At 35.4% G+C, this 56,269-nt stretch overlaps 2 protein-coding genes and 1 long non-coding RNA gene across 3 annotated transcripts; 2 read left to right on the forward strand and 1 right to left on the reverse strand.

The window, feature by feature from the left end:
- Positions 1–24,120: 24,120 nt before the first annotated feature.
- Positions 24,121–25,408, forward strand: LOC129901024 (uncharacterized). Its single transcript, XR_008769741.1, has 3 exons — positions 24,121–24,163; positions 25,116–25,178; positions 25,304–25,408. It is a non-coding gene; the product is annotated as an uncharacterized LOC129901024 (long non-coding RNA).
- A 2,154-nt stretch (positions 25,409–27,562) lies between these two features.
- Positions 27,563–32,469, forward strand: LOC129901023 (putative late blight resistance protein homolog R1A-3). The gene is made up of 4 exons (XM_055976130.1): positions 27,563–27,767; positions 28,290–28,383; positions 28,472–32,203; positions 32,325–32,469. The coding sequence occupies exons 2-3, from the start codon at positions 28,321–28,323 to the stop codon at positions 32,195–32,197; spliced, it is 3,789 nt and encodes a 1,262-aa protein (XP_055832105.1). The 5' UTR covers positions 27,563–27,767; positions 28,290–28,320; the 3' UTR covers positions 32,198–32,203; positions 32,325–32,469.
- Positions 32,470–33,376: 907 nt separating this feature from the next.
- On the reverse strand, positions 33,377–39,837 carry LOC129899585 (protein CUP-SHAPED COTYLEDON 3-like). Its single transcript, XM_055974591.1, has 3 exons — positions 39,598–39,837; positions 35,660–35,925; positions 33,377–33,921 (listed from the first exon to the last, which is right to left on the reverse strand). The coding sequence occupies exons 1-3, from the start codon at positions 39,764–39,766 to the stop codon at positions 33,508–33,510; spliced, it is 849 nt and encodes a 282-aa protein (XP_055830566.1). The 5' UTR covers positions 39,767–39,837; the 3' UTR covers positions 33,377–33,507.
- Positions 39,838–56,269: the final 16,432 nt, after the last annotated feature.

The following is a 56,269-nucleotide window of genomic DNA, read 5'->3' on the forward strand; positions in this document are numbered from 1 at the left end:
GATTCTGTAATAATGAATGTGAACAAGAGCCAAGGAAGGGAGTATTATAAAGAAAGGAAATGTGAATACTGCCACTTCATTGGTCATACCAAAGAGAATTGCTACAAGCTAATTGGCTATCCAGCTGATTGGAAGCAAAGAAAGAGGTCAGGTTTTGGAAATGGTGGAATGAGGAACAATTCTGATAGCCGTGGAGGGGGACAGATCACAACAAACAATCTGAGAAACATTGCCAACTCCTCACATGCTAGCAGTCATGGATGGCAGGAACACTCAGTGAACAATGTTATCAATAGACAATATGATCATTCTCAGATGGCATCAACTAGTCAAATGGAGAATCATCCAATTCCATCCAAAGGACAAATATTCACTAACAAAGAGTATAAACAGATACTGGATATGTTGAATAGAGATTTTTAGGAACTTAGACTCAATATGGCAGGTATTGCTACTTGTTTAATGTCAGGAATTCTTTCTCATGAGTGGATAGTAGACTCTAGTGCATCTCATCATGTCACAACAAACAAATAGTTATTAACAAAGAGCCATGAATTGCCTAAGTCACAGAATAATCAAATACACATACCTACAGGTGATAAAGTAGAAATCAGTCATGTGGGAGAAGTGTCTATATTTGACAAAGAATTGGTGAAGAATATCCTATATGTACCAGACTTTCACTTCAATCTATTGTCAGTATCCAAGATCACAAAGAAATTGTCCTGCTTTGTATCATTTTACCCTGATTTCTTTGTTTTCAGGACCTCTTCAGTGGTAAAATGAAGGGGATTGGTAAGGAAGAAGATGGTCCGTACATATTCAAGAGAGCTATGAAACAAAAAGAAGTTTTACAATGCACTCAGAAAGTGGTAGTTGTAGGAGCAATATTTCCAGATATCAACCTATGGAACAAGAGACTTGGACACCCATCCCAACAAACCTTGAGGTCCTTAAATCTAGCTTCCAGCAATAAAAGTAGTGAACCATTAGCTAAGAAAACAAGACTTACTTTTCCTGTTAGTAATTCTAGGGCATGTATGAGATTCAATGTAGTCCATATGGACCTTTGGGGACCCTATAAGACCCCTACTTTAGACAAAAAACACTATTTCTTGACTATAGTGGATGACTATAGTAGATTTATGTGGATTCAGTTGTTACAGTTGAAATCTGAGACTATTGTGGCTATCAAAACTTTCCTTCAAATGGACAAGACTCAATTTAATTCTAATGTTAAAATAGTTAGATCTAATAATGGAACTGAGTTCTTCAATTCTCAATGTACTGAACTATTTCAAGCTCAAGGGATTCTGCATCAGAGTAGCTGTCCCCACACACCACAACAAAATGGTATGGTGGAGAGGAAGCACAAACACATTCTTAACACAGCTAGAGCCATCAAATTTCAATCACAATTTCCCATCAGATATTGGGGCTACTGCATTAAGGCAACATTATATTTGATCAACAAACTACCTTCCACAACATTAAACAACAAAAGTCCTTATGAAATGTTCTATTCCAAGCAGCCTAACTTATCTCATTTAAGAGTCATAGGATGCTTATGTTATGCTTCTGTGGTTCCAAAGGGAGAGATTTTCAGAAAGGGCTATTCCTGCTATTCTACTAGGCTATTCTGAGTTACAGAAGGGATATATACTTTTAGATATCAACTCCAAGAAGTGTTTTGTAAATAGAGATGTGGTCTTTCATGAATCTTTTTTCCTTTTGGAGATGCATCTCATATTGACACTTCTATCGAATCTCATGGTTCTCCTTTAGAAGTAATTGATAATCAGAACTTGGAAGTAGTTACTGAGGATGTGCTTGAATCTACTCTTGCTGAGGATTCTACAGGCCTTGATACCAGTCATATTGCTACTAATTCTATAGGCCTTGGTACCAATCCTACTGCTACTGATGTTAGTGAAGCAGCTATTAGTTCTAACTTGCCCATTCCTATAGGCCCTCCTATCAGAAAAACTACCAGAACTCTCAAAGAACCTTCATGGATGAAGGATTATATTAGCAATACTAAGAAATACAGCAGTACCAGCCACTCTCTAGCCAATTCACTCAGCTATGATAAGGTAACTCCCAGTTATAAGAGCTACTTGAGCAAGGTTTCTGCTTGTATAGAACCTAAAACATTTAGACAGGCTGTTAAAGATGATGAATGGGTTCAGGCCATTCAACAAGAGATCCAATCCCTTGAACAGAATAAAACATGGCAAATAGTTGACTTGCCTAACGAAATGAACATTGTTGGCTCAAAGTGGGTGTATAAAGTGAAGTATCAGGCAAACGGTGAGGTAGAAAGGTACAAGTCCAGGATGGTATCCAAGGGTTATAGCCAACAAGAAGGGTTGGATTACCATGATACTTTTTATCCTGTAGCTAAGATGGTGACAGTAAGGTGTGTAATTGCCTTGGCTGTATCTAAAGGCTGGCCATTATTTCAAATGGATGTTTACAATGCTTTTCTTCAAGGTGATCTAGATGAGGAAGTATACATGGAAATGCCTGAAGGTTTCAAAACACCAGGCACCAACAAAGTGTGCAGGCTTCTTAAATCTTTATATGGGCTCAAACAAGTATCTAGGCAGTGGAATTTAAAACTACCTACTGCCCTGTTGGGTGTTGGCTTCACGTAAAGCACTTATGGTTATTCTCTATTCAAACTCAAACAGGAAACAAACATGGTCATTGTTCTAGTCTATGTGGATGACTTGCTCATTACAGGCAACAATGCACACATGATCAATGCTGCCAAGAATAGCTTACATAAGCAGTTCAAGATGAAGGACCTAGGAGAACTCAAATACTTTCTAGGTATTGAAGTTTTAAGATCTTCAGAGGGTGTTATCTTAAATCAAAGGAAGTATATCTTAGAGTTAATCTATGATGCAGGCCTCACTTGTGCTAAACCTTCCCCTACTCCTCTTGCAACTAATCTGCGACTGACCTCAATAGAGCATAATCAGGTCTCTGGTCTCACTGGAGATGTCATTCTCTATGATATCACCTCTTATCAAAGGCTAATAGGCAAGCTTCTTTATTCCATAATAACTCAGCCCGACATTAGCTATGTAGTCCAGACACTTAGCCAATTCATGCAGTCCCTTAAAAGGTCTCACTAGGAGGCAGCTACCAGAGTGGTAACATACCTTAATGGCACAGTTGGTCAAAAAGTTTGGTTACACTCTAAACCTACAACTATGCTCACCTATTGGTATGACTCTAATTGGGCATCCTGTCCCAACACAAGGAGATTTATTACGGGCTATGTTGTTAAGTTTGGAGAATCTCTGGTTTCTTGGAAGTCAAAAAGCAACAGACTATATCTAGGAGCTCAGCTGAAGCTGAGTACAGGAGTATGGCTTCAGTTGTCTCTGAATTCACTTGGTTGTTAGGCTTGTTTAGTGAGTTAGGTATCCCTATTCAGGTCTCTATCACCATCTTCAGTGATAGTAAATCAACAATTCAACTTGTTGCGGACCCCATATGCCATGAATGCATGAAACATATTAAGATAGACTGTCATTTCATCTGAGATAAGATTAAAGCAGGGATGGTTGACACTATGTATTTTCATACTCAGCAACAGTTAGCAGATCTTCTAACTAAAGGATTAAGTCAAGCTCAACATTTGTCCCTTTTAGGCAAGCTTGATGTGCTTAATGTTTTGCACCCTTCAGCTTGAGGGGGTGTATTCAAATATGTTGTATACATTGTATTATCATTTAAAGTTAGTTACACAAGCACGTGCAGTTAGTTACACAAGCACGTGAAGGCAGTGTAGTAAAATATGAAGTACAGTGAAGAAGTGTGCACATGGTTAGTTACAGTGCACATGGCTGCACATAGCAAGCTAGTTATTAGTTAGAATATATTTTGTTTGTAATTCACCATGGCTATAAAAGCTGATCTACATCTCATTCAAGAGAGTTAGATGAATAAAAATTACTTAGTCTTTCTCTTCAGGTGTTGGAACAATCACAACAACAACCTGATTCAGAAGTAAAACAAACAGAGATATTAGGATACTTCAAGTGCCTTCATGATCAAACGAAAAGATTTTCAAAATCATCTGTTCTTCTCTACATATTCTCTTTCTCTCATTTTTTCCTCTTTCTTCTTTTTCTTCCCTTTTGCTTGTTTTCTGACAAATACATCCAGATCTATTTAGATTTGGCCTAGATCTATTGATTTACGGCGTCATCCCATGGTTTTTCATTTTCCAGCATGAACAGTGTTTCCAATATGAATAGTGTTTTCATCATGAACAGTGTTTCCAATATGAATAGTGTTTTCATCATGAATAGTGTATTTTGGGCATGAACCAGATTCATTTCAACTAGAGTTGGTACCTCCGATTTTCATATATTTTGTTCATACACTTATTGTTGCATTTTGCTAACTTTAGATTTTTGAATAATTTATTAGTTCATACGTGTTTTCATGGCTTTGGATAGTGATGGTAGACTAGGGTCATATTCTCGTTCAGGGTCGGAGTTGGGGACGAGGGTAAGGAGGGGTAAGTGGGTTAAAGGAGAGTCTAGACTGAGAGTAAGTTCTTGGAACATTGGGACGTTAATGGGAAAATCCATAGAGCTAGTTAAGATTCTAAAGAAAAAGAAAGATTAATATAGCTTGTGTCCAAGAGACCAAATGGGTAGGTTCTAAAGCTAAGGAGGTAGACAGGTATAAGCTTTGGTTCTCTGGTAGATCGAAATATAGGAATGGGGTAGGCATTTTAGTAGATAGTGATTTAAGGGATCAGGTGGTGGTGGAGGTTAGGAGAGTCAATGATAGAATGATGTCGATTAAGGTGGTCGTTGAAAGGAGCACGTTGAACATTATTAGTGCTTATCCGCCACAGACGGGCTTAAGAGGGGAGGATAAGAGGCGCGTTTGGGAGGATTTGGACGAGTTAGTGGGAGGTATACCACCTACTGAGAAGCTTTTCGTGGGAGGGGATTTCAATGGGCACATCGGGTCTATTTCGGTAGGGTATGATGATGTGCATGGAGGCTTTGGCTACGGGGACAGAAATAGAGGAGGAGTTTCACTTTTGGAATTTGCAAGAGCTTTTGAGTTGGTGATAGCTAATTCAAGTTTCCTAAAGAAGGAAGACCACTTGGTAACCTTCTGTAGCTCGGTGGCTAAGACTCAGATAGACTTTTTACTCCTTAGGAAGGATGATAAAAGTCTGTGCAAAGACTGTAAGGTCATTCTGATAGACAACCTTACAACTCGACAAAAGCTCTTGGTGATGGATTTAGAAATCAAGATGATAAGGAAGAAGAGGGTCGGGGATGATCGACCTAGGATCAGATGGAGGAGTTTGACCACGGCTAATGCCCTAGAGATAGGAGAGAAATTGAAGGTAATTTGTGTCACGCCTAAAGAGGGTACCCTAGACGTAACCGGCACCCGAAGGCCATTTCTAACCTCCGAACGAACCACTTGGTCCAGTCACACATTCATTCAATCACATTCTCTTAGCGGAAACTCAATTAATAAAATACTATTCACAATATGGGGGTCGTAGGCCAAACATTTATCAACCCAACAAACAACTATGATAAGACTCCTCAAAATAACCGTTCAACCTCCCCACACTCTATTCTATGAAGCCTCTATCAAAGTCTAAAAGGTGCCAATGACAAGTCCATGGCTACCAACAATCAAAATAAAGGAAATGACAACAAAATTGTACAAGAAGACTCAACATCCTCCGGGAACTGGGAGGACTCACCAACTAGCGAGAAATGTATGTGGATCTTCAATGGAGCGCCGGTTGATGACCTCTAGTACCTATCTCTACATCATGAAACAATGCAGGCCAAATGGCGTCAGTACATTGAATGTACGAGTATGTAAAATGGCTGAATACAACGAACATCGGGGAAGAATCAAATCAACTCGAAATCTCATCTCAGGAGAAATAACAACTCAATCAAGTGTCCTAAGTCTAAATAAGAATATGATTTAGACGGGACCAATCACATACAATTCAACTCAATCCGACTCAAAGTACTATCAAGACCTATTTGGGAGTTTCTCTTATCCAACAACCATCACTTATAAGCCAATGACAGTACAACAAGCTGACGTTGTTGCCGCATCTATTCATGCTTTGCCAGGGCATGAACAAGTCAACCAATCATGGATCCAATCCAACCAGGTCCTATAATGTCAGGACAAACATTTTGGGGAAACATCCGACTTTAACGGTTCAATCCCCTCCTACGTTTGGCGACGTAGTTATTGGGTTTGAGTATGGACTTCACTCTTACCCAATTCGTTGTTCGATACTCCTCTCAAGACTCAATGCTCATAAAACTCCATCCAATTGACTCAATCAAATCATATCGATAAGTCTCATTTAAACCTTATTAACTCATCCACTCTAGCTCAATCAATCATCTCTAAATCACATCTTTCAAGAGAAATTTAAAGGCACATTTATAGCAACATATGGACATAACCAATCATTTCCTCTATCCATTTGAGAAATCTTTGTGAATCATCACAACTTCAAGACTTTAAATCGATACTTTATAATAAGCAATATTTTAAAGAAAATAACATCTTTTATCATAATCTACGTAATTAAGACGATCAATAAAACATATTTAACAACTCATCTTCATCAACTCATACTCATATAAAGGCTCATTTTAGGAACTTCTTGGCTCAACAACATCAACACATATAGATTCAAATAAATAGGGGACAAAGTTCATACAAACATAAACCATACCAAGAAACTCAATTTTCATGAACATCTAACCTCAAAGCAAGAGTATGGCACATTGGTGGACTCAACCCATGTTTTAGATAACCTTACATACCTTAGAATAGATGCTTGAAGAAACCTCATTGTTGGGCCTTCAATGGAAGCTTGGAGTCTTGAAGCTCTTCGAATAATTTTTTTGTTAGAAATGGAGAAGAAGAATAAGAGAGAGAGATGACCTCCTAGGGCTTTTCTAGAGAGAGAGTGGGGACTGAAAATATGATCTCAAAATAGTCTAGGGTGATACATATAAAATTTGGGGGAATTCCCAAATTACCCCTTCTCAAAAGTTCTCAAAAATAGGCAAAAATGCTCTTGGCGCAATAGTGGCGTGTCGCGCCCTTGCAGCGCCAGACTAATTTCGCCTAAAACCTGCATATCTCGTAGTGGCGCACCGCGCCAAGGACCAAACTACTGAGGCACATTCTTGGCGCGATAGTAGCGCGTCGCGCCCTTACGGTGCCAAGGCCAATATTTTCTGGGTTTTGGAAATTGGCTTGAAAAACCCTGCACATCTTATAGTGGCGCGCCGCGCCAGAGCCCAAACTACTGAGGCATATTTCTGGCGCAATAGTGGTGCGTCGCGCCACTGCGGCTCCAAGCCCAGTTTTCCAGCAATTGCAACCCAGGCCTAAAAATCTCTGTTGTGCTAGTTCATCTTAGGATCGCCAAATCTTTCTACTCCGAACTCCAAAAATTACATTCTTGGTAGCGTTGGAAAGGAGACTCGACGAACTTTAATTTGATAGGTCGTGGGCCACCCAAATTGTCGTCTTTCAAAAGATATGGTTGTTAGAAGTCAACCCTTTATGTAAACTCCCCATCAAACTTAGCCACGACAAATCTTTTGGATTTGATTTGGTCCTAGGGGTCCTTCATGACCCCACATCACCTCTAACGCTGCTAAATTTCTCAATGACTCATCTTACTCATGCAAATGCTCCACAATACTCGAGTTTGACCCTACCCGAATATAAGAAGGTTCTGAATCTTAGGGAAAATTTTTGAGGGGTGTTACATTATCTTCCCCTTGGGATCATTCATCCTCGAATGATGAGAAATCAAGAATAGATTCAGGGTGCAAATCACAATCAAAACTCAGTCATTCAATCAATCAAATTCTCTATCAATTATCAAACAAGACTCAAAATGCACAAATGAATTCAATGTCAGGGAAGTAGACATTACCTTCAACATTCTCCTCGGTAGGCACGAATAGATGTGGATATTTAGATTTCATGGCTTCCTCTGCTTCCCATGTGGCTTCCTCAACCAATTGATTCCTCCACAGGACCTTGACTGAGGTGACCTCTTTGTTCCTTAATTTGCGAATTTAGCGATCAAGAATTTAGACTGGAACCTCTTCATAAGACAAACTATCCTTAATTCCAACGCTATCAATGGGGACCACCAACGAGGGATCACCCAAGCACTTTTTCAACATCAAGACGTGGAATACCGGATGAATAGAGGCTAGCTCTGAGGGTAACTCCAACTCATAGGCAACACTCTCAATCCGCCTAGAAATTTGGTAAGGACCAATATATCGGGGATTAAGCTTCCCCTTCCTCCCGAACCTCATGACTCCCTTCATGGGTGACACTTTCAAGTATACCCAGTCACCCTCCTCAAACTGTAAGTCTCTCCTCCTCACGTCGGTGTAAGATTTTTGGTGGCTTTGGGCTATCTTTAGCCTCTCTTGAATAACCCTCACCTTCTCCATGGCTTGGTGGACAAAGTCAGGCCCAATCAACTCAAACTCACCTACTTCAAACCACCCAATGGGCGACCTACACCTCCTTCCATACAAAGCTTCATAAGGAGCCATTTGAATGCTCGCATGATAGCTATTGTTATATGCAAACTCTATGAGAGATAAGTGGTCATCCCATTTTCCCTTGAAGTCAAGCACACATGCCCTCAACATATCTTCCAATGTCTGGATGGTGCGCTCGGCCTAGCCTTCTATTTTGGGATGAAAGGTAGTACTCAAGTTCACCTTCGAACCTAATCCCTTCTGAAAGGATTTCTAAAATTGAAAAGTGAATTAGGCTCCTCTGTCTGAGATGATAGACAAAAGGACCCTATGCAATCTAACAATCTCCTGTATGTATAACTTTGCATAATCTTCTACGGTGTCAGTAGTCTTAACCGCCAAGAAGTGAGTGATTTCGTCATTCTATCCACAATTACCCAAATCGAATCGTGTTGCCTTCGGGACTTCGGCATGCCTGTGATAAAGTCCATGTTGATTATCTCCCATTTTCATTCCGGAATTTCTATATTTTGATCTAAACCACATGGCCTTTAATGCTCGACTTTCACCTGTTGGCAATTCGGGCACTTGGAAACGAATTCCGCAATATCTCTCTTCATTCCACTCCACCAATAGATTTCCCTCAAGTCATGGTACATTTTCGTAGAGCCCAGATAAATAGAATATCTGGAACTATGCGCTTCGGCCATAATCCTTTCTCAAACATCATCGACATCAGATACACACAATCTATTTTGGTACCTCAACACACCATCTCCCCCTTTGGTAAAGACCATTACCCCTTGTTTGTAAACAACTCCCTTCAAATTGAGGAGGACGGAATCTTGGTCTTGTTTCTCCTTTACCTCTACCACAAGTGAGGATGTAGACCTATCTTGAACGGTAGCTCCGCCTTCATTGTTCTCTTCTAAGTGGACTCCCAATCGGGCTAATCTATGTACCTCCTTTGCCAATTCCCTCCTTCCCTCTTCTACATGGGTAGTGCTACCCATAGACAACCTGCTAAGAGCATCAGCAACAACATTAGCTTTACCTAGATGGTAGAGGATGCTCATATCATAGTCCTTGAGTAGCTCGAGCTATCTCTTTTGCCTCAGGTTGAGTTCCTTCTGGCTAAAGACGTATTGTAAGCTCTTGTGATTGGTGAACACATCAACATGCACTCCGTACAAGTAGTAGTGCCAAATTTTAAGCGCAAACACCACAGCTGCCATCTCGAGGTCATGAGTTGGGTAGTTCTTCTCATGAACCTTAAGCTTTCTTGAAGCATAGGTTATTACCTTTCCCCTCTGCATCATCACACAGCCCAAACCAACTCTAGATACATCACAATAGATCACAAAGCCCTTTGTTCCATCGAGCAAAGTCAGGACAGGAGCAGTGGTTAGCTTGGCCTTGGGTTTCTGGAAACTCTATTCATAAGCATCGGACCATTGGAACTTAGCCTTCTTTTGAGTCAGCTTAGTCAACGGTGATGATATGGATGAGAATCCCTCTACAAACCTTCGATAATAGCCGGCCAAACCCAAGAAGCTTCTTATCTCTATCGGGGATGTGGGTCTGGGCCAATTCTTCACAGCTTTAATTTTTTGGGCGTCAACCTGAATGCCATCTCCAGATACAATATGGCCTAAGAAGGCCACTTATGCAAGCCAAAATTCATATTTAGAGAACTTCCCATACAATACCTGGTCTCTCAAGGTTTGTAAAATGACTCTAAGATAATAGGCGTGCTCCTCTTCATTCTTGGAGTAGACCAGAATATCATCTATGAATACAATCACAAACATATCAAGATATGATTTAAACACCCAATTCATAAGATCTATGAAAGCTGCGGGGGCATTTGTCAACCCAAAGGACATGACCAAAAATTTAAAATGGCCATAACGGGTCCGAAAAGAGGTCTTTGAAATATCACATTCCCTTACCTTCAACTGATGGTAGCCGGATCTCAAGTCTATCTTTGAGAAACACGTGGCACCCTGAAGTTGATCAAATAAGTCATCTATTCTGGGGAGAGGGTATTTATTCTTTATGGTGACCTTATTCAGCTTCCTGTAGTCAATACACATTCTAAGAGACCCATCCTTCTTTCGCACAAATAGGACCGGATCTCCCCATGGTGAGACACTCGGCCTAATGAACCCCTTATATAACAAGTCTTTCAACTGTTCTTTCAACTCCTTCAGCTCGGCCGGAGCCATTCTATATGGAGGGATTGAGATAGGCTGGGTATCAGGAAGAGCATCAATCTTGAAGTCGACCTCCCTATCAGGAGGGACTCCAGGCAGGTCCTCGGGAAAGACATCAGGAAACTTATTGACAATCAGACCGACTCGAGAGATGGAGACTCAACATCACCATCTTTCACTCGGACAATGTGATAGACACACCCTTTTGAGATTAGCTTCCTGGCCCTAAGGTAAGAAATAAACTTACCCTTAGGCATAACAAAACTACCCCTCCACTCTATGACAGCTTTATTCGGGAATTTGAACTTGACAACCTGAGTTCTACAATCAATAGAGGCATAACAGAAATAAAGCCAGTCCATGCCAAGGATCACATCAAAATCAACCATGTCTAACTCAACTAGGTCGTCCAAGGTATCCCTGTGATGAATTGACATAGTGCAATCTCTATAGACTCTCTCAGCTAAGATAGAATCACCGACAAGAGTAGCTATACTGAAAGGATCAAGGAGATATTCAAGAATTTTATTGAATTTACTAGCCACGTAAGGAGTCACAAAAGATAGTGTGGCACCCAGATCCATCAAAACATAGCAATCAAGAGAAGAGACTTGAATCATACCCGTCACAGCGTTTGGAGAGTTCTCTTGATCTTGGCGACTACCCATGGCATATAACCGCTTTGTACCTCCCTTCATGCCTGAAGTAGTGCCCCTCTGATCACCCATAATCGGTGGTGCGGTAGTAGAGAACTGGGCCCTGTCTCCTCATGCTGGACAGTCTCTCTGAAAATGGTTCATTTGGCCATATTTATAATAATCGGCCGTCCCCGCTCTACACTCTCCCAAGTGGAGCTTACCACACTTGACGCATGGTGGCTTCCCTTGCGAACCTTGACTCACACTAGCTTGGGATTGAGAACCCTGAGGTCTGAAATTCTGGCGACTCTGTCCTTGTCGGTCATACTTGTTCTGTGGCATAGGTGCACTTGCGGTAGATGAGGCATAATTGGGAGGCCTCTTCTGGAAGAAGGACCTGTTGCCTTTGTTTTGCCTCTGCTCATTTTCATGCCCAGCTGATCTTGCCTTCTTGCTCAGATACTCTTCTCTGTCTTTTCTCTTCTCATCCTCCACCTATTGAGCATACACCATTAGTCTCGAGATATCCATGTCCGAGATCAACAATGTTATTTTGCACTCCTTCTTTACATGCCTCCCTAATCTAGAGACGAACTTCCTCATATTTGACCTCATATCTGGGATCATTTCTAGAGCATACCTGGATAGCTGGATGAACTTCAGGCCATACTCCTTAACCAACATACCCTCCTATTTCAGATTTACAAACTCTTCCACCTTTGCTTCCCTCAATTCTCAGGGAAAGAAGTGGTCAAGAAAGGCTCCCTCAAATTCATCCCACATAGCAGGTTCAGCATCCTCACATATACCTTGCTCCTATTGGTTATACCAAATGTTTTCCACATCCTTGAGCTGGTAAGATACCAACTCAACCTCCTCAACCTCCGTAGCATGCATAGCTTTTAGAATTTTCCACATCTCATTAATAAAGTTTTGGGGGTCTTCGTCGACCTTAGAACCCGTGAATGCTGGCGGATACATCCTCAGAAAGTCTCTAATTCTAGTGGCAGCAGATAGCTCTTGGAAACTAGAGCTAAGAGTCGGCGAACTCTGGTTACCATTCCGGGCAGCCATTAATTGCGTGAGCATGGCAATCGCCCCTCGAAATTTTGCCTCTGATGTGGGTATAGGCGGAGTAGCAGGCACTTGGGGTGCCTCCGCATACCTCGCAGGTCGGCCTCTAGCCCTTGCTGGGCATACCTCAGATTGGGATATCTCTACATTATCAACATTTCTCTGGCTAGCCATATGTTTAGGAGGCATTATCTGTAATGTACAAACGCACAAATTAGAAAGGAGTTTTATAGAGTTTAACTCTATTGCACGAAGTCAGAGTATGAAAGAAGTGAAACAATTCCTAATATCATATAGCCTCCTACTTATAAGTGTGGTGCACAACACACCCATTAGCAAGACTCTACTAGACACGACTTCATAGACTCCCTAGGACTCTTGAACTCTGTGCTCTAATACCATATTTGTCATGCCCCAGGAGGGTACCCTAGAAGTAATCGACACACGAAGTCCATTTCTGACCTCCGAGCGAACCACCTGATCTAGTCACACATTCATTCAATCACATTCTCTAAAAGGAAACTCAATTAATGAAATACTATTCACAGTATGGGGGGCCGAAGGCCAAACATTTATCAACCCAACAATCAACTATGATAAGACTCCTCAAAATAACCGTTCAACCTCCCCACACTCCAGTATATGAAGCCTCTATCAAAGTCTAAAAGGTGCCAATGACAAGTCCATGTCTACCAACAATCAAAATAAAGGAAATGACAACAAAATTGTACAAGAAGGCTCAACATCCTCCGGGAACTGGGAGGACTCACCAACTAGCGAGAAGTGTATGTGGATCTTCAATGGAGCGCCGGTTGATGACCTCTAGTACCTGTCTCTACATCATGAAACAATACAGGCCAAATGGCATCAGTACATGGAATGTACGAGTATGTAAAATGGCTGAATACAACGAAACATCGGGGAAGAATCAAATCAACTCGAAATCTCATCTCAAGAGAAATAACAACTCAATCAAGTGTCCTAAGTCTAAATAAGAATATGATTTAGATGGGACCAATCACATACAATTCAACTCAATCCGACTCAAAGTACTATCAAGACCTATTTGGGAGTTTCTCTTATCCAACAACCATCACTTATAAGCCAATGACAGTACAACAAGCTGACGTTGTTGCCGCATCCATTCATGCTTTGCCAGGGCATGAACGAGTCAACCAATCATGGATCCAATCCAACCAAGTCCTATAATGTCAGGACAAACATTTTGGGGAAACATCCGAATTTAACGGTTCAATCCCCTCCTACGTTTGGTGACATAGTTATTAGGTTCGAGTATGGACTTCACTCTTACCCAATTCGGTGCTTGATACTCCTTCCAAGACTCAATGCTCATAAAACTCCATCCAATCGACTCAATCAAATCATATCGACAAGTCTCATTTAAACCTTGTCAACTCATCCACTCTAGCTCAATCAATCATCTCTAAATCACATCTTTCAAGAGAAATTTAAAGGCACATTTATAGCAACATATGGACATAACCAATCATTTCCTCCATCCATTTGAGAAATCTTTGAGACTCATCACAACTTCAAGACTTTAAATCGATACTTTATAATAGGCAATATTTTAAAGAAAATAACATATTTTAACATAATCTACGTAATTAAGACGATCAATAAAACATATTTAACAACTCATCTTCATCAACTCATACTCTCATAAAGGCTCATTTTAGGAACTTCTTGGCTCAACAACATCAACACATATAGATTCAAATAAATAGGGGACAAAGTTCATACAAACATAAACCATACCAAGAAACTCAATTTTCATGAACATCTAACCTCAAAGCAAGAGTATGGCACATTGGTGGACTCAACCCATGTTTTAGATAACCTTACATACCTTAGAATAGATGCTTGAAGAAACCTCATTGTTGGGCCTTCAATGGAAGCTTGGAGTCTTGAAGCTCTTCGAATAATTTTTTTGTTAGAAATGGAGAAGAAGAATAAGAGAGAGAGAGATGACCTCCTAGGGCTTTTCTAGAGAGAGAGTGGGGACTGAAAATATGATCTCAAAATAGTCTAGGGTGATACATATAAAATTTGGGGGAATTCCCAAATTACCCCTTCTCAAAAGTTCTCAAAAATAGGCAAAAATGCTCTTGGCGCAATAGTGGCGTGTCGCGCCCTTGCAGCGCCAGACTAATTTTGCCTAAAACCTGCATATCTCGTAGTGGCGCACCGCGCCAAGGACCAAACTACTGAGGCACATTCTTGGCGCGATAGTAGCGCGTCGCGCCCTTACGGTGCCAAGGCCAATATTTTCTGGGTTTTGGAAATTGGCTTGAAAAACCCTGCACATCTTATAGTGGCGCGCCGCGCCAGAGCCCAAACTACTGAGGCATATTTCTGGCGCAATAGTGGTGCGTCGCGCCACTGCGGCTCCAAGCCCAGTTTTCCAGCAATTGCAACCCAGGCCTAAAAATCTCTGTTGTGCTAGTTCATCTTAGGATCGCCAAATCTTTCTACTCCGAACTCCAAAAATTACATTCTTGGTAGCGTTGGAAAGGAGACTCGACGAACTTTAATTTGATAGGTCGTGGGCCACCCAAATTGTCGTCTTTCAAAAGATATGGTTGTTAGAAGTCAACCCTTTATGTAAACTCCCCATCAAACTTAGCCACGACAAATCTTTTGGATTTGATTTGGTCCTAGGGGTCCTTCATGACCCCACATCACCTCTAACGCTGCTAAATTTCTCAACGACTCATCTTACTCATGCAAATGCTCCACAATACTCGAGTTTGACCCTACCCGAATATAAGAAGGTTCTGAATCTTAGGGAAAATTTTTGAGGGGTGTTACAATGGGGGCCTGGGATAGAGTGGGGATGCAACCAGTATATGGGATAGGACGACTAGTTATATTAGGACTGTAGCAGGAAAGTGTTGGGAGTCTTGATAGATAGTCGTAGTCGGCATCGAGGGGACTGGTAGTGGAATCAAGAAGCGCAAGGGAAGGTGGAAGCAACGAAGATGGCATACACGAAGTTGATAGAAAGCACGGATGAGGTAGAGAAGTGGACGAATAAAGAACTTTATAAGATAGCGAGGAAGAAGGCGAAGTCGGCAATTTTGACGGCAAAAACGACAGCATTTGAACGCCTTTATGCTGAATTAAAAGTGAAAAGTGGGGATAGAAAATTGTTCAGGCTAGCTAGAGTGAGGGAGAGAAGGGCACGTGATGTGGATCAAGTAAAGTGCATTAAGGACGAGCATGGAAAAGTATTGGTAGAGGAGACCCTCATTAAACAAAGATGACAGTCATATTTCCATAAACTCTTGAATGACGAAGGGGACAGAGACTTTGTGCTGGGAGATTTGGAACATGCAGGGAGGCGTTGCGATTTTTGGGTATTGCATGAGTATTAAGGACGAGATTCCTGGGGAATTTTGGAAAAGCGCAAGCTCGGTAGGTTTGGAGTGGTTGACTAGGTTATTTAATATCATTTTTAAAACGGCAACGATACCCGAAGAATAGAGGTCGAGCATAATTATCCCTTTATACAAAAACAAAGGGGATATCCAGAGTTGCAACAACTATAGAGGTATCAAGCTACTAAGCTATACTATAAAAGTGTGGGAAAGAGTGGTGGAGATGAGGGTAAGGAGAGATGTGTCTATTTCAAAGAACCAGTTTGGGTTTATATCAAGATGCTCAACTACAGAAGCCATCCATCTTATGAGGAGACTGGTGGAGCAACATAGGGAGAGGAAGAGGGACTGGCATATGATATTCATCGACCTAGAAAAGGATTACGATAAAGTTCCAAGAGAAATACTATGGACATGTTTGGAGGATAAAGGTGTACATGTGGCATATATTAGGGTGATCAATGACATACGAGGGAGCCACAACCAGGGTAAGGACAGTAGGAGGGGACTCAGAGCACTTTCCAGTAGTAATGGGTTTGTATCAAGGATCAGCTCTTAGTCCATTTTTATTTGCATTGGTGATAGATGGATTGACATGACAAATTCAAGGTGAGGTGCCATGATGTATGCTTTTCGCGGATCACATAGCCCTGATCGATGAGACTCGGAGGATTGGAGATATACCTAGGAGTCTAAAGGGTTTAAGCTGATAGGACCAAGACAGAGTACTTAGATTGCAAGTTCAGTGAGACACCTCAAGAGGGTGGCGTGAAAGTTAGGCTTGGTGCCCAAGCCATTCAAAAGAGAAGTAGTTGCAAGTATCTTGGGTCTATCATGCAAGGCAGCGGGGAGATTAACGATGATGTCACATATCGTATTGGGGCAGGGTGGATGAAATGGAGGCTCGTTTCCAGAGTGCTATGTGACAAGAAGGTGCCACCAAAACTTAAGGGCAAGTTCTACAAAGTGGTGGTTAGATCGGCTATTTTGTATGGGGTAGAGTGTTGGCCAATTAAGACTTCTCACGTTCAAAAGATGAAAGTTGTCGAGATAAGAATGTTGATATTGATGTGTGGGCACACTAGGAGCGACAGGATTAGGAATGAGGTTATTCGGGATAAGGTAGGAGTGACCTCGGTGAAAGACAAGATGCGAGAAATGCGATTAAGATGGTTTGAGAATGTAAAGAGGAGAGACACAGATGCCCCAGTGCAGAGGTGTGAGAGGCTGGGCATGGATGGTTACAGAAGAGGTAGGGGTAGGCCGAAAAAGTATTGGGGAGAGGTGATTAGATAGGACATAACACAATTACAGCTTACCGAGGACATGACCTTAGATAGGAGGGTGTGGAGGACCCACATTTGGATAGAAGACTAGTACATAGTCTCATTATTTTTCCTTATTCGTAGGTGCATTAGCGCATTACAACTTCGTGTGCTCTGATTTCTATTATTTCTGTTATTTTTATTATTATTTATTATTTTCTATACTTTGATTACTCTATTTTATTTGTGATGCTTTCGTTATTTGTTTTTTGTTTTCCCACATTGCTTTTAATTTTTTAGTCTTATCTGACATCTTTTTATGCTTTTATTGAGCTGAAGGTCTCTAGGAAACAGTCGTCCTACCTTGGTAGGAGTAAGGTCTGCGTACACTCTACCCTCCCCAGACCCCACATTGTGGGATTTCACTGGGTTGTTGTTGTTGTTGATTATTTTTTTCCTAGAAGATAAAGTATATAACAAGTATCCGATAATTTTAGATGAAGTAATAAGTCACATAGATAACGTCAATTTTCATAAGATATTCCTAAAGGATAGCTCTTCAAATTCACATAAAATACATGTGCATGTGTTAGTTGCCTGTATAGAGTAAATATTACATGGTATATATATATATATTAGCTATGAATATTTGATATAACATTTTTCATTTGGCAGGAATCATTTTCTGCTCTATCCAAGGACGTTGTCGATGTTCTGGATTTCATGGAAAGGTTAAAGAATGAAGAAGATCAAAATGTTGTTGACGTGGTCGATCAAATTGAAAAGCTGAAATCGGAGCTGGCATTTATTTGTACATACGTCCAGCTTTCTTATTCTGATTTGGAGCAGTTTGAAGATATAATGACAGTCAAAGGACAAGAGGTTGAGAATCTGCTTCAATCAATTCTGGATGATGTTGACAACAACGTCGGGTATAAATACGACATGCATCATGTCCTTGCTAGCCTCAAGGTTAATATCAGTCATTGTATCATCTCACATCATCATTATAAATCAAGTGCCACCATGCTTGAGGAGCAGTTGAACTTCCTCCTCCTGAATCTCCATCATCTATCAAAGTTTCTTGCTGAGCAGAAGTTTCCGTTAGTGACTCAGTATGAGATTCTTCAGAATGTGTGTGGCAACATGAAAGATTTCCATGGGTTGATAGTGAATGGTTGTGTTGAGCATGATATTATTGAATATGTCTTACCTCAGTTTCAACTCACAGCTGAGAGAGTAGAATGCTTCCTTTGGAATGATCAAATTGATGGAGAGTCTCGTGTCTTCAAGCTAGCACATCTACTCATGAAGATTATTCCAATTGAGTTGGAGGTTATGAACATTTGTTTTACAAATTTGAAAGCTTCAACTTCAGCAGAAATTGGATGCTTCATTAAGCAACTCATGGAAATCTCTCCCGACATTCTTAGAGATTATCTGAATCATCTACAAGAGCACATGATAAATGTTATTACCACCACTACTTCAGGAGCTCGAAACATTCATGTCATGATAGAGTTCCTATTAATTATTCTTTCTGATATGCCCAAGGACTTTATTCATCATGACAAATTATTTGATCTTTTGGCTCGTGTTGGAGCACTTACCAGGGAGGTATCAACTCTTTTTCGTGACTTAGAAGAGAAATTTAGCAACAAAGAGAGTGCTGATGAAACAAATTGTGCAACCCTAAAGTTGCTGGAAAATATTGAACTCCTCAAGGAAGATCTAAAACATGTTTATCTGAAAGTCCCGGACTCATCTCAATGTTGCTTCCCCATGAGTGATGGACCTCTCTTCATGCATCTGCTACAGAGACACTTAGATGATTTGCTGGATTCCAATGTTAAGCTAGTGTATTTTATAACAATATCATCATTCTTCATCCTAGTTAAATTTTTTTCAACTTTGGATAGACTCTCATTTTAACCACTAATATTCTTCTAATCGTGGCTTTTTTTTTTATTATTAAAATTTTGAAATTTTTATTTCATGCACCAAACGACCCCTTACAGATATTTGTCTTTCTTTACTTGCCAAGTACGTGGCATCTTCCTATCCTCATTTCTGAGATAACTCTCAGAAATGTCAAAAGAGGGGAACTCTGTAGCTCCTCTTCCTAAAACTCGTCTCTTGGTCTTCCTCCTTCTTTGTTTCCATTGTTTGTGAATATGATGAAGAGGCCAAATTGCTGCTGGTTTCCTTCTGATTTGCTTTCGATCTAGTTGATTTTTGAGTTTTTTAGCCCTGCATGTGTGTTTGTTGCTTTGTTTTTCATGTAGAAAATAGTCCTTCTCCTTGTCGTGTTTCTGTTTTTGTTCTTTCAGTTGATCCTCTTTTATTGAGGTGTGAAGATGATGATAGGACCAAATCTGCTTAGTTGGTTTCTTTCTGATTCTCTTCTGGTGTAGATATTTTGATGTGTCCCCTTCCCCTCTGTTGAATCTGTTGCATCTAAGAGCTTTGTTCTCCGCCATTGTGGTTACTAGAGTGCTTGAAGAAATTGATTTGTTGTTGCTTAGGGAAATTGTTGCCTTGTGTTGATTAGTCCTTTTGTGTTTTCCTGTACTCCTGTAAAATAGGCATCCTAGAAAAACAAATTGAACTAACACAATATTATATAAGAAATCAAAATCTTTTTCCCCCTCTTTGTAATTGATTTTCATTTTCATTGTGAGTCCCTTTTTCCTTTTTTCTCCGGCTCTTTCAGTATTTCTTAATTCTTAGATAAGGGATTTGACTTTTATCACTGTTTAGGATTCTTCTCATGTGCACCGTCAAATCCTTAAACAAGTAACATTGCATTGGTCCTTCGTCTAGAGCATAGTTGGCTAAAGCATCTGCCAATTTATTTGCTTCTCGTAGGGTATGTTTGAAAAAGACATCCAAATCCCTCTTGTATTCCTCCACTTGTTGTATCCAGTCTGCTATAATCCATGGAGGTTTCCAGTCTCCAGTTAAAATTTTTTGTATAGTTTGTGAGTCTGTCTGAAAAATAATGTTGTTAAGTCCTTGCTGCTTACAATACTTCAGGGCTTCCAGTAGAGCCACAATTTCTGCTTCTATATTGGTGGCATAACCAATTTCCCCTGCTTGAGCATACATTAGATTTCCTTGTGCATTTCTCACACAAAAACCATAGGCACTCCTCCCTGGGTTACCTCTAGAGGCTCCATCAGTGTTGCAAGCACACCACCCTTGTGGAGGGAAATTCCATCTGACTTGCTTTACCTTCATTCTTGCTTTGCCTTCCTCCAGTATATGCACCAGATTTTCCCACCCAATAGGGATAGTTCTAATTGAGGGGTTTCTGTAGAGAACTAGTCTTTGGATGGAGATTAGGACTAGATGAATAACTGAGCTATTAACCTTCCTATGCCCATGTTTGATACCATTTCGTCTCTTCCATAATTCCCATATTATGATTGATGGCACTGCAGCATATATCTGCTTCAATCTGTTAGTTACTTGTGCATTCCACCATTTCACAATTAATTGTTGTAACTGTACTCCTTCCATGTTTATTCCTGCTGCCTTACAAAAATAAGACCAAGTCCTTTTAGCAGTATCTGATGTTAGGAATAAATGGGGTATAGTCTCCTCTCTAGGATTTATACAACACCAACACTTAGACACCATAGTAAAGTTCATCTTTTTTAGGACATCATCAGTAGGAATCTTGAATTTCCAACATCTCCACATAAAAAAGGAGATTTTAAAAGGCAACCCCTTAATCCACATGAAACTATATTTGCTCATTTGTGGTCCTCTTAACCTAATAAACTCCCAGGTTGATTTAATAGTAAAACCTCCACTTGTGTCTAGTATCCACCAAGGTCTATCACAATCTCTTTCTTCCCTGGGTGTGGATATATTATCGATGATATGATCAACAATGTCTTCAGTGAGTACTTCCATCAGTTTTCTTCTATTCCATCTCCCTTGTTCTGTCATTTCTTTGACATTTTGAATTCTTGTATCATAGGTATTCCTTGGATTTACAAAGTACAGGGCTCCCAATCCAGTCCAGTTATCAAACCAGAAAAGTGAATCCCCTTTCCTAGTTTGCCACCAAATTTGGTGTTCTATTAGGTCCCTAGCTTCTAGCATTTGTTTCCATGTCTGTGACCCCTGTTTCCACTGTACCACTATAGCATGTTCCTTCCTACAATATTTGTTGGTCATATAATCACTCCATAAGGTAGATTTTGTCCTGAAGTTCCACCAAAGTTTACAAAACAGTGCCAATGAGACATCATGAAGTGATCTAAAACCTAGGCCTCCTTCTATGGTTGGAATACACACCTTATTCCAAGCCACCCAATGTCTACTCTTGCTCCCAATGGTATTGCTCCAAAAAAACTGAGCAAACATCTTGTGTATTTGTCTGATGATTCCAATAGGGGGGTTAATAGCTGATAATATGTGTATTGGCATGCTTTGCAAAACATGTTTAATAAGAATTGCCCTTCCTCCAAAAGATAACATTTTTCCTTTCCATCCTTGAAGTCTATTCATAATTTTAAGGGTCAAAGTATTAAAGAATTCCTTTTTTCTTCTACAGTGGTAAATAGGGCAGCCCAAATACATAAAAGGGAATTCTCTTCTATTGATGCCAGTTACAATCTCAACTGTGATACTGATGTCACCTGATATTCTATTATGCATATAGACAGCACTCTTGTCCATGTTAATCTTTTGCCCAGAAGTCTGTTCATAGTTTCTCAAAATTCCCATTATTTTTTGTAGAGACACCACATCTGCTGAGGTAAAGATAATCATGTCATCTGCATATGCAAGATGATTTATTTTTGGACTCCATTTAGGCATTCCAAAGCCCTTAAACTGAGAGTTTTGATGCAATGCATTTAAACTCCTTGATAGGACTTCTGCTGCTAAAATAAATAAGGTAGGGGAGAGAGGGTCCCCTTGCTTTACTCCTCTGGTAGATTTAAAAAATCCTTGTTGTTGACCATTTATCAACACTGAGTACCAGTTATTGCTAACAATCCTATAGATTATGTCTATATTCCTTTCTGAAAAACCCATTTTCCTAAGTACTTTGGTTAAGAAAATCCAAGATACCCTGTCATACGCTTTTGCCATATCCAACTTCATTATAACATTTGCATCTTTAGTTCTTAGCCTTATGTCAGCGACAATTTCTTGAGTCAATAGAATATTCTCCACTATACTTCTGTTTTTAATAAAACCAGCTTGATTGAGGGATATATTATTAGTTATTTTGGAAACCAATCTCTCATGGATCAATCTAGAGAAGATTTTGTTCACAAAATTGCTCAAACTAATTGGTCTCATATCAGAGAAAGTGTTAACCATATCTTTCTTTGGTATTAAGATTAAGTTAGTATGGGTGATAAACCTGGGCAATTCTGCACCACAAAAGAAAGCTTTCATCATATTGGTGACATCTTCTTCAATGATTTCCCAGCAAGCTTGATAGAAAACACCAGTAAATCCATCAGGTCCGCCTGCACTTTCACTATTTAATTGGAAGATCACTGCTTTCACCTCTTCTTTGGTAGGTTCTGCTTCAAAACACAGGTTGTCTTCCTCAGTGATCATTTTGGGTAAGTGGTTAAGGATTTCATAGTCTTTTGGGTCTTCTTCCTTTGTGAACTGATCAGTGTAAAAGTTAATGGCTTCTGTGATTATTCCCTCTTCCTCTTCTATCCAGTTCCCATCTTCTCCTTGAATTCGTCTAATCTGCATCCTTTTCCTTCTTCCTTGTACATGAGAATGGAAGAATTTTGTGTTTCTGTCCCCATCATGAAACCACTGCATCCCAGCTTTCTGTTTCCAAAATTCTTCCTCTAGGTGTAAACATTTATTTAAGTCAGCCTGTACTTTATGCAAGTCCTGTCTGTTGGTAGGTGTTGGACAGTTCTGAAATTGGGTTTCCTTCATTTTGACAATCTCTTCAAGGGTTTCAATTTCATGAAATATATTCCCAAAGGTTGCTTTACTCCATTGTGACAAAGCTGCTTTCACCTTCTTCAGTTTATGGTGATAGATTATGAAAGGGTTTGCCATAAACTCAGCTGTCCAATTTTGTCTAATTAGTTCCAAAAATCCTTCTTGTTTTACCCAAAAGTTTAAGAACTTGAAAGGTTTTTTGATGTTTCTATTGTCTCTTATGTAAGAGATTATCATAGGAGCGTGATCTGAACCATTTCTAATCAAATGTTTGATATCAACACTAGAATATTTTGTTTGTAGTAGTTGGTTACCCAAACATCTATCCAGTCTCTTGAAGATACAGTCATCCCCAGTTTGACCATTCCACCAAGTATATTTGTTGCCACTAAACCCCAAATCTGATACTCCACAATTCTGAATACATCCTCTAAAATCCATAATTTCATTAATGGTTACTGGTAGTCCTCCAAGTTTCTCCTCTTGTGATGTTATTGTATTAAAATCACCCCCAATCATCCATGGGATGCTGACTGAGGTAGCTAAATCTTCCATAGAGTCCCATAATTCCATTCTTTCATTTTGATTACATTTAGCATACACCAAGGTTACTAGTATCTCCTCTTGACTACCTCTAATCTTTAAATTAATGGTTAAATATTGTTGATGGTCCATTATTATGTGACAGTCAAAAATATCATCCACAAAAACCCATATTTTACCAGATATATTGGCCATTGCATACTCCATGCCAAGTCTTCTTCTATATTCTTCTATCTTGTCTGAGTCTTGAAAAGGTTCCATTAAACCTATGAATCCAAATTGGTGTTTTTGATTAAGCTTTATCAACCTTGTGAAGGCTTCCATGGTATTGACTGACCTAATATTCCATATGAGATTATTAATCATGGTTTATTGAGTTTATTAATCTGCCTTCTTGTATGTACTCCATTTCCAGGTGGTACACTTGTCTCTCTTGATATTTTTTTCCTCTCCTTCCCTCCTTTTTGAATATATTTTGGTGATATATCTCCTGCTCTCAAAGCTGCTTCAAGATTGTGTTCTAAGGTATGTTCATCTAAATCTCTGTTACTTCTTTCTATGTTTACTTTTGGTTTTGTTGATATTTCTTGTTTCTGTTGTTCCTTGTTAAAATCTTGGATTTCCTCTGTTCCTTCTATATTTCTTTGTCTGGTTTCCTCAGTTTCCATGTTGTTTGTAGTATTGGTTATTTTTTGCTGATTTTCCTTCTGTCTATCCCCTTCCCACCAGTTGTTATTACTATTTTTTAGATGCAAATCTTTGTTTTGACTATTGTTTTCCTTTTCTAGCTGGATTTGATTTAGATCAGGGGTTTGAAATTTTACCATGTTTGTATGTGCATCAGATGATTGTTCCCCTCTGCTTGTGGTTGTGGTCTTGCTACTGTTCATACTGGATTGATTGGTGCTCTTGTTGTTCTGTTCAAACTCCTCCTCTTGAAGACTTGATGTTGCATTTTCTATTTGGAGGATTCTTTTTGGTGTCTGTGTTTGTTCAGACAAGATATCCTCTACACTGTCATTTGGTCTTTGTTGATCAGTAGATGATTCTAAGTGTTTGTTGTGGTTTTCATGATCATTTTTGAAGTTGTCTCCCTGTGTTACTTCTGTATCATTTGTGATATTGTTTGTTTCCTTTGTTTGGTTTTTGTGGGTATAGAAACTCTTCTCAATCCATGTTCTAGTATCTTCTTGTGGTACTTGTTCTTTATTCACAATATCTTGGTGTTGTGGGATCTCTTCTAGTGCTGCAAATGGATTGGTATTTATCATGGTTGTCTCCTTAATTGGACTCATTTCCCCAATTATAATCCCTGATTTATCCTTTTTGTATTTGCTCCTTCTTTGCATCCATTCTTGTTTACCAGTAAAGTACCCTCCCCTTCTTCCGTGAAAGCCTTCTTTATTTTGAGTTTCTGTATCAATTCCTTGTGCATTTTCTTTTCGAAAATCTTCTTTAAACTGTTTTGCCAATTCAGGATTAAGACTTCTACATTCCTTCTCCTCATGACCTTGGAGTCTACAGTGCTTGCAATATTTTGGTAGGTAATCATAATTTATCCTTACCCATTTTGATTTTAGTATTCCTGATTCGTCTTCTTCCGCAATGTTAATCCTTTTTGGTAATGTTGCTAACAAATCGACCTCAACTTTGATTTTTGCGTAGCTTGGTCTTGTCTTATTTGCTGTGGCCATATCTACCGTCAGTGGTTTTCCAACTGCAGTTGCTATGGAGAAGACTGCTTCTCTAACAAAAAAATTTGGTGGTAGTTCAGGAAAGCTTATCCAAGCTACAGCCTTTGATGTCTCTTCCTTTGGGTTGAACCATGGATTCCATATAAAAGATCTCATTTGGCAATACCTATCATGCACCTTTAGGTAATAAATAGGGGTTGACATCATTTTAACATAGTCTTCCAGAAAATTTAGTCGGATCAGAATATGTCTTTCATCTAGTAGTCCTATAATTGGTACTCCTTTGATTCCACATTGTGTTGGAATTACCTTCCTTAGTTCTTTAATATCAATGTTGTCATATGAAAACTTACCAATTACTGCATATTGTAGTTTCTCCTTTTGTATCATCTGCTGAATCTCATTGGATTTCCAGGCAATAAATGGTTCCCCATTGATGTATGAGATCTGTTTTGATGGTACTTTGACATTATCTATTTCTGAGTTTGTGGGTTTGAAAAGATTGGCAAAGGTTTGATTGTGATTGTTGTTCTTTGATATTTCGGTTTGTAATATAGTAGGTTGTGTTATCAACGTATTGTTCTGTGTTACCAGAGGAGATCGTCCTCCGGTTGATTCGGCCATTCCGGCCAGTGACTGTCTGAAATTTTGAAAGACCTCACTGAGAGAGAAAAATATTGACTTCTAATCGTGGCTTCTCTTCTGCAGGTGGCAACTTTAAGTCCATTAAGTATAGGATTGATAAGCTTTGGTACACCAAATGAGGTAAAGTTTGAGTAGTGTTCCTAATATTCTTCAAAGTAGAAAGTCTATCTCCTTTAGAAACCCTGATGCATAGGGTTAGTGTTCCTAGAAATGCTTTCTTCCTTTTGTTTTGGAAGTGTTGCCTCTAGTTTGTCAAATAGAAACAACTCAAGGTGGGCTTGATATTTAATATCCAGCATCCTCATTTCTACAGCTTGGATCTTTCGAACATGAGAATTCTTGACTAACCAACACTTCGCCCCTAAATGTTGGTGGTATTTTTTGGCCTTTTAGTCAACAAGTAAGGATTTTTAGACGAGCTTGGTACGTTGTTATGAGCAGCTCTGGTTCACACAAGACTTTGAAGGCAAACTTCCACTAATACGATGTGCGACATTATCTTCAATTCCCCATTTCCTTGGATCAAATGTCTATATTGAATATATGTATGTAGATTCAAATGTGTTAATCTTAATACATATCTTTATATTCAGATTCACTAGTAATTTAGTATTGACAACCCCTTAACCATAGTTTAATTGACTAAAAGTAGTACTCTCTCCATTTTAATTTATTTTTTTAAATCTCTTTTAAAAAAGAATTTATTTTTTAATTTTTAATTTTTTTTATTTTCAACTTTTAACGTGGCATGTTAAAAATCATAAGATTTGTGAGACTCCAACTTCCCCAACTTAGGATAAAAAGTCCCACACTAACAAAATATAGAAGGGATGTTGGGTATATATGACATGTTTTAAAAACTATAAAAGCTTTTAGCTAAGAAATTATAAAAATATTAATATTAATTTTAATTTTCCACGTGATATGTTTAATACCACGAGATTAAAAGATATTTTAATACAATTAATATATTTTTAGTTTAAGATCACAAAGTGCAGAATTTTTTTTTAATACTCTGTTTCAAGTCAAAACCAAACAATCAAATTGAAACGGAAGGAGTACCAAATCGAACCTTTAGAAACTGTGAATGTAAACATATCATAGTAATTGTGTAGAAATAAAAGCTTTTAATTAAGAAATTATAAAAATGTTAATATTATATCTGGACGGAATAATAAGAAAAATAGTGTCAAATAAAAAACACAATGTAAAAAGTAATATAAAGTGAGCAGATCAGTAGTATTCTTATAAGTAATTTTGATTAGCTTTCTAATTAAATATTAATATTATATCTGGATTGAATAATAAAAAAATAGTTTCAAACAAAAATGAAATGAAAGTGAGCAGAGTATTAAATTAATCTATATCTAATTATCAATCCTCTTAAAGTGTAACCTTTTGGACTTTGTGGCAGACAAGTGATTCATGCTTTTGCTTTTAGACCTTTCTGGCAGTAGCATTAAGTTAACTTTATAATTTTTCTTAATATACAATTATGAGGAAAAATATGAATGATTTTCTCTACAAATATTTTAATACTGAGATTATTTTCTTCACTACCCCCAATCAACAAAAGAGTCTTTTTTGGTCTTTTTGTAATATTATTTTCTCCACTACCCCAACCAAACATCTCCCAACAAAAGAGGTATTTTGGTCTTTTTACAAGCATTAAACCCAACAAACACAATGATTTGGTGTCATTAATTATTCCTCCATACACACACTGTGTTTAGTTCCAGAATTTTGAGCAATAACAAAGCAAGCAGAGGATATTTTCATCAAGTAAAAAGGTTAGTCAACTCATCTAATAGTTTGTTTAGTATTTGATACTTTCATCTTTATTGAAGTAAAATTATGGAAACAAGTTGGTAGGTTAGTTGGATCTCACAAAGAGAAAAGGAAACAAAATGCAGCAGAAAGAGAGAGGGCTAAATACTTACACCAACCTACTGTTTACAACAAATCAATCATGCATGACATTATCACTTAATCGTGGTTAATTAATGTAATGTATATTTTCATCTCATTAAATTATTACTTACCCATGATAAGTTGTATTAGTTTGAAATTAATATCCGGTGCGGGTGAATTCTGAGGGGGTTGGAGAAAGCGGAGTGTGTAGAAGCATATCTTTTAGATTTTTTCTAAGATAACGAAATAGTTTATAGTAATGCTAATAAAAATCCAAAAATGAGATTATCAGATTTCTTCACAAGATGATTTTCGAAACTGATTAATGGGAGATTTGGTTTTGTAATCCATTATACATGTTCTTTCTCCTAATAAAGTTTTATCTACTTTTTATGCATCAGGTCTTGAGAACTTGAAAGGAAAATTACAATCATGGAAAAAGGAAAAGATAATGAAGGAGAAAGAGAGAAATTACAGGAAGCAAACAATTCATCGGTGTGTTATTTGATAGAGTAAACTCTAAAGTATTGAGTTGTAGATATGTGCCTTTGAAAATTTAATATGACATTTCATCTTTTGGCAGGTGTTATTTTCTGCTCTTCGCAAGGACATTGCCAATGTTCTGGATTTCCTAGAGAGATTAAAGAATGAGGAAAATCAAAAAGCTCTTGAAAAGCTGAAATCGGAGCTGGCATTTATTTGTACATACATCCAGCTTTCTTATTCCGATTTGGAGCAGTTTGAAGACGTAATGAATGTCAAAGGACAAGAGGTTGAGAATCTGCTTCAATCAATTCTGTATGATATTGACAACAACGTCGGGTGTAAATACGACATGCATCATGTCCTTGCTAGCCTCAGGGCTAATATCGGTCATTGTATCAGCTCACATCATCATTCTAAATCAAGTGCCACCATGCTTGAGGAGCAGTTGAACTTCCTCCTCCTGAATCTCCATCATCTATCCAAGTTTCTTGCTGAGCAGAAGTTTCCGTTAGAGACTCAGTATGAGATTCTTCAGAATGTGTGTGGCAACATGAAAGATTTCCATGGGTTGATAGTGAATGGTTGCGTTGAGCACGAGATTGTTGAATATGTCTTGCCTCAGTTTCAACTCATGGCTGAGAGAGTAGGACTCTTTCTTTGGGAGAGTCTTAGACAGTCTGGACTCTCCGATCTAGATGAGGATGATCAGACTGATGAAGATTCTCACCTCATCATGTTAGAACATCTACTCTTGAAGATTGTTCCAATTGAATTGGAGGTTATGGACATATGTTATACACATTTGAAATCTTCAACTTCAGCAGAAGTTGGACGCTTCATTAAGCAACTCATGGAAATCTCTCCAGACATTCTTAGAGAATATCTGAATCATCTACAGGAGCACATGGTAGCTGTAATTAAACCAAGCATTTCAAGAGCTCGAGACATTCACGTCATGATGGAGTTCCTGTTGATTATTCTTACTGACATGCCTACCGACTTGATTAATCATGACACATTTTTTGATCTCTTGGCACGTGTTGGAGCACTTACCAAGGAGGTATCAACTCTTGTTTGGGGCTTAGAAGAGAAATCAATGAAGAAAGAGAGTACCAATGAAACAGATCGTACAACACTAGACTTGCTAAATGATATCGAACTCCTCAAGGGAGATCTCAGGCATGTTTACTTGAAATCCCCAGACTCACCTCAAAGTTGCTTCCCCATGAGTGATGGACCACTCTTCATGCATCTTCTACTCAGACACTTAAAAGATTTGCTAGATTCCAATGCTTATTCAATTGATTTGGTAAAGGAAGAAACTGGGCTGGTGAAAGAAGATCTGGAATTCATAAGATCTTTTTTTGCAAATATTGAGGAAGAATTGTATAAAGATCTATGGGCACGTGTTTTAAATTTGGCATATGAGGCAAAAGATGTCATTGATTCAATTATTGTTCGAGATAATGGTCTCTTACATCTTATTTTCTCACTTCCCATTACCATAAAAAAGATCAAGCTTATCAAAGAAGACATCTCCTATTTACTTGAGAAGATTCCCAAGAACAAGAGCCTCATTGTTGTAAACACTCCCAAGAAGCCAGTTGAAAGCAAGTCATTGACAACTGGTAAAATAATTGTTGGTTTTGAGGAGGAGACAAACTTGATAATTAGAAAGCTCACCACTGGACCGGCATATCTAGATGTCATTCCGATCACTGGTATGCCGGGTTCAGGTAAAACTACTTTGGCTTACAAAGTATACAATGACAAGAGAGTTTCTAGTCATTTCGACCTTCGTGCATGGTGCACAGTCGACCAGAAGTATGGCGAGAAGAATTTGTTGAATAGAATTTTTAATCAAGTTAATGGCTCTGATTCAAAATCGAATGAGAATATTGATGTTGCTGATAAGCTACGGAAACAACTATATGGAAAGAGGTATCTTATTGTCTTAGATGACGTGTGGGATACTACTACATGGGATGAATTAACAAGACCTTTTCCTGTAGTTGAGAAAAGAAGTAGAATTATATTGACGACTCGAGAAAAGAAAGTGGCTTTGCATGGAATGATCCACACTGATCCTCTTAACCTTCGATTGCTAAGATCAGAAGAAAGTTGGGAGTTATTAGAGAAAAGGGCATTTGGAAACGAGAGTTGCCCTGATGATTTGTTGGATGTTGGTAAAGAAATAGCCCAAAATTGTAAAGGGCTTCCTTTGGTGGCTGATCTGATTGCTGGAGTTGTAGCAAGGAAGGAAAAGAAAAAAACTGTGTGGCTTGAAGTTCGAAATAATTTGAGTTCCTTTATTTTGAACAGTGAAGTGGAAGTGATGAAGGTTATAGAATTAAGTTACGACCATTTACCACATCACCTCAAGTCATGTTTTCTTTACCTTGCAAGTGTTCCAAAGGACACTGCAATGGAAATCGGGTTAGTGAAAGATTTATGGCGTGCTGAAGGACTTGTGGAGCAGACAGAGATGAAGAGTGTGGATGAAGTGATGAAGGTTTATTTGGATAACTTAATTTCCAGTAGCTTGGTAATTCCTTTCAATAAGATAGGTGATGACCCGACTCTCCAACTTCATGATCTTGTGCATGACTTTTGTTTGATAAAAGCAAGAAAGGAAAAGTTGTTTGACTCAATAAGTTCAAGTTCTCCATCTTCTTCTTCAGATTTGATGCCACGTATAGTGACCATTGATAACATTGAGTTATTGGAGCTTAACGATTTGGTACTGTTCGATTCAAATAAGAAAAGGCATTCTGGTAAACACCTTTATTCTTTGAGGATAAATGGAGACAAGCTGTACGACCGTCTTTCTGATACATTTCACCTAAGACACTTGAGGCTTCTTAGAGTGTTGGTACTGGATGAATCTTTAATTGAGGTGAAAGATTCTTTGCTGAATGAAATATGCATGTTGAATCATTTGAGGTTCTTATGCATTGGGACAGAAGTTAAATCTCTGCCTTTGTCGTTCTCAAACCTCTGGAATCTAGAAATGCTGATGATGTCTAATAAAGGATCAACCTTGGTACTATTACCGAGAATTTGGGATCTTGTAAAATTGCGAGTGCTGTTCATAAGTGCTTGTTCTTTTTTTGATTTGGATGCAGATGAATCAATACTGATAGCAGAGGACACAAAGTTAGAGAGCTTGAGAGAGTTAGGGAATCTCAAGCTTTCCTATTCAAAAGACACAGAGGATATTTTTGAAAGGTTTCCCAATCTTCAAGATCTTAGAATTGATCTCAAGGAATCATGGGATTATTCAACAGAGCAATATTGGTTCCCGAAATTGGATTTCCTAACTGAACTAGAAGACCTCACTGTAGCTTTTGAAAGTTCAAACATAAATGACAGTGGGTCCTCTGCTGCCACAAAGCGGCCATGGGAATTTCACTTCCCTGCGAGTTTGAAACAATTGGAGTTGTTTGACTTTCCTCTGACATCTGATTCGCTATCAACAATAGCGAGACTGCCCAACCTTGAATATTTGACCCTTCAGAACACAATCATCCAGGGGGGAGAATGGAACATGGGAGAGGAAGACACCTTTGAGAATCTCAAATTTTTGAACTTGGATGAAGTGACTCTTGCCAAGTGGGAGGTTGGAGAGGAATCCTTTCCCGTTCTTGAGAAATTAGTACTGTGGGGCTGTTCTGAGCTTGAGGAGATTCCACCTTGTTTTGGTGATATTTATTCATTAAAAATTATCAAAGTTGAATATAACCGTCAACTTAAAGATTCCGCTATGATGATTAAGCAATATGTTGAAGATACTACAGGAGAAGACAAGCTTGAAGTCCTGTGAAAATATGTAAGTACAAATGAATTTATTCTATATCTCAGTTTTTTCAAGTTGTTGTAAATCTTTAAAGATATACATTTGTAGTTGAGGTCTGCTATACAACATTTGTACTTAGAAATTTTGCTTTCAGTAGCCATCCTCTCTGATGTGGCTCTTCCTGGAAGTCAGAACACTGCTGCCCAACCAAGGAAATAAAGAGAAGAATGTCTATAAGTGTGTTTGAAGAAAGTTTCAATTGAACTATTTGTGAATATTATGTAGAATTTGAGCAAAATTTTACTTGTATAAAAATTGACTATAATTTTTTTTAAAAAGTTGGAGATTTCTTTTTGGAGGATACAGTTATTTGAAAAGTGAGGTATGTAAAATAGTATTTTTAGGAATAGAGGGACTTGAACCTTCACGATTTTTAAGTCAGACTAATTTTTCTCCTAATATAAATTTTATTGTTGCCGATATTGACATATAGAACATGACTTTTAACTTTATTCTCAACCGATTAATTGATTTTTCAAAAGATTTATCAGACTATAGAGTGAATGATTTGATCAATAAATATTTGATTTTTTTAATTTTTTATAGAAAAAGTTTGGATACTTATAAACTAGTTTTGAATGCAAATCAGAAGTGTATGTTTTATAAATTATAACAAGTTAAAATATTGATACTGTAAATATATATTACATTATGTGTATATAAATTATTTTGTTAATGAATTTTATGTTTAGAGAAAAACAGAAGAGTGACCAAATATAAGAAACTAGTGAAACTTTAATAACAAGGATAGGCTCTCTCTTTATTGTGGAAGATATCAGAGAATATTTTGATTATTGCCCATTTACACAAAAGTCAAAATAATAAAAGTAGAAAGAAAAATAATTCCATCAAATCATTATTTAAAAAAAGTACTGGCATTTGATATATATGTGTGTATTATCAATTTAATTTTTAACTTCTCCAAATTAAATTTTTGATTTGTTGTATGAACACGGGCCAATTACTAATAGATCTCCCAACAAGAACCTCATTTTGTCTTAGAGGAAATAGCTACGGTGGATAAGTCATTATGTTTATCGATATCTACCTGCTCGGAGCATAGGTAAGGACTCACCTATTGATTGTGAATAATTATTTATTGAATAAAACTAAAAAAAAAAATACCATCCAATCAATCATATATAACTCTTTATCTTATTAAACTCACAAGCAAACACTAATATTTATATTCACATGTTCTACAAATAATATTTAATGTATTTCTTTTCTACAAACAATATAATCCAACAAATCAATAATTACTATGACTAATAATTTTAAATAAAAACCAAACTATTTTCATCCTCAAATTTCATGTCCCCATCAAGGCAAGAATGAACCCCTCCATCTTGTAAACTTGATTCATCAAAATAATTCATGTCAAACAAGAACCCAAACTCATCCTCCTTGCCACATTTTGAGTGAATCATTTCATTTGCTAGAACTTTGTTTATCTCTTGTGACAATTGAACATTAATGCTCGAGTTCTGACTTTGATGGATAAAGTTATTCGAGAAATTAGGCGCGTCTGATGGACGATTTCCGCCGCCACCATGGGGAAATAACTTAGGCATGATTGCTTCATGGTTGTCCATATTGAGAGATGTGATACTAGTACTCTCATTGTTAGTACTATTGATGTTTTCATCTTTAGTACCTTTGAAAAATACTCGACATAATACCCAATCTTCCTGTTCAAATATGATAACTTATAGTTAGATCTAATTTTATGTAATAATATTATTGAACTGATCAGTTTAACTTTCATAAACTGACAATGCAATGGAAATTTTTTATAATATAAGTAGCCATCCATAAAAAAGTATGATTAGGCATATAATAAAATACACACGTTAAATACATGTGATTACAAATAAAAAGAATTATGTTATCAATACATATAAGTTAAATCCTTTAGAACTTACTTCTAATTGTAGGTACCTAACAATGCAGACATCTTTAAGTTCTATGCAATACAAGTGAAAAATATAATTATACAATTAGCACTCGTAAGATAATTATAAGTCGATTTATAAGATAAGCATTATTGGGTAATCGAAGAAGAAAAACCAACATGCTATTACAAGTTAAACTACATTATTACGTAAAAATCTCTATAATTGTATATATATTATCTCAGGAAAATACATAGTTTATTGGAGGCCTTTGGCAAAGTATAATAATTTTTGCTCATATTCTATATATGTGTTGAGAAATTCATTAAATGTATGAGATAGGTTAGAGGTTTGGTGTGACAGATAATGAGCTGTCAAAATTTATAAAGTTCAAATTCTGAATCATCTATGTTATACTTCATCTGTCTCAATTTATATGTCATGTATCATTTGACCAGGCAGAAAATTTAAAAAATAAAATAAGACTTTGTTGTGTTTACCAAATTACCCTTATAAAAGTCACTTGAATATTTATTTTATATTGATTTTTCCTCATAGTAAGTGTTAGGTGAAATCAAATAAGGATAAATGCAGAGATGGTTTTATTAAATAGTTATCAAATAAAGAAATGTGATTATTATTTAGATAAACTAAAATAAAAATAATGCGATATAAATTGGGGGGGGGGGGGGGAATATAACTTATATAGAATCTTGCTGGACACCATCCATTATTTTCAAAACTAGGAGGTTTCTAAGAAGTTTCTTATAAAGAACATATTTGTCACTTTGTCTTGAGATAATACTTTTTCAACATGCCACATAAGACACTTGACTTTTACTCTATTTCTATATGTAACTAAAAAGTCTCCTCATGTTTCTTCTAACTCAAGTTCATGATAGTTACGCACTTTTAATTGCCTAAGTATGGGTTATAACCTTGTCATTTTGTATTAAGACACAATTCAAATCAATTTTTGAAGTATCACACTAAACCACAAATTCTTAATACTTAAAAGATCTTTTTAAACTGTGTATTGTGTATGTTTGGACAATATATTATTCTAGTGTCAATGTATAAAACTTAAATTCAGGAAATAAAATTGAAGTTTACGTTTTGTGGACTAATAACTCAATTAAGAATACTTTTTATACCATCATCACGCTATTTATATACGATAAGTATCAATTCTGACAGACTTTCTATTAGAATGATACTAGATCGCCTGCCATCACAACTTATAAAGTAATTAAGAATATTTTTACACCATCATCATGCTACTTATAAAGTAATCACAGATAAATCTTTATATACGATAAGCATCAATTCACTACTAGATAAAAAATCATAAATTCTGAAAGACTTTCCATCGGAATGATACTCGATCACCCGCCACCCCAACTATTTCTGATGGAAATGTTTGTCAGAAATTAATTCTGATTTTTCTAATAGTGATATTGATAATCATATAAACATAGTAACTAACATGTTGTCACAAGTTAAAATTTAATGAAGTTATAAAAAGATTAATTACCTTAGGAGGTATATGAGGATTTTCGAGACGAAATTCATGCATAATCCATCCTGTTTTATTCCCATGAGGAGCTCTATTCTTGTAAAAAACCAAAGTTTTTCTCATGCCAATGAGTGCACCTGTTTGAGGATCAAACACTGTTCTATCTTTACCAGTAGCTTTCCAATATCCAGAAATTGTAGCCCTATTTGTTCGAAAACCAGTTGCGTATTTTCGATCTCTAAAGCTGAAGAAATACCATTCGTTTGAATTTAATTTTGCCACTTCTACATAAAGTATATCGTAAAATTAGTAGAGAAGAAAAAAAGGAATAATAATACACAATCAAGAAAAAAAATGAATTTGTGATCGGAATATTAATTATGACGATGGACTAGGTCATTGCAATATGTGACGGTTTTATGACGAATTCATCAATGTGGATGGTAAGCATGATTTTTCTGATAGGTTAAGCGTTTAGATAAGATGGTTACATAATTTAACATGACATCGGAGAAGATAGATGTCCTAATTTCAAGTCTCGCAACTATCTATTATCAGAAAGAACTGGTGGGGAAAAAATCAAGCATGTACGTGAAGGTTGGGGGAGTTGAAGACATAGCAAAGTAAATAAAATTGTGCTATTTGTTTATGCTTTAAATGTTTAGATGAGATGACCACACGATTTAACCGGTTCAGAGACAAGAATAACTGTGGATGACAAAGAAAATATATTCAAGGCTAAACAATAGTACTAGGCTTGTTTCGGCCTCTTTACCTAAAGCTTCTGAGAAAGTAAATGTGAAAGTGAAGCAATGGAAAATTTATAAAAATAAAAAATAAAAAAATTAAAGAAAGGGTTTTTAACTTTTTTTTTCTTTGGTTGTTATAAATAGTAGAATTATTTACATGGTGGGAAGTCCATATCACTTTCATGTCTTCACCTAATAAAAATGGTAAACCATCAAAAAGAATATTAAGTTAATTAAGACTTTGAACATTTTGTTTTGATTCTTAATTTTTCTTTAATTAACTAAATTCATGCTCGTGAAAATTAAATTCATATCTAAGTACCTCAGTTAATTAATCTATTTAAATGAAGATTATTTTAATTGATTTATCATTTGATGTTTGATTAACAATAGGTGCAAGAGAGAATATATCATAGTAACAACATGAAACTGTTCTTAATAAGCAAAAGTAGTTATCTAGAAAAGAAAAAAAAGGCAAATACTTTGTATGCAACAAAGTAAAAAACAAAAAGTAAATACTTTTTCATATTTTTGACTTGACATGAAGTTTAACTAATTAAAAACAAAAAGTTGAATCTTATTGGTCTTAAATTAAAAATATATTAAATGTATCATGTGGAAAGTTAAAATTAAAGAGTTGTAAAAAAATACATTTTTTAAAACAAAATATAAAAAAAAAAAGTAGAGCAAGCAAATTAAAACGAAGAAAGTATATGTTTTTAAAGTATTCATCTCATATATAATTCTGCTCAAACCCTCCGGTAGAAAGAATAAATTACATTTTACATCTCTTGAATTTTATTTTGGAAAAGAAAAAAAATATGTTCTTAGAAATTCATAACATTCCTTATTAAACTATATTTAGTGTAAAATATTTCGAAACAAAAATAATTCATAAAAAGAACGTATAAAATATATGCGAAGGTAAATATTAAAATCTTATAAACTATATTATTGTAAAAATATAACGGGTTAGTTACCTTTTTTATTCAATTATCCATTAACACTTATTATATGAATTTACCTATAATTATTTTATAAATGAAAAAATTATTGTATAAATAATCTATAGTATTTTCTATCTCTTCTATATCTATAGTATATAGATATAAATAATACTATAGATATAGGTGGATAAAGATTTTTCTGAAGAAGTCTTAGTAAGACCCCATCGCTAATATTAATTTGTTTAACATTATAATATTAATTAATAAATATATATATAATAAATAATAAGACGAATAAACGAATTCTTTTTTATTCTGCATCTTCACGTGACTTAATAGGAGAGAAAGATCCAGCTTCTAAGGAATGATTAAAACTATTTCTCTTTCGAAATTTCCCCTTTCGACATCATTATTCCAAGAAAATTTGATAGAGAAAAATAACTTTTGATCATCATAGTAAAAAAGATAAGTCTTTTTTTTTCATCTGATTGATAAAATCCAAAGAATGAGGAGAGTTTCGTATCTATCATTTGATCAAACAGACTGAGCAATTGTCACCGTTTATAGATATTGAAATGAACGCTTTACCATTACTGATTAACTCCTATCTACCCCATTCTATGGGACTAATGCAACATAAATCAAAAGAAGGGGGTGTCCTAGTCTTTTTTATTTTTACGAAATGCGAGCTGTCTAGGCACAAAGCCATCGTTATTAAGTGCTACGTAATTCTGAAAATGATTACACGCGAAGACAACCACATATATAAGATTTCAGGTTTGGATTCTGTATAAAAAAAAATTACTAAGAAGTAATAGTTTCTCTTTAAATAAGCTTTATGTTCTGTGATCGAAATCTCAATACAAATATCAATACGAATAGGAAACAGAAAACAAAAGTTAGCTGACATAAAAATTAAGAAAGCTGTAAGCAGAATATAATAAAAGCATCCTTTTCTTTGAAGTTAGTGTGTCCACTTAACTTAGGAAGGTTCCTTCAAATTAATTTCACTCTTAAAGGAAAAATAAAATAATAAAAGACGCAGAAAACAGGCGGAAAAAAGTATGAAAATATAATAAAATTTAAACAATTTTTAAATAAAAGAGAAATAGCTACATAATCATGATTTGTCAAAGTCTAATAGAAAAATATTACATAATAATTAAGAATAATTAAAGAGAAAGAAGAAGAAGCTTTCGTGTCATCGAAATAATTAGTCGAATCACTCAATTTTGAATAAAATAAAGACATAAAGAAGAAGAATATCCATAATTAAGGAGGACTTCTCATTTGTATAAAATTGAACTAGAAAAACATTTATTATGAACAAGAAGATGAAGAATTAACATGAAGAAGAGTAACTTCTCCTTATGTAATTAATATAATTAGTTGGATCAATAAATTTTGAATAATAAAAATAAAAGAAAAAGAAAAAGAATACACATAATGAAGGAGAGAAAAAAACATTTGTCAAGAACATGAATAACAACAAGAATTAATATGAAGAACCTCTCATCATGTAATCGAGATAATTAGTTGAATAGGTAAATTTTGAATATGCATAACTAAAGAATATAAGAACATGTCAAAAATTATAAGTTATGAGTCGAGTCAGTAAATTCTGAATACTCAAAAAAAAGAACATGAGGAAGAAGAAGAATATATAATCAAGGAGAACCTCTCTTTTGTATAAAAATGGATTTAAAAACATTTGTCAAGAACATAAACAACAATAAGAAGAAGAATTAACATAAAGAAGAACCTCTCATCATGTAACTAAATTAGTCGATTCAGTAAATTGTTAATACAAAAATGACTAAAGGAAAAAAACAAAAAGAACATAAGGAAGAAGAACATGTCATGAAATTTGAATTATTAGTTGGATCAGTAAATTTTGAATATATAAATGACTAAAAGAAAAAAAATGAACATGAAGAAGAAGAACATGTCATGAAATTTGAATTACTAGTCGGAACAGTAAATTCTGAATACACAAATAACTAAAGGAATAAATCAAAAAAAACATGTCATGAAATTTGGATTACTAGTCGAATTAGTAAATTTTGAATGCAAAAATGAATAAAAAAATAAACCAAAAAGAACATGTCAATAAATTTAAATTATTAGCCGGATCAGTTGAATACACAAATAACTAAAAGAAAAAAAAAACAAGAAGAACATGTCATGACATTTGAATTACTGGTCGAATCAGTAAATTCTGAATACGCGTAAAAAAAATAAGAAGAAAAGAGAAATTTACCAGGAAGTTGCCATGGCTCACAAATATGAAGATCAATTTCCACTAAAGTTCCTTTAATAACTTCTTGATTAGCAATTTTCTTGTAAAGATAATGGGAAATTAATTCTTCATCACTAGGATAGAATCTAAATCCTGGTGGCAAAGTTGATCCAATATCTCTTAATCCCATTTTTAATAAAATAACTTTTGTAATTAAGAAAAAAAAGGTAGATCTTTTTCTTTTCTTTTTGGGATTTGGAAAGAGAGAAAGGGAATATTTTTGTTGATATATAAAAATGGTGTGTATTTATATAGTGGGAGAGGTTGAAAAAAACACGTTGCCACTTGGAATTAGTTACATAATTTAAGCAGCTTATGTTTGTGTAAAGTTAGTTATTGTATATTCTTGGAACTTTCATGATAAACCAAAGTCACAAGAAATCTACTTTTGTTGGCATAGTTAAGAAAAAAAAATAATAGGACTTTTTTTTATGTATATAATAGAAATAATTAATTTAATTGGTTATAACAGATCAATTACCATTTTTATCAAAGTTATAAATTAATACTTGTGAAATTAATTGATTAATTTGATTTTTTATTTAATATTTGATATTCATTTTGGGAATTCAATAAATTTAAATTCAGATCGAAAATTCTTTATTGGGAGTAAACTGATCTTTGCCGATATCAATCCGTTCTCGGGGCTTGAACCTGAATTATTATCTAATTAATGCAAATACTAAAGGTCGGGGTGGATCTACTCCAAGGAGAAGACCCTTTAATTGACGATGCGTTCCGTCGTCAGCAATTTAATTATTTTAAATTAAATATTTAAGTGTGAATCTATTTATTGGGACAATTTTAAATATATATAATAAACTAATTAGTTTACAATAAATATAGTTATGTTTTATTTACATTACTTATACATGAGCTATACACTGGATATATATTATGATACACTCAAAAACTGAATATAGCTTGACTATACATGAAATATACACTAACTATACATGTCTATACAGAGGATGATCATTTTTTAGTAATTATTTTTGCCGAATGGTCATATAGCATAATTATCCCTTATTTTAACTTAAAATTACTGAAGAACTCATAAATTTTAAATTCTCTATTATTTTATTAAGTTCGAAAATTATTATTTAGGACGGAGAAATTTCCAAAAAGGGGGAAAATATGTATAACAATGATTTGAGGTAAGTTTAAGATACTATTAATAGTGAAGATTTAACAATATAATACAAGCTGTCACCAGTTCTTTCCTTCATCCTTTTTGGCAATACTTTCTTGGGCTCCAATCATTTCTTTTTTACCAAATTTGTTTTCGAACTCGATTAATCTAAATTTACATTGATAAATTTTATTTTGCGAATAAAGTGTTCTCTATCAAAGACATTGATTTTTCATTTTTAGAATTCGAAAATGAGACTTTTTAGCTTCAATTATTTACTAATCACAAAAATAATTGACTACCTCATTTCTTTATGATTTTGACATGATTGGTCCAAATATATTAATTAGGGTGCTTAAATGTTCAAGATCTACCAACATGGGTTGTAGTGTAGTAGTGGAACTATTTCATCGTTAATCAGAAATTTCGGATTCGAACCCTGAATATGGAGAAATTCTTTTTGGGAACTCCATCCCCAAATGGGCTCTGCAGTGAGGAATCCAGATTTAAACGAGGTTTAACTATGAGCTCCAAACATCGAGTGAAAAATCAAAAAAATACAATATTCAAGATCTTAATCAAGAAATATTTTGATGATGGTTTTATTTGATCACTAAAAATGCGTTACAATTATTTACATATAGTCTAGATTAGTTTACTAATAAAAAGATGTGGTGGAATACAATATGATAGGATCATTTCGCCCTTAATGGATTCGAGCTATAAGAATGTAGAAATTTATAATGAGGACTAAGAAGCGCTTTCCCATTAAATTAAGTGGAGTACTACATGGTATGAACCTTAACTAGTCGAGCCCATAACCAATACATAATTTCATCAAAGGAATTCAGTATATATATATATATATATAAAAAAAAACTCTAAATACACACCAAAACGAAAATGCACATTATTGTGTTGCAAGCTATATCATTCCTTTTCATGAATAGTGTGATAATTATGTTAAACGTTGAAATTATTGGTTTGAAAAGTTTTCAAGATTCTTATACCAAAATTTTAAAATGTACGAGTATTTATTTGATCTTTTCGTTCAAGAAGAGAAGTTCCCCTAATTTTGATTTTTCTAAAATAGTCTTATCTTGAATATAAAAATAAAAAATAAAATTGCTTTTGATATTTATTAAGTGAGAAAGAAATTTATGTAAGATAGAAAGAAGAGTGAATAAGTTGATTAACAATTTATAGATGGAAAATGGCAAAAAAAAAACATGAAAAATGTCATATTTCTGTATTTAAAAATAATTAATTTTAAATTTTTTATTTTACTTTGAACGCCATATTTTTATAACACATCAATCATATCAAATTTAAAATCATAATTTTCAAAAATAATTCAATTCTTAAATTTCATGTTGAGCTCCTAACTTACATCATATAAATCAGAACGAGGAAGTAATCCAAAACGTTGAATAATAATTATGAAAATCAAGACAAAATGTCTAATATTTTGTCATAGACTAATCATATCAATATGATAATAATATTTAAAATAATTTAATTTTAATTTATATTTTGTATTTAATGACAAAATATTTTTTTGAAGCCAATAAAAAAAATTTAATTAAAAATTATAATTTTTTTAATTTTATGTCGGATCAAATTTGTCACATAAATCGAGTGATTGAAAATTCTGTCACAAGGCAAAGAGAAATAATTATGAACATCATCAGGACAAAAAAGTTTTACTAATATTTTGCCACAGCCTAATCATATGACATGACAATAATTAGTAGGAATATAATATGTATAAAAAAATAAAATATAAAAAGAGTAGAACTTTGACATGGATAAGACCTTGAATGATACTAATTGAATAATAATTAGAGCTTGTGATTGGATTACGGTAGAATATAATGGTTGAGATCTCGTTCTATTTTTAATTAGAGATTTCGAATTCAAATACTTGAAAATGAAAATGTCTTATTGGGTGTTTGCCCTTATAAACGGATTTTGCAATCCTTGAAGTTAAATTTAATCGAATCTCACGATAGATACTCCATCTTGAATGAAAAATATATATTAATAATTAGGGGGCATTTGGTATAATAGTGGGTTATCCTTTAAGGGCGAGATTCAGATGACGAAAGATATACGCCGGTTATCTAGACACCAAGGACGAGAAAAGACATAGTAATCGATCGTCATTTTCTTGACACACGTAAAGTTATTATCTCTATTATATTCTTAACATTTCTTATTATCTTTTGTTTCACATTTTATTTTGAGATTATTATTCTTATCCCCTTAAACGAGAGTCTGAAAACTTGTGTGGGACACAAGTTGTGTAAAAGATCTTTTAAGCACTAAAAAGTCAAGATTGCCCTTGTGTCTGTTTCCCAAAAGCCACGTATTTGATGGGCTGTTATGGACTTTTACCTTATTTTTCGCCGTCATCTAAGAGAGCCCCTACCACGTTATGTGGCATTTGCAAAACTTTAAGCAAAGCCACGTTTATGAAATTAGCGTTTTAATTCGGAACGACGGTCTAACTTAATTCAAAAGCTAGTTCGAAAGGATTTTAATATCACGTATGAAAATCAAATAACATTTGTCCTATCGATGTGGTACTCCGATACCATGTCCCTTGCACATTATAATTGAAACGTGACAATATAAAATGGATGACCCAACATCAAAGACAATGAATTGAAATGGATCTAACTATGCTACTAGAATAAGGAAATAGATATTTAAGAATGTGATGTGATGAATTTTATAATTTTAATTAAAGATTTTAATTTTAATTCCTATAATTAGTAAGTTTTTTTTTGAACCGTTTATTAAAACATAACTAGTATTTGTAATGAATTTAAGGAAAAAGTTGCAATTTTAAAAACCACCAAAAAATTATTTCTTTTTTTTTCTTGAAATTTGAACTACACAATTCAATTCGAATTATGTTGTTTAAACTTAATAATTAAGGATGCAAAGTCTCGAAAATATTGAACTATGTATAAAAACATGTTATACAATACATTACAAATATATATATAATCAAGGGAAACTTACGTAAATATACAATATTAAGAAAAATATTTACCATTTATATCAATAAAAAAATAATTTCACTGAACACTTATAATACATTTATAATACAATTTTAATACATATTGCAGAGAACTATTTATAAAACATATATAATACAAATTTTATAGATGGATGATACATCTATCACATATTTTAATAGACTTATAATACATTATGTTAGTTTCTTACTACACAAACATAATATATATTTTAAAACACTTATAATACATTTATATTGTATGCATAATTCACTTTTAATACAAGTGTAGATTTATCATAATATTGCTATATATTGCTATAAATGGTAATAAATAAAAAATATCGCTAAAATCAGTAATTAATTTTTAAAAAGCACTCAATCAAGTAATTTTTCCTATAATGAATTCAAACTTCAAAACATTGAAGTACGATCAAGAATATATAACTTTTTTTTTATCATCAATCACAAATTAGTAGAATCGCAGTCAAAATATAATTTTTAGGGGTAATAAACTATTCAAATCGTCTATTTTTATTGTTATTGTTACTTCTATTTTATTTTCCTTCTTTTCTAATTACTTGAAGTTGGAACTATGGTAATCGAGCTTTAGGGAACATGTAAATTATTTTAGATAAATTTACAACTAAAGAATCATTATTTGTAAATACACTAAATATATTAAATTATGCCTTTGATTTCGAGGCATTGTCTCTAAAGTTGGATACAAAGAATCTAGATGATAAATTGTGTTACAATTAAGCCTTACATTTTAGAGTTTTCTTCTCATTTATGTCACATGTGTTGAATTTGTATTGTTACTCAATATCTGATGGTAATATTAAAGGCGGATTTTATATTATGGTATCGAGTTTATTTTAAAAACTCATATATGATGATTGGTATATATACTATAACAATATCTCTTTATAATACCAAACCTTTAATTTTCTTATAGCTATTTTCTTTGGATTTGATTTTCGAGTTGTCATATTAGTTCTTTAAAATAACATTTCGCTATAGATGTCAAAAAAAAAATAGGACAAACGACATTGTTATAAAAAAAATTGATTATATTTTGCAACACCTTATATAAAAAAAATAGATGTAGAAAATTTAAAATGGATGTGTTCAGTACGGAAAATAATATTTTCTAATTTTCTTTTTTAAATTTTTCATGTTTAGTTGGTCAATTAGTAAAACAAATTCAATTATTTTCCTTGAAAAAACTTTTTATAAAAAATATTTTTCTCCGTAACGAACACACCCAAAAAATTAAATTTGAGAGGTTGAGAAAGGAGGAAAATTATTGGCTACCTGTCACATTATTGCAAATTGATTCATTCAAATAATTAATTTGATGCTTCATAAAATTGTGATGGAACATACCACCTATATTTATCTATAAATTTTCTACAAAATCATTATGGAAACAATTATTCATTTGAAAATAAGGTGGACTTATTGAAAGAAAAAAGTACTCGTTCTTGCATTTAATTTGTTTTATGTTTAGGTGTAAATTTAATTGTTGGTTTCAATATTAATGATTAATACATAATGAAATGATAAGGTGTACAACATAAAATAATAATAAATTACTATAATCGATTAAATAGAACATGTGAGTGTAATTTTATATGTTATCGACGTATATAATTTAAATCTTAAAGTAGCCGCGGTGAATTTATATATGAATGATAAAAAGTTTCCTAATTTTTTTTTTTGAAAACACTTTTATATATATTTTTTATTTTCTTACTGATTCAATAAAAGTATTTATGGGAATAATCACTGAATATTTTTCTGTAGAAAAAATAATAATATTTTTATTAGTGTCCCCCCACCCTACCCCCTTCCACCAAAAAAAAAAAATATTCCACACAATATACTACTTTTCCTCTTGTTGTCTTTATGTGTTTGTTTTTCTCTTGTACGTTGCATGGCAATTATCTGTTACTTACAACCTACTTATCATTTTTTAATATATGTCCCACATGCATGCATGTTGTTAAACATAACTCAATTATTAGATTCTTTGATTAATGTAATCCACTTTACTTAATTGTATTATGTGTCTATAAATTTATATTAGGAAACTTACATAATCTCACTAATTTATGAGTTAAGTACTTACATACACTCTAATTTGCAATATTACGTATCTTATCATACTTTTGTATGTCCAGATACATTCATATATGTCCAGATACATGCATCTACGGATACATTGAGTCAAAATTAGGTGAAATTTATTCTATATACATTGTATCCAAGTGGATTCACATGTATCTGAGATACATAACAAATCTCGCTCGCCTCATTTGCTTCTCTCTCGTCTCGCTCGCACTTTTGCATATATCTAGTATCTCAGATTCATGCGAATCACACCATATACATATAAATATATGTATCTAGTGTGCATTTAGTGTGATTAGCATGTATCTGAGATACATGTGAATCTCGCTCGCCTCTCTCCTCATCTCACTCTCTTCTCTGCTATCTGATAGCAAAAATACATGTATTTAATTGTATCTTTCTCAATATATAGTAGAAAACTCTTAATTAATGGTAAAATACGTAATATTTGAAAGTATAAATAATAATAGTAAATATAGTAGTGAAGTATGTGTAATTATGAAGTTTTATCCTATAAATTATACACATATCTTCTTATTCAAGACAACCTAATCACAAGACTAATTAGACATAATGTATAGGGTAACTAATTATAATTATTTTCTCGCCTTAGTTTTATCATTTAACTATGATAAATTATTGTAATTTGGCGTAAACACCTAATATAAATAATTTTTTTCCTTGTTATTCTGTTACTTCAATTAAGAAATGCTTTCATAGTCAGTCACATAAATGTCTTGATATATTTAAAACCATAGACATGAAAATACTTAAAACTTTGGTCTCTTTTAAAAGTATGTCTTTCTTTTGATTTTAAAATTTTGTGTCTATCCAAATTTGAAATAAAAGTAGCGGAGTAGTACTTTTGAATAACTTGATATCTATTTCTTAACATTATTATCTAATCATCAGTACTATATATAAACGAACAAAAATCCATGCAAAATCAAGTTTTGTGTCTAAGGTTATTAATTAATTAGTTGATAAGAATGTTATGATGTAACACGTCACAAATAATTGTGAGTGAATGACGTCTATATTATTCTCCACATCACATGTGATTACCACAATTTTGATTATCTTAAAAATTAAACCTAGCCAATTGGAAGGAAAAATAATAACAATGATTGTGAATTTTGGGAGGAATATATAATAAAAACTTTATAGTAATAATAAAAATAACGTTTTCCTCCACCCTTCACCATTTACTTCAGGCTTGAGCTCTTTTGAATGGAAAAAAATCTATTGAAAATATTGTTTCTAGAAATCAATTATATAATATGCGAATTAGAATTAATTAAATTTTAATATAAATATCGAATACCGAATGATAAATAAAAAAAAGAAAAACGTTTTCCTTATTGGTGAATTGAGTGAAGGCTTCATATTCTTATCATATCTTCTTGCAAACAAAACAACCAATAATTTATGGGCCATGCATTAATTTCCCTACGAGTCTATTTTCACTTTGTTCACTTCCCTAAGTTATGGGCAATTCTATATATATATATATATTTAGACATTCATGGGATATATGTGAAGGGGCATTTGCACAACTTCATTCACAAACAAGCCCCACCCCACCCTCAATGGCAGAATTTCGACTAATTAAGACGTATCAAAATAGAAAGAAATCACGTAGAAGTCAAGGAATTTCAATATGTAATATATATACATAAAAAAAATATATAGCAACACAATAATAATTTTCAGACAAAGAAGTGTCAGTCGACACACCTCAAATATATGTGGTTCCGCCATTGCCTTACCCCAACCTCCATCCTTTCGGAGGTAGAATTTGAAATTAATGAATTCTGAATTTTCATAAATGAATAGCTCATTTTTAGTTTTGTCCAAGATAAACAATTATATTTTTATACATGGTTAGTGAATTCTATAAATATAAGGACCCCTTTACGGTATCCTGAATCCGAGCTCTCTGCGATGGACAAAGCAAGAGGTCGTAAGTTACTTGAAAAATAGCTTGGAGGACACCCTAAGAAACTCTAGGGCACGGTTAGGGTTTTCACAACCTATATAAACTTGATTGAATTGGTGTATTTGTATCATTTTTCATTAAGAATTAATAAAAGTTGGTGATTGGCTGTGAGTTTTCTTCTCCTTGAGGAGTTTTCATGTAAAATTTTGTGTTTCTTATTCTTTTTGTTATTATTACTTTCATTGGTTGTTCTCATAACAATTTCAATAAAAGTTAGTGAATTCGTCAGAACTTAAACATGATATTACCCTTGAACTTGACGAGAATTATTAGTTTCTTCCTTGAAGTATTGACAACCTCAAAAACACCAATTTACTTGCCTAACTGAACTTAAATACACCCTTGATCTGCCACATAGCATAGCAAGTGGTATCAAATTTTTGTAGGAGTGTGGCACTCTTGATAAAAGCTGAGAGAAGTATTGAAAAAACTCCTGAATTTGGTGAGAATTATTAGTTTCGTCCCTGAACTATTGACAGTCTTAAAATATCCCTGAACTATAGTAAAGATCTAAAAATACTCTTCATCCACTTATTTTGCTAAAATACTACTCAACTCACCTTTTGTCTCACTTATACCCTGAAACTAACCACCCCATCTTTATTTTATTTATAAAATATTATTTATTAGTTGTCATTTTTTATTGGGTCAAAATAAAACTCCACCCCATCAGATTTTTTTCCCCTATACTATTTTCACCCAAAACAATATACTCTCACTATGACCCAAAAGTATAAAGGAGGTGGTTATAAGAAAAATAAATCTAATGAATGTGGATTTTTTATTTCACTAATAAAAAATGATAAGTATTAAATTATATTTTAAAATTAAAAAAGATGAGGTTGTTATTTCCATTCTGAATTTGGCGAGAATTATTAGTTTCGTCCCTGAACTATAGTGTCACAATCTAACATACCGAGTCGTGCGGACACCTACTCTAACACCTAGATAGGAGAACCCTTACCACCCAAGTTAAAACTGAAAATGCAAAAGTAAAATGAATCATGATATATTACTTTAAATAAATAAAAGAGTCAATCTCAACCTCAATTTTCTTTAGAAAATATTTTGAAAGTACAACAAACTCTCTCAAGGAACTAATCTAAATAAGTACAAGAGCTATTAAGAGAATGCAATATGATAAGACACATCTCCCAACATAAGGAAAAGAGAAGTAGAAGTGGTCGGAGATCATCACGATCTTCACCTAAAAAATATTACTGATCCTACAACCATACTATGCTAATTATTATAAGAAGAATAGCATCAGTACAAATAATACGTACAGATACGGATCATCCGTCTACCCGAATCCACCACATAGTATAAAGTAAATAATTTAGAGAAAAACACACAATATAAAAAAAGATCCATTCCAAACCTGGTCATCATGCCCTACCATCCCAATTACACTATTCATAACTAGTACACTTTATCTCAGCTTCCTACCTTGTTCTGTTGCCAACTCTACCATTGATCATTCCACTCCCTAATAATGCTGAGGCTTTTTCAAGCCTACCATTTATAATACACAAAGGCTTTCCAAGCCTAGCGCTTTATGCACACTAAGGCTTTCCAAGCCTAACACTTTATACATGCTAAGGCTTCCCAAGCTTAACACTTTATACCTACTAAAGCTTTCCAAGCCTAACACTTTATACAAATTAGGGCTCCCCAAGCCTAAAATTTTATACCTACTCAGCTTTTAAGTAACTGGACCGCTCAAGGATCCTTAAGACATAACTTACGGTGCTTAACATGCACATCCCAATCTACACAAGAACCATCCCAGCATCTAAACACAACAATCCGGCCTCATGGACTAACATTGATAACACATATAACAACAAGTCAACGACAGAAATAGACCCTCAGTCTCAAATCTTGACTGAATAAATACATGAAATATGTCCCACATGATCACAAACAAACTTGGTGTAATGACCCTGAAGGTCAAAATTATCATTTTCCCTCTCCCATTAGTTTTTCTGAGTCACTTTTATTTGGGTTTGAAAGTTAGTTTTTGAAAATCTTGTGAAAAATTGAGGTTTTGCTTGAGAAATGAGTTCTAAAGGCTTAAGTTGTCAAAATTTGAGTTTCGGAGTCATTTAGAAATTTGGGTCTCAGAATAGAATTCTGTCAATTTTATCAGCTTTGAAATCTGAAAATTGGTCTAGGAGAGTTATCAGAATTAGATTTAGAGTTAAAACAAAGATTTTAGGTCCAAAGTTGGAAATTAAGTTAAAGTTTTATCCAAGCTTGACTTTGGTCAACATTTGAGGTTCGGGTGCTCAAGTTGAATTTCTGATGGTTACAATGATTTTAGGATGTCATTCTAATGCTAGAAATGGATTCGTTATAATTTTTAGAGGTCCCGAGGGTATTTTGGGTATTTCAAGTATTGAAACTAGTTTACTTACAAATTATAGAATTTCAGGTCAAGGAGGCCTCGAATTCAAAATTCGATGATTCCATTGAGTCTGAAACGTCGAATTTAGTATTGTTGCATATATGATTTATGTGCACGAGATTCCGAACAAATCCCGACGGTCTATTCTGTGACTTTGAGACTTTCAAAAGTTCTGCTATCTGGTACCTGATATTTCCTTCTCCGTGTTCGCGGAGGAGATATCGCATTTGCGGAGCTTATTGAGTCCCTTCTCCGCGTTCCTAGAGGACACGCATTAGCGGGGTGTATTGAATCCCTTCTCCACGTTCGCGGAGAGATATCTCTATTGTCTCCGCATTCGCGGAGTAAGTTGTCTGCATTTGTAGAGAAAAAATATGGCCTGAACAGTGTTTAGTTGGAGTTTAAGCCATTTTCTACCAGTTTTAATTTTTCAAGCTTTGGAGAGGCAATTTGGAAGGGGTTTCTTGCGGGGAAAACATTGGGTAAGCATTCTAACCTAATTTCTTAATTACTCATTACTTATTTGGATTTTTAGATATCAAATTAATGATTTTAAGTTGGAGGAATTAGATTTTTTCAAGAATAATATAAATTTGATTTTCTAAGGATTTCTAACTTATTTTTACCCCATTTTCCAACAGATTTTACCGTTAGATTCGTGATTACTTGATGAAGATCTTCATCTAAAAATAATGAGATTCCGAGTTTAGTTTTCGATATCAGATTTTTGATCCTTTTACCCTTTTCACCTAAATTTCTTGATTTTAGTGTCAATAGATTCGAAATGTGATTGTGAGTCTATATTTGATTAAATTATGGTGATTTGGAGTATCGTCGAAGAGGAAAAATAGTGATTTCGGATTATGCGTGACTTTTTGGCAAAGGCAAGTAGAATTATAACATTTGTTAAATATGTTGAATCTTGTATTTTCCTATATGAGGGAATTAGGGTGTGTTGGGTTATTAGACTGGATTGAATTATATGAGTTGAAGGGTGATAGTAGAAATTTGAATAGGGTTAATTGTCTAAGTGTTGTGAACTACGGGACATTGGTCTATTGTCTGATTGTCAATTATATGGTATCTTATGTGAATATTTATCCTATTTTACTCATTACTTGTGTATATATTATATCTGTGATGGCTGAGATATGATATAAGTGAGGTACTGGACATTAGGACCGAGGTTTTTACTGGTCGAGGTAATTTGTTGAGGTTTCTTTTAGAGGTTGAGGTCCCTTCTGGCGGATATTATGGCTGTGGTCTCTTCCGGCAGATATTGGTCAAGGTTAATTTTGGTGGATACGTCGTCTCTGTGAGGACCCCATGGGTTTTGGTCTGAGGTGATCAATGGATGTGTATTGTATGATAGACATGCAACACGATATTTGACATTGCATTTGCATCTATTTTATCCTGTGATTGATTATGATTTGAGATTTCCTGTATTTGCCTAAGTATAGTGGTGAGAACACACTTGTACTCTCTATTTGTGAACTGTCTAGTATTCTAGTGCAATTGTGATATAAATTGTATAGATTGGGTTGTCTGAGTGCAGGTGTGTAGTTATGGAGGATGGTGGTTGGGATGTTAGGAGTACATATGTTCCACATTTCTTTACTTAGGATTTAGTTTCCATTTTGCTGAGTACCGTGCTATTGCTGCTCACCCCTTGGTTCTACATTTATGTAGGATCTGAGCTTGGCACCTCTTGCTCTTAGTACCCCTTGATCAGGCCGAGCTTTTGGACGCTTGAGAGGTAGCATCTTGTCCTCTTCGGCAGACTCTCGACGTCCATTACTTTATATTTTGTTCTACTTAGGAACTGAGACATATATATTTGTATCGTTTTCATTTTTGTTGAAAAATGGCTTGTATATGTGACATTAAGTCTTGGGTAGTTTAGAATCTATTTTTCATTTATCCTTATCTATATCGCTTTAAACTTTACATTTTCTCTTTCATTTCTACTTATTTTAGATTGTTCAGACTTTAGGCTGACTCGTCTTAGTGGGTTAGGCGAGTGCCATCACACTAGAATTTGGGTCGTGATAAATTGGTATCATTACCCCTGGTTCATAGGTCTTACATGTGTATAAGCCCAATCTAGTGGAGCATTGAAGATCGGTGCGGAGACATCCGTTACTTATCTTAAAAGGGCTATGAAGACTATTACGAAATTCTCTTTTACTTCTTTCAATTCTGTCGTGCGTGGATTCTTATATAAATGCTGAGTGATCGCATGTTCTTTTGGCAGATGGTTAGTACTTGAGCATCAGCTTCTACTAGATGAGGAGATCCATCCCTCAGGTTTGATACTGAGACCCTACGTTGGGGTAGAGGTAGAGGCACGTCCAGAGGCCGAGGAGCGGCACCAGCCAAGGATCATGACAGAGGCATTTCCCCTGAGCCGGCGACAAAGGGCAGAAGAGAGCAGGTTCCTTCTGAGTATGCGGCAGGACCATTACTACAAGATACTTTATTGAGGGTGTTGGGTATTCTTGAGATTATGGCATAAATTGGCAGTGCAACGGGCACACCCGATATAACATAAACCCTAGTCCAGGTCCCAAGCCAGCAGCAGGCTCCTGAGGCTTAGAGATAGGCGGGACAGCTGCTAGTAATCCCTATAGGTGAGGTTCCTCCAGCTCCAGTAGTCGATGTTCAAGACCCACTAGTAAATGCATTGATTGAGGATGAGCAGCGTCATATGAGAAGTTCAGAAAGATGGACCCACCTTAGTTCCAAGGTGTGAAGACCGAGGATATATATGAGTTCTTAACCATTTGCAGGGAGTTGCTTGAGACATTTGGTTTGGCTGAGTCCTATGGTGTTCGGTATGTTACTCTTCAGCTTCGTGGGCTAGCTAGAGAGTAGTAGAGGACATATTCTGGATCTTTACCAGTTGGATCCCCTCTAGTGACTTAGGAGTTGTTCACCAGTGCTTTTTATGATCGTTTCATCCCTTGGAGTGTGAGAGAAGAGAGTCGCCTCAGATTTGAAAGCCTGAGGTAGGTTAGGATGTCCGTTTCTAAGTATGAGCTTTGATTTTGTTAGCTAGCCAGACATACCACTCTATCATCCCCGATAAGACCTAAAGAGTTTGCCATTTTATGAGGGGTTTGATTTATTCTATTAGGCAATCGGTATTCTAGGTATCTAGAGATAAAGCCTCCTTTTAATCGGTGGTTAGTTCCACCAAGGAGGCGGAGTTGATAGAAAAGGAGAAGTTCAGGGACCCTAAGAGGGCTCGTGCTTCTGGATAATTTTTGGGTGCCTTATCTGGAGGTAGAGGTTCTTACAGAGGAGGTGGTTCCTTTTAGCACAAAGGGTCAGTTCATGCCTCTATATCAGCACCTGAGGGAGGATAGTGTTATCGTAGTTCATATAATTTGGTTCAGGGTTCATACAATTCACAGCATAGGTCTGCGGGTCGAGGTAGTTGCAGTATCCCTTCTATTTCTCTGCATCAGCCTCTGTTCTGAGATCGTGTTTTGGGTGTGGATCCTCGGACCATATGGCTCGATAGTGTCCCATATAAACTTATTCAGATCCACACCATACTTACACAGCAGTGCCAGTCAGAAGTCCAGCGCCACCAGCCAGAGGTCAAGCCCCACAGACCAGGGGTCATGGTAGGGGTCAGCTCCATAGAAGTAGTCGTACCAGAGGTAGGACAGTGGTGATGCCCTAGAAAAGCAGGGTGGTAGAGGAGTTTCCTAGATAGATGGTGAGAGAAGAGCTCATTGTTATGCTTTTCCAGGTAAATATGAGGTTGAGACCTCCGATGTAGTCATCACAGATATTGTTTCGGTTTGTCATCACCCTGAATCTGTATCATTTGATCCTAGATCCACTTATTTGTATGTTCAACATATTTCTCTTCTGCATTTGACTTTCTATGTGATCGTATGCCTATGCCCGTGCATGTTTCTACCCCAGTAGAACAACCCTTAGTAGTGGATCGGGTGAACCGATCCTGTCTTGTTTCTTTGGTCATTTGATCCTAGATCCACTTATTTGTATGTTCAACATATTTCTCTTCTGCATTTGACTTTCTATGTGATCGTATGCCTATGCCCGTGCATGTTTCTACCCCAGTAGAACAACCCTTAGTAGTGGATCGGGTGAACCGATCCTGTCTTGTTTCTTTGGAGGGTTATGATACATGGGTGGACATGATTATCCTTGATATGGTAGAATTTAACGTCATTTTGGATATGGATTGGTTATCTCCGTATCATACCATTCTTGATTTTTATGCCAAGACGGTGACCTTAGCTATGCCTGGTAGACTATAAATAAAGTCAAAAGATTCGAGTGGTTACTATCCTAGTAGGGTTATTTCTTGTATTCGGGCCCAGCGATTGATCGATAAGGCTTATTTGGCGTATTTGGCATTTAATTGTGATACTAATGTTGAGCCACCTTCTATGGAGTTTATTCATATGTTCGAGAGTCTATGGATGTATTTCCTATCGATTTTCCAGGGGTTCTACCTGACAGAGATATTGAATTTGCTATTGACCTCAAATCGGTCACCAAGCCCATTTCTATTTCTCCTTATCATATGGCTCCAGCTGAGTTTAAGGAATTAAAGAAGTAGCTTCAAGATCTGTTGAGTAAGGGATTTATTCGCCCTAGTGCTATGCCTTGGGGTGCCCCGGTGTTATTTGTGAAGAAGAAGGATGGGTCTATGAGGATATGTATCGACTATAGATAGTTGAGCAAGGTAACTGTCAAGAATAAATACCCTTTTCCTCATATAGATGATTTATTTGATTAGCTCAAAGGATCGGCCTTATTCTCTAAGATCGATTTGAGATTCGGGTATCATCAGTTGAGGATTCAGCCTTCAGATATTTCCAAGACAACCTTCTAGACCATATATTGCCAATATGAGCTTCTTGTTATGTTTTTCGGGATGACTAACGCCTCAGCAGCATTTATGAAGTTGATGAATGAGGTATTTCATCCGTATCTGGACTCATTTCTGATTATCATAATTGATGATATCTTGGTTTACTCGAAGACTGAGGCAGATTATATACAACTCTTGAGGATTGTGCTCCAGAGGCTCATAGAGGAGAAGCTTTATGCCAAGTTCTCCAAGTGTGAGTTTTTGTTGAATTTGATGGCGTTCTTAGGGCAAGTCCGGCTAAGATTGAGGTGGTCCAAGGATGGACTAGGCCTACCTAAGCTACAGATATTTACAGTTTCATGGGTTTGGTAGGGTATTATCATTATTTTGTTCAGGTCTTCTAAAAGATAACAGCTCCATTGACCAGTCTCACTCAGAAGAATATGATATTTGATTGGTTGGATGAGTGTGAGAAGAGGTTCAAAAGATCAAGGTATTATTGACTACTACGCTTGTGTTGACCTTGTTTGTGGAGGGTGTTGGCTTCACCATGTATTGTGATTCATCAGGAGTAGGCTTAGGTGGAGTGTTGATACAAAAGGGGAAGGTGACTGCCTATGCTTCGAAATAATTAAAGACTCATGAAAAAAACTATCCCGCCTATGATTTAGAGTTGGCGGCGGTCATCTTTGTTTTGAAGTTATGGAGGCATTATTTTTATGGAGTACATTATGAGATATTCACTAATCACCGGAGTCTATAGTACATCTTCAGCTAGTGGGGATCGAATTTGAGGCAAAAGAAGTGGTTTGATCTTTTGAAGGATTATGACTTGACTATTCTATATCACCCCATGAAAGCCAATGTGGTGGCCGATGCATTGAGTAGGAAGACTTCTACTGTGGGAAGTCTTACAACTATTCGAGCTGAGGAGCGACCCTTAGCTAGAGATGTTCAGCGATTAGCCAATGGCTTTGATGAGGGTCAAGTGCTTTCTTTCATAGAGACCCGCTCTTTTTTGATGGATCAGATCCGAGAGAAGCAGTTTGAGGATGAGAAGTTTTGCCTCA

Source organism: Solanum dulcamara, chromosome 8 (assembly GCF_947179165.1).
Source record: "Solanum dulcamara chromosome 8, daSolDulc1.2, whole genome shotgun sequence".
Classification (NCBI taxonomy): domain Eukaryota; kingdom Viridiplantae; phylum Streptophyta; class Magnoliopsida; order Solanales; family Solanaceae; genus Solanum; species Solanum dulcamara.

Excerpts from the sequence above, each read along its gene's own strand:
- LOC129901023 (XM_055976130.1), top strand. The coding sequence starts at position 28,321 with ATGGAAAAAGGAAAAGATAATGAAGGAGAAAGAGAGAAATTACAGGAA. Across the intron at positions 28,384-28,471 it reads AGGAAGCAAACAATTCATCG|GTGTTATTTTCTGCTCTTCG; the intron begins GTGTGTTATTTG and ends ATCTTTTGGCAG.
- LOC129899585 (XM_055974591.1), bottom strand. The coding sequence starts at position 39,766 with ATGGGATTAAGAGATATTGGATCAACTTTGCCACCAGGATTTAGATTC. Across the intron at positions 35,926-39,597 it reads TGAGCCATGGCAACTTCCTG|AAGTGGCAAAATTAAATTCA; the intron begins GTAAATTTCTCT and ends TACTTTATGTAG. Across the intron at positions 33,922-35,659 it reads ATCCTCATATACCTCCTAAG|GAAGATTGGGTATTATGTCG; the intron begins GTAATTAATCTT and ends ATATTTGAACAG.